At 43.3% G+C, this 72,089-nt stretch overlaps 1 non-coding gene across 1 annotated transcript; it reads left to right on the forward strand.

Moving 5' to 3' along the window:
* The first annotated feature begins 29,787 nt into the window (after window positions 1-29,787).
* On the forward strand, window positions 29,788-29,862 carry Trnas-cga. Its single transcript has one exon. It is a non-coding gene; the product is annotated as a tRNA-Ser (tRNA).
* The last annotated feature ends 42,227 nt before the right edge of the window (window positions 29,863-72,089 follow it).

A 72,089-nucleotide genomic window follows, 5' to 3' on the forward strand; every position in this document is an offset into this window, starting at 1 on the left:
CCTGTTTTCGTAATATCGTTATGTTCATCGACTTTTCCCCTTGTGATCGCCAAGAGACACTCCTTAAGACAATGTACTAGTAAGACTCCCGCTATTGTTTGAAACTGAAGAGACAGAGGACTTGGTGTGTGGGAAGAGGGGGAGGAGGGGGTGCATCAACAGGTGACCACTCCGGGTGTAAGGGGAGATGCGATCAGGGTGGGCTACTTTGGCGCAGATGCACTTCCAGCGGCTGACGGCGGTCGAAGTGGCAAATGGGATGAAGGGGAAAATGAAAACTTCAACCTCTGTGGTGGATGGCGAGCTGAAGAGGATGAGTGACGACGTTCACTCTTAGGTTTCGCAGCTCAGAAGCTTTTTCTCCTTCCGTCCATAATCGTCCCTATCAAAGCTTCCAGTGGACGAAGACAGCGATCTCACCGCAGGTAAGCAACCGTTACAGAGAAGTCGCACTAGCCCCAGAAATAGGCAACATACAGCATGGGCACGAATCAAGAGAGGGCAATAAGAACGGAGGAGCAAGAGAAAAGAGCCGGAGCAGAATGGTATAATGGCAGGGCTGCGCCCTTCCTCCCTTGGTACAAGTCGCACACCGAAGATGCAACGTTGGAAATAAATGAAAGATTCAGGAGCGGCACTAAAACTCAGGGTGAAAATAAATCCAATCAAGATAAGATTCGCAGACGACAGTTCTTCGTCTTTGAAAGTGAGGAAGAACTGAATGTCACGTTAAATTCATTGAGCAGTGTATAAGCACAGTGGATACATAGAAACGGTTAAAAAATAGAAGTAATGAGAAGCAGCAGAAATGAGAGACGCAGCAGAAATGAGATTAGTGACAAACATCTAGTTTGGCGACCAAGAAATAATGTATGTCAAGCAATTCTGCTAACTTGGAAGCAAAAACATACCATGTATGGAGCAAGAAGGACACAAAAAAACAGACTAGACGAGGCTCTTTCGTTGTAACTATTTTTGGGTATGATAAGGCGAATATTATTCACCTACTTGTAACTGTCTAAACAGGTGTTTGTCCGTAATGGAATTTATATGGCTGTACCAATTACTGAATTTGACTCCGTTTTCGTGTGGAACCTGACTGCAAAGAGAGTTATTTAGAGATTCTGCGGCAAGCAGTTAACACCGATATTCTCATTTTTTTATCTTGAAAAGTTGCCTCCTTCGGCTGCAGAACTATGCTGCAGCTCATGCAATGAAATCATTTCTTTCTTACCATAAGATGAGACTGAAGTGCGGGGGAGTCGATCCTTTCTTGAGGTAATTTCGTGCACAAATTATTTATTGAAATAAGAAAGACGTACGCCTATTCCTTCAGCTTTATCACTTATTACTTCCACTGTTACTTGACGACACCAGCTGTTACCAGCCACTCTTGTTATCTGTTGCACTACTTGTTGTCACTACTTTGCACATTGTGAAAAAGAAACTTTTTCAAAAATTTTCGTATTCAACATTTAACTCATTCAATATTGTCTTAAAAATATTAACTATCTCACTGTTTCTTCGCGTAATTAGACCTCACCCATATTCATTCCTCCTGTCCCTCTACGTATCAGTCTAGGGGTATATCTGCACGGCTGACAGGGGCTAACGTCCGTGCGTTATGTGTGATGATTTCCAATCATATTGTTTCGCATGTTTTAATGATGAATGTATCTCTCATTCAATAGTTTCGTTTTCTAAGTGGTACTTTCTTCTAATCAAACTGCTTTATGCTCCTGGTTTGGAGTTCAGGATTAAGTTACCTTTTACTTCACATGTGTAAAGTTTAATTGTTCATTACTGAATGAAATGTTAGGTAACATCGAAGGTTTCCACACATACGATAACCTCACACTGGTAGTCTCTAACAATAGTCACTTGGAGCACTGCATTGTATAGAAAAGAATCATGCTCTATGGACAAATTGGGGAAGAAGAGAATAGAAGCAAGTGAAACGCACTGTTGCAGAAGCAAGCTGTAAATTACGTGGATCGCTAAGAGATTAATTGAGATGATCTTTCTAAGAACTCGCCAGTAAAGCCGGTAACACTAGGGGACAGAATGTTGGGATACACATCTGGGAGTGACTTCCTCGTACTGGAGAGAGGTATAGAGGTAAAAAACTAGGGAGGACTGAAACTGGAGTACATCTAACAAATCACTGAGGGCTTTAGTGGTGCTGCTATTCTGAGTAGAACAGGTTGGCACATGACAGAAATTTGTGGCGGGGTGGATGAGACCATACAAAAATCGGGTCTTCATACAGCCCTCAAACATTTAAAGTCTGTGATTTGCCCTAAGCGAGTAGTACAAATTCTATAATCAGGTACTATCAGATCATTTTTATTTCCTTTGTTCCACGACGGTTTTTCCGAAACAGCTGTTTAATCGGACTAATAATACACTATTGAATTTAAAATACAAATCATTTTAGATTATAGGCGAAGCAAGAAAGTGTGCAAGAAACTTAAACAATCACCAATGATTGTGAATATAATTAGTACTTCTAAGTTTCATTTCTATATCGTGCTGAAAGATATGTGCCATTTTTCTGCGAGGTGAGTCCACTAGCCGACCTGAACGCCACGTCGACAGGTGTAGAATCGCAAACGGGTCGTAAAAGAGCTGATTCGCTAAAAGGCACGGCGACTAGCAGCTACTCTCTGGGAGATGGACGTTCTTTGTGACGGCGACGGCGTCCCAGGAGAGTGAGTGCTGAACTTGGAAAATTTTTAAATTTGTATGTAAGCTGCAGTAGACCGAACACTTTCTAAAAAGGCAGAGACCTAGAAGGGATTGGGAAAATTTGAGACACATAGGGCGAAAAAATCTGCTGGATGCAAAGAAAATCAGCAATAAGTGACGCAAAAATTTTGTAAGTGACCACAGTATTGGCTCACCAAAATTACTTTTGTAGCAGAAGGAAAATTCACTGGTGCCTCTGTGCAGCCGACAACAATATGAAGCAAAACTCATAGCTTCCTATCTCCACTGTAGGAGTAAAATTAGTACTACTGGTTAATCATAGCAGTTTCTCAAGGGAAGGATGACTGCTAGGAATTTTATTAATTTTTCATTGGGCGTAACTCAGAAGGTCCACAGTGACTGGCTGATGACCGTCTGATATCAACAGTGCCAGCAGAATGTTTAGTAGGCGAGGACTGACACACCTGAACGGAGAGGAACACAGAAGGAACACTTGATCAGAATTGCAGAGAAGGAACCGCAGGTCTGTGTCTCGTTTCCAGCAGACAGCGTTTCGGCTAATGGTTGTGTGGTGATTGTCCCAGACCCGATCACAGATGACGGGGTCGAATTTATTATTTTGAACTACTACTCCAGCCATTCTCTGCATCTTAGTTTTAGAACTATGGTAGACACATGCAGCATTTGCGCATGACATGTAGAGATAGCTACAGAGCTACTTGTTTCAAGTAAAAGTTCTGTTTTCCCGAATTAATTAATTAAGGTCAACACCCGCGTGGGCAGTGACAAATGTTCTCATACATACTTCTCTGGTTCTCGCCTTTAATCTGTTAAGTAACCTAGCACTCATTGACAGTTTGAGTGGACATAGAAAGGATATGCTTATAATATCGTATAACTTGCTAATTCCACCCCCTTCTGTCAAGGTATTATCGTGTATGGTTAATAATCGTTTTTGACCATTATTATCTTAATAATTACTTGTAATATCTCGTCAATGTTTGGAGCCAAGTGCATGCGTTTTAGCAACAAATAAGACTTTATTGTGACCTATAATTTCATTCGACAGTTCGATGAAATCTATGCTCAGTATTTCTATGCGTGCTATGGTACCCATAATTCATGTCTAATTGTCCCCCACTCTTGTTGATGTTCAAATGTTCACTAATATCTGTTGCGCTACTTTGTCTTAATTTTCCCCAAAATGTCATGGGGAGCTGTTCCGTTTCACTGTTTAGCTCACTTTGTTCACATCTTCTTGACATACAGAGCAATGCTGAAAACTAAACTGTAGCAGTATCAGCTTTATATTTAATTCATCTTTTACTCTTTTTGTGAGGAGTGTTACATATATAAAAGGTAATTACGTGATGGTTGTTACAAACTGTCAGGTTTTATGGAGAAGAAAAATTCCATCACTTTGAGATGAGGGTCCCTCGACCGGAAAAGATCGAGTCGAAAGTTATATGCAAATATCCTACTGGTATCTCTGACAGCGAACTTCTTCTAATGCAAGATCATTGCTTTCCATGTTTTGTGAGGAGATAGCATGGACCACATCAAGAAAAAGACCGGCACTAAACGTGGGTTCTAAAGCGCGTACCTTAAGGACTATGAGCAGTAGTTTATCTCTGCTTCTGTGAAACACATCATGTGAACACGTGCCCATAGCTCTTAAGGTACGCGGTTTTGAGCCCATATTTAGTGGACATATTTTTCTTGATCTGTGTCATGCTACCTCCTTCTGAAATATGGGGAGCAAAGAGCATGCAGTAGAAGAGTTCCACTGACAGGTAGCAGAACGATTTCCTCTTATAACCTTCCACTCCGTCGTTTTCAGATGTGAGTTAACGAGCGTTTCGGTCTCATTTAAGTATATAGCCGAAAGAGACAGCCTTCCAGGAATTGTGAAACGAATCCTGTCGTCCAGGACCGTGTGTCACAAAGAGCGCAGATTTGCCACGAGATGGGCAAATTCACAACGTCTATTGTGCTGAATGAGGCCAGGCTGGTCAGGCCTAAGCGCTGTACTATGCGAGTGAGACAGACGAGAAATTACATCATAGGGAAACCCAGTAGAAGGTTTTTGTGGCCAAGCAAACGTAACAGTGGTAAATACGGGGGACCTAAGATCGGCCATAAAGGGAAACATTTATGAAAACTGTTTAATTCTGTAATAGTGCAGGGAATCAAACCACAGTAATTTCAATCTGCCATCCTCCTTAAAAGTTCCTGGTGATCCCAATAAAACCTGAATATAGATCATTGGCCCTATCTATAATAGCTTAGGATTTACTGTTAAAGTGAAATTAACAAGTTTTGCAAAAATGACCTGAATGCTAAAATCTGAACACTTTGGTCGATCTTAACGATCGACATTTCATATAAAAGCCCATCATTAAAATGACAGATGTTGTAAATGTCAACTCTGTAACTTTATTTGTTTAAAAGATATAGTGAACTTATATTAATAGTATTTTCAGTTAAGCATCAGATCATCATTTCCTCCACACAAAACACATTGAACGATGACAGAACGACGCCTTATTGAATCATTGTGTAATAGAATATTTGTTGTAAAGTTTAGTGCGTAATAGGTACTTTTGTTCTTTATTTATTTATGAGAAAGCGCATTGGTGCTGTCACATTCAAACTTAAGAAGAAAATTGTAGTGGATTTATGCAAAATAATTTAACGTTTATTATGTAACGGGTATTACTGTTACTTTATTTAGGACGTGAAAGTGGTCAAGTTTTGATTATTTAAATATGTTAATATGTAAAATAATATAGAATAAGCCGCAGCCAATCAGATGGACGGCCTCAGGGAAGGGAACTGCTCTAGTCAGTTGAGCGACGAGGTTCGGCTGGCGGGAGACACGGCCAAAATCGGGCAGAGGGACAGTGCTGGTGCAGACGCGAAAGCGGACGGTCGGTCTCTAGGTAGCTAGGAAGTGAAAGAACTTGGAAAATTTCGCGCTGTGTGGTATCGCGGGACTTAGTCTCTGAGCAGTGGCCGACCGCAGTGATCGAGGGGTTCTAGGCGCTTCAGTCCAGAACCGCGTTGCTGCTACGGTGGCAGGTTCGAATCCTGCTTCGGGCATGGATATGTGTGATGTCCTTAGGTTACTTAGGTTTAAGTAGTTGTAAGTTCTGGGTGACTGATGACCTCAGACGTTAATTCCCATAGTGCTCAGAGCCGTTTGAATTCCGAGCAGTGAGCAGCCGCGCGCCTGGTGTGAACTCAAACCTTTCGCGTAGATAACGAGGTGGAGTATTGGACTTTTATTTCGCGATGAGATTGTGAATGACCGAACAATGTAAAATGGATATGCACTCTAGTATAAATATGACCACTTTCGTTATTAGTTTGCTTTCTGAATCAACATTATTCTAACCAAATCGCAACTGTGTGGCCACATCATTTGTAGGTCGTTAATTTAGCTCCTGATTAATTGTCATATTAACTTTGTATGTTTCATACAATTTCGCAAACTTGAAATCAGCCAGACAATTTAATTAAAGGCTCACAAGTGTCTAATTTAGGGCGTGTAATGCGACACGTGCCGCCCAATCCTTAGACGAGTTTGAGCCAAGACACTTCAACAAAGAGGTTCAAATGGCTCTAAGCACTATGGGACTTAACATCTGAGGTCATCACCCCCCTAGACTTAGAACTACTTAAACCTCACTAACCCAAGTACACCACACACATCCGTGCCCGAGGCAGGATTCGAACCTGCAACCGTAGCAACAGCGCGGTTCCGGACTGAAGAGCCTAGAACCTCTTGGCCACAACGGCCGGCTCGACGAAGAGGAACCGTATGTGAGGCCGAACACCTTTTGGATGTTAGCTCGCTCAGAAAGTGAGCCTTACATCAAATTCATACATTTACCCTCCTTCATCAACGCAGGGAGTTTGTAGCATCATTACGGACCCTATATATTCCGTCTACACTTCTGTCTCCCATTAACCACGTGGTAAAGACCGTCATAGATCTGCATGTAGCTGATATCCTTCTTAAAATTTCGTACCTCAACCGGTAAAAATTGAATCCTTATGGGATCATTTCGTTTCCCTTTTGTCTGTCTGTCTGTCTGTCTCTTCCCCCCCCCCCCTCTCTCTCTCTCTCTCTGTCTCTCTCTCTCTCTCTCTCTCTCTGTCTCTTTCTCTCTCTTTCTCTCTGTCTTCCCGACTTTTGAAAACACTTTTTCTCTGGAACAGCTATACGTATCAAGTTGAAATTGATGTCACATGGTAACGTCTATGGTATCTTGGCGGAGTGAAGAATTTAATTTCTAAGTCAAAAGATACGGTCATTTATATCACATAATGAGATGTTCACTTTGCAGCGGAGTGTGCGCTGATATGAAACTTCCTGGCAGATTAAAATTGTGTGCCGGGCCGAGACTCCAACTCGGGACCTTTGCCTCTCGCGGGCAAGTGCTCTATCAGCTGAGCTACCCAAGCACGACTCACGCCCCGTCCTCACAGCTTTACTTCTGCCAGTACCTCGTCTCCTATCTTCCAAACTTTACAGAAGCTCTCCTGCGAACCTTGCAGAACTAGCACTCCTGAAAGAAAGGATATTGCGGAGACATGGCTTAACCACAACCTGGGGGATGTTTCCAAAATGAGATTTTCACTCTACAGCGGAGTGTGCGCTGATGTGAAACATCCTGGCAGATTAAAACTGTGTGCCGAGCCGAGACTCGAACTCGGATCCCCGAATTCGAGTCTCGGCCCGGCACACAGTTTTAATCTGCCAGGAAGTTTCGTTTATATATCATGTTTTGTGATTTGTTATCTGCCTGTCCGTCTGTCAGTTATTATGTGAAGCCTCGTTGTGCTGAGGAACGGATTGGCGTATTAATTTGAAGTTTATGTCACATACTAAAGTCTATGGTCCCTTGGAGTTATTATAAACGTTCCCCTCCCTGTTAATGCAGTCAAAAGATACGCTCATTTATGTCACATATGATATTCGGTAACTCACTCCTTAAAATCTATAGCGTATATACCCTTGAAGTAGAATCATGAAATTTGGTAAAAGAAAATTTCAGAGTACAAGTAAAGAAAAGAAAAACAGAAACTGTAACTATATCACACAATTTTTTTTTCTTTTTTCACATGTTGTCCGACTTCAGACTTGAAATTAAAACATTCTCGAAAATCCTGAAATCCATAGGACCGGTATTTTGCCAGTATCAATGTCGATGACAGGCAAAATCGGTCGAAATTCTTTAGTCTCGGAATGGATAAACTGTCTGTATACGTAATTACGCTTGTACGGAACTCTCACAGCACGAGTCCTGTCTGCACATGGCTTTTTTTTTCTTTTTGTTTACAAACAATATGACGCAATCAGTCCTACTGTGCGGTATGTGAAGCGAACGTTTTCGCTTTACTGTCACAGTGGCGCGCTGGTTACCTTTTCTATGGCCTCTACCGGACTTTTAACTTCCTTTTATGTTATTTCTCAGTTCAATTAGGATATTTGTCGGCGTAACGCACGAAGGTCGGACACAGGAATTAATATCACATGTAGTCACTGCGAAGTATCACTACGTATCAATCTTTGCTATGAAAGCTTTCATGGCTCTTCACACGTAAATATTTTATTGGCCCAATTTTACTGCTTACGTACTCTTTTTACAAGTCCCCTCCATTTCTTGAGGAAAGGGACCCAAAACGTATTCAGTCTTGTGTCCAGGGAACATAACTAACGTAGCTTTTACTCACTAAGGTATTCACACAATATGTCAGAAATTAGACTGACCAAAAATAAAAATGTTTCGCAATAAAAGATGTGATGTCATATACTTCCAATCTCTGAATGTAAAACTTACCATAAAACTGATCAATTATATTTTGCTTCGAAGATACAATAACATATCATTTTTACCCAATCCACATTTCTAATTTGGAGGTAACTTTGTTTTTGCAGTTGTTACACCTGTTTAACGACAAAACTCAGCGTTCTCCAGCTGTTTTCGAGCTATAAACGTTGTTCTCCAGCTGTGACTGTGTCTTTCACATTGTTTATGTTGTGTATGATACAGAATTTCTGGCTTTTCAGTGAAATCAAGAAATGAGTAAATTCACTAAATAATTTTTTTGTTGGTTGCAGATTACTGCTGGTCTGTGTGTGGGGATGCTAAAGAACTGACTGACAAGAGGAAACTCGAAAGAAAACGGTACCTTAAATCCATCACACGATGCTCTTCAGACCCAAGCAACTGCCAGGTATTCTTCCGTAAATTTAGAATTCATAGTGTCAGTTAAATAATGCCAAATGCACTTTCTATGTTGTCACATGTAATAAATACGTATCTTTGTCTCTTAATCGGTTAAAATCAAACATTTTTACCTACCGTTTACCACAGAAACAAGAGACATAAATTTTTACAACATATTCGTTTTTGTCAAATCAAAATAAGTGAAATTTGAGTGAAGGTATCATTAAACTATTTTTTTGGACAACGTTATGAGAACTATGCTGAATATGTAAATTAATTTTGTCCTGTGAGTGTTTATTACAGCAAAGATAAATTTCAGGTTACGTTTATTCATTCTCTACAGTCAGCTAGCAAATCTTCTGTGTAGACAGTAACATCGTCAGTGGCCAATCTAGTAATGATATCTTAATTCACTACCTGTTTTAATTTTATAGGAATTGTTTATGCTTTACATCGTATTTAGCGATCTTTTTCACTGATTTTTAACACGCTCTTGGTAGCAGGGTTTAATTTCCGCTATGGAATGTGTTTCAGGTTGAGTATCGCTCCGAAGTCGATAAGATCTCTTTGCGTGTTTCCTGATTCGCGTGTGACTAAACGCTCTCCACTTCACCGCTGGTCACGCAACGTTGCTGTTCTGACGAGGTGATTATGAAAACCAAAGGTCTCCTGAATGGAGACGAGGAAAAAAGATTGTGCTGCGCGCACTGACGCAGCCTCTCGGTTGCGCTGGAAATGTCATTAAGGCAACCTATATGCGAGTACATGGTATCATAGAGAGATGAGTTAATAGTTTTCGCAAGATTCCAGTAAATAAAGGAGCAGTTGATATTAGTAAATTTGTGAGTTGGTTGCACGCCTCTTTTTTAGAGGGTTCTATACTTCAACCGATAGAAACGGAACATTTGTATGACCAGTTTTGTGTTCGTCTGTCCGTCATTTTGTCCGACTGCTAAGACTCCTTTTTTTTCTCATGAACAGTTAGACGAATCAAGCTGCAAATTCAATTTTTTAAGTCAATGCAATCAGAAGGTATCGCAATTTTTTGCTGCTCGACAACTCAGTCATCAAAACCCATAGTTAACTTCCTGTTGACCTAGAACCATGAAATTTGACAAGAGGCAAGGTTTCAAAGTACAAGTACCGATAATGGGATTTTTTCCATTATAAACTTTCAATGCATTAATTGGTAAAACGTCTCAGGAAATAACGCAGGGATTTTGATCCGGTTTTCAGTAACTGCTTGAACGATTCACAAGGAAGGTTTGTTTATATAATTTATAAATATTTCATGCTAATTGGTTGAACTACAATAAAGTGAAGATCCCTGCCAACGTGAACAAGATGCTTTCGTCATCCATTTATAAAGTTCCCGGGTTCGATTCCCGGCGGGGTCACGGATTTTCTCTGCCTCGTGATGACTGGGTGTTGTGTGATGTCCTTAGGTTAGTTAGGTTTAAGTAGTTCTAAGTTCCAGAGGACTGATGACCATAGATGTTAAGTCCCATAGTGCTCAGAGCCATTTATTTATAAAGGGCGTAAGGCCGCCCCAGCAGTAGCATCGTAGGTCCTTTACAAATCGCTCATTCTGCATAGAGATTTTCTCTGACGGTCTAAGCTTACGAGACGTACAGAATCTATAATGCTTCAGTACAAATATTGGTAATTCACGCATTATTTCACTTACATTGTTTGGCATGAGGTTTCAATCAAATAAAATGTCATCGGAAGCATTCCACCGAACAATTTGACATTTGCATAACAATAATGGCCCTACGGCCAGCTATACCTTTCTCTTCTCTGGGGACTTCTGTCAAATCTTACCACTAATCGTAAAAGCGACTGAACAGAAGTCAAAGCATCTGCTATTGCCAGTTAGTTCAGCATGTTAATCCAAAAAATAACATAAATGAAAAGCTATAGTGACGAAAGTGAAATTACACAATAAATTTAAACTTCAAATTAAAACCTTCTGGAAGGAATTTCCGGGACCAGCATCTTCCCCGTATCGATGTCGATATCAGGCAAAAATCGCCGAGATTCTCGATTCCTGGGATGAATGAACTAACTACACAGATACATACATCTTTACGGAACATACTCGCAACTGTTCAGTTTTCTTTGCGAGAAATTTATTTCCGTAGTACTTGTTGCGCAGCTATAACTATTGCTATATGCTGAAGTATTTCCTATTTTATTGTCATAGAAGCGACGTGCGGCTTCACGCTACGGAAATAAATTCATCACTTCCGTATGCCCCAATTGAAGCTGAGACCAAGAAGACTAGAAAACTATTTTGAGGAAATAAACGAACAGTTGATACACTGATACACCAAAACACAATGACCATCGCCCAGTGGGAGACTGTATCTGTCCTTATGCCAATGAGCGCACGTAAGATAATAAGGATGAAAAGAAACCAGTCATCTCTTAACTAATATAACGGGTGATTTTTCCACTATGTACAAACTCTAGCGATTGAATGACGAGAGGAAACAGATCAAAAATGTGTAATCAAATTACGTTCGGAAATGCATGGTTTCCATGCTAGAGAGAAATTATTCAATCATACATTTGTTACAGATACTGCGGTCTAACACGCGCTGTACCATGCAGCCACAGTTACAGTCTGCATCGTTTCCTCCTAGAGGGTGGTACTGTTTCTCATACGTCATGCAGTAGCGCCCTCTCCTGCCATAGTCATTGCTAATGTGGTGTCCGATTCACTTCTCTTGCTGATTCACTTTAAAGTGGATATGACACAGCTTTGTATGCAATGATTTCGTATTCGAATCGCGAGCTTGCCGACATGATGTTTACTTACGGAAAGACAAAGTGCAACGGATGCCTGGCAGTAAGTCTGTAACAGGAGACCTATCCCCGCCGACAACAACCTCAGCATTCAATGTTTGCAACATGGTTTCGGCGTTTTTCTGAGAAACTGTCGTTTCAGGAAGCAGGATATCATGAAGGACGCACCCTAAATGTTCGGACACTAAGCAGTTGGCCCTCCAGAACAGGGTAGGCCAGACAACCGTATGGAACATTGTCCATGGCAATTGTTACTACCCTTACCACTTACAGCGAGTGAAAAGCTTACTAGCGACAGATTTTCCACATCCTGAGGAGTTTTCCCACTGGTTTTAGACCACAGTCTCTGTAAGAATACACACACATAAAAAAATAGGTTTGCATACACTTCTGTTCCATGAGCTCCGGAACCTGTACAGAAAATCAACATAAACATAGTTTCCGCACTTTTTATTGCTCATGAAAGCTACACATTGTACGTTGTACCACCATACGGCGAGATCCTCAGAGCTGGTGGTCCAGGTTGCTGTATACACCGGTACCTCTAATACCCAGTAGCACGTCCACTTTTATTGATGCGTGCCTGTATTCGTCGTGACATACTATCCACAAGTTCAGATTATCCCACTCCTCAACGGCGAGTCGGCATAGCTCCCTCAGAGTAGTTGGTGGGTCACATCGTTCATAAACAGGCCTTTTCAATCTATCCCATGCATGTTCAATAGTGTTAATGTCTGGATAACATGCTGGCCACTCTAGTAGAGCGATGTCGTTATCCTGAAGGAAGCCATCCACAAGACCTGCACGATGGGGGCGCGAATTGCCATGAAGACGAATACCTCGCCAATATGCTGCCGATATGGTTGCACTATCGATCGCAGGATGGCATTCACGTATCGTACAGCCTTTACGGCGTCTTCCATGACCACCAGCGGCGTACTTCGGCCCTACATTATGCCACCCCAAAACAACAGGGAACATCCATCTTGCAGCACTCGCTGGACAGCGTGCCTAAGGCGTTCAGTCTGACCGGGTTTTCTCAAGAAATGTCTCCAACGATTTTCTGATTGAAGGCATATGCGACACTCATCGATAAACAGAACGTGATGCCAATCCTGAGCGGTCCATTCGGCGCGTTGTTGGGCCCATCTGTACCGCATTGCACGGTGTCGTGGTTGGAAAGATGGATCTCGCCTTGGACGTCGGGAGTGAAGTCGCGCATCATACAGCCTACTGCGCACAGTTTGAGTCGTAACATGACGTCCTGTGGCTGCACTAAAAGCATTATTCAACATGGTGGCGCTGCTGCCAGGGCTCCACCGAGCCATAATCCGTAGGTAGCGGTCATCCACTGCAGTAGTAGCTCTTGGGCTGCCTGAGCCAGGCATGTCATCGACAGTTCCTGTCTCTCTGAATCTCCTCCATGTCCGAACAACATCGCTTTGTTTTACTCCGAGACGCCTGGACCCTTCCCCTTGTTGAGACCCCATCCTGGCAAAAAGTAACAATGCGGACGCGAACGAACTACGGTATTGACCGCCTAGGTATGGTTGAACTACAGACAACACGAGTCGTGTACCACCTTCCTGGTGGAATGACTGGAACTGATAGACTGTCGGGCCCCCTCCGTCTAACAGGCGCTGCTCATGCGTGGTTGTTCACATCTTCGGGGGTAGGGGGTTTAGTGACATCTCTGAACAGTTAAAGGGACTGTGTCTGTGATACAATATCCACAGTCAACGTCTATTTTCAGGATTTCTGGGACTTGGGAGATGAAAACTGTTTTTTATGTGTTTATGATTGAGCTAACAGTCTCTATCATTGGAACCATGCCTTTCCGGAGCTTTTTTGTTCCGAATGCTCTCATCGATCAATACGCAGAGTCCGTACACTGTGGAAGAAATCACTCTATATATCACAAGAGACAGACCCTCCAGAATAAGATGATGAGCTAAGTATTGTGCTCCCAGTAGAGAAGCAATAACAGCAGAAAGGGTCATCAAGAGTGCTCAATGACTTCGAGCGTAGACTAGCAATTAGAAGTCACCTGAGTAACAGATCCATCAGGGACATTGCAGCCTGTCTGATGCTGTCCACGTCGACTGTTGATGACGTGATGAAACGCAAACGCGAAGGAACAGTCATAGCTGTACCAAAAACAGGCATACCTCATGCACTGCCCGACAGGGATCGTCGAGTATTGTGGAGATCTTGAAAATCTCCTCGGCTTTGCTACCGCATTGTAAAATCAAACTGTGTGTGAAACGTCGTCACCGCCGGTGTAGGGCAGCGACACCCGCCCAGCAACTGCGACGAGCTGCGCATCTACACCTACATCTACATGGATACTCTGCAAATCACATTTAAGTGCCTGGCTGAGGGTTCATCGAACCACCTTCACAATTCTCTATTATTCCAATCTCGTTTAGCGCGCGAAAGGAATGAACACCAATATCTTTCAGTACGAGCTCTGATTTCCCTTATTTTATAGTGGTGATCGTTCCTCCTTAGGTATGTCTGTATCAACAAAATATTTTCGCATTCGGAGGAGAAAGTTGGTCATTGGAATTTCGTGAGAAGGTTCCGTCGCAACGAAAAACGCCTTTATTTTAACGATTTCCAGCCCAAATCCTGTATCATTTCTGTGACACTCTCTCCCATATTTCGTGATAATACAAAACGCGCTGCCTTTCTTTGAACTTTTTCGATGTAGTCCGTCAGTCCTATCTGGTAAGGACCCCACACGGCGCAGCAGTATTCTAAAAGAGGGCGGACAAGCGTAGTGTAGGCAGTCTCTTGAGTATACCTGTTACATTTTGTAAGTGTCCTGCCAATAAAACGCATTTCTTTGTTTAGCCTTCCCCACAGCATTTTCTATGAGTTCCTTCCAATTACAGTTGTTCGTAATTGTAATGCCTAGGTATTTAGTTGATTTTACGGCTTTTACATTAGACGGACTTATCGTGTAACCGAAGTTTAACGAGTTTCTTTTAGCACTCATGTGGTTGACCTCACACTTTTCGTTATTCAGGGTAACTGCCAATTTTCGCACCATTCAGATATCTTATCTAAATCGTTTTGCTAATTGTTTTGATCTTCTGATAACTTTATCGTTTATGTAGATAAGGAACAGCAAAGGGCCTATAACACTACCTTGCGGAACGCCAGAAATAACTTCTGTTTTACTCGATGACTCTCTGACAGGAAATCGAAAATCCAGTCACATAACTGAGACGATATTCCATAAGCACGCAATTTCAGTACTAGCCGCTTGTGTGGTACAGTGTCAAAAGCCTTCCGAAAATCCAGAAATACGGAATCGATCTGAAATCCGGTGTCAATAGCACTCAACACTTCATGTGAATAAAGAGATAGATGTGTTTCAAAGGAATGATGTTTTCTAAACCCATGTTGACTGTGTGTCAATAGACCGTTTTCTTCGAGGTAATTCATAATGTTCGAACATAATATTTGTTCTAAAATCCTGCTATATATCGACGTTAACGATATCGGCCTGTAATTTAGTGGATTACCCATACTACCTTTTTTGAATATTGGTGTGACCTGTGCAACTTTCCAGTCTTTGGGTACGGATCTTTCGTCGAGCGAACGGTTGTATATGATTGTTAAGTATGAAGCTAACGCATCACCATACTCCGAAAGGAACCTAACTGGTATACAGTCTGGACCAGAAGACTTGCTTTTATTAAGTGATTTAAGTTGCTTTACTACTCTGAGGATATTTACTTCTACGTTACTCATTTTGGCAGCTGATTTTGATTCGAATTCTGGAATAATTACTTCGTCTTCGTCTTCTTTTGGAAGACTGTCTTTAGTAACTCTGCTTATGCAGCACTGTCTTCGATAGTATCTCCATTGCTATCGCGCAGAGAAGGCATTAGTTGTTTCTTGCCGCTAACATACTTCACATACGCCCAGAATCTCTTTGGATTTTCTACCAGGTTTCGAGAAAACGTTTCGTTTGTTATAGGCATCTCGCATTGAAGTCTGTGCTACTTTTCGAGCAACTGTAAATTATCGCCATTCTTGGGGATTTTGCGTCTGTTTGAATTTGGCATGTGCTGTGTACGGTACAGAGGCATATCTAGGCATCAAGTTTTATCAGGATACAACAGCAGCAGGTTTCTCCTGAAGATAGCGGACAATTGGATCACCGGAACATTGAATTAAGTTGACTGTAGGATGCGGCAGCAATCCCAAGGAGCTTTTCAAGGCTTATTACGGCGGGAAAGCCTACGAAGTCACACTGCATGAAAGCAGCAGAAGGAATCACAGTCCATTTAGCACATCTACAGTGCGTAAGGAGTTAAAATGAATGGTCTAGCAGATCCTCGGAAGGCACATATTTCTGCATTCAATGTTAAGCGACGATTCGGGCGGTGTAAAGACATTTGACACTGAATGAGTGAAACAATTGCTTCGGAGTGACGAATCTCGCTGTACCCTACGGCAAATCGATGGATTACTTCATGTCTGAAGAACGCCTGGAGAATGTCACCTGCAATCGCGTGTATTGCTAACAATGAAGTACGAGGGAGGTGATGTTACGCTATTAGGGTGTTTTTTGTTATTGGGCTGTGGCTCACTTAGTGCACTTAAAACTGCTAAATGTGGGAGGATAAGAACACATTTTACAGCTTTTGTGTAGATTAGCGGAACAGTTGGGAGGCGATGATGGTTTTTATCAGCATGACAATGTTTCCTTTCCCTTTTATTTTTCATTTTAAATGCATATCACTAATTCAGATTGTGAACGGCCGGGCTTGTGGCCCCGCGCTCTTCTCCCCGTCAACAGATGGCAGTACTTTTGTCACCCTGGTTTACTAGTTTGCTTCCTCCTTCACGTACGATACTCCTTACTCTGCTCCCGCCGGCAGCACTCCGCGTCTTGTACTCGTCCACCGCGGCGCCCGCAGTCACAGCACCAAGTGTAAGTGGCCCGGTAGTCTTGGAATATTTCTTTACCCTTGGCATAGACCTAGGTTTTACAGCGCCTAGCCCAACTGTATATTGAGCAAGCACTAAAGGAAACAAAAGGAGAATTTGGAATAGGAATTAAAATCCATGGAGAAGAAATGAAAACTTTGAGGTTTGCCGATAACATTGTAATTCAGTCAGAGACAGCAAAGGACCTGGAAGAGCAGTTGGACGGAATGGACAGTGTCTTCAAACGTGAATATAAGATGAACATCAACAAAAGCAAAACGAGGATAATGGAATGTGGTCTGATTAAATCAGGTGATGCTAAGGGAATTAGATTAGGAAATGAGGCACTGAAAGTAGTAGATAAGTGCTGCTATTTGAGGAGAAAAATAACTGATGGTGCTCGAAGTAGATAAAATGTAGACTAGCAATGGCAAGAAAAGAATTTCTGAAGATGAGAAATTTGTTAACATCGAGTATAGATTTAAGTGTCAGGACGTCTTTTCTGAAAGTATTTGTATGGACTGTAGCCATGATGGATGTGAAACATGTACGATAAATAGTTTAGATAAGAACAGAATAGAAGCTTTGGAAACGTGATACTACTGAAGAATGCTGAAGATGAGATTGGTAGATCACTTAACTAATGGGGAGGTACTGAATATAATCGGGGAGAGGAGGAATTTGTGGTACAACTTGATTAGAAGAAGGGATCAATTAGTATGGCATGTTCTGCGGCATCAAGGGATCACTAATTTAGCTATGGAGGGAAGCGTGGAGGGTAAAAGTCGTAGAGGGATACCAACAGATTAATACACTAAGAAGATTCAGAAGGATGTAGGTTATAATACTTATTCGGAGATGATGAAACTTGCACAAGTTAGAGTAGCATGGAGAGCTGCATCAAACCAGTCCCTGGACTGAAGACCACAAGAACAACAGACCAACAGGTGGTTCATTAATTGTTTTATAGAATCGTTTTTTTTTCATGTGTATTGCTGCGTGTAAAAATTATCTCCCACCTCATACTATTTTACGTAATACACCTGAAGATTAGTGTACAAGAGCCTGAAACCGGTCTCGTCCTAAAGAAAAGGATCTTACAGCTGTATCAGTATTTTCAACCTCTGGTATTATACTCAGTTGCAGATGTTCCTCCGACAGTATTGTTTGTAACGTCAAAATCGTTGTGTGACGAGCCGCCTGTCATCTGACAGCCCGACCACCGAGCGAGGTGACGCACTGGTTAGCACACTGGACTCGGATTCGAGGGGACGACGATTCATCTGTTCAAAGCCGCGTTCGGCCATCCTCGTTTAGGTTCTCCGTGATTTTCCTGTCTCGCTTCAGGCAAGTGCCGAAATGGTTCCACTGAAAGGGCGCGGCGGACTTCCTTCCCCATTCTTCCATAATCCGATGAGACCGATGGCTTCGGTGTTTGGTCCCTTCCCCCAGATCAACCAACCAACCAACGGCCAGCCTGATGGACTCCACTGCCTTGATGTGATCCTTGCTACCACTGATTTCTAGACTAGAGCGCCTCGCACCAACATTCATTGGCGACCTCCGAGATGGGAGTCTCATACCTTAGGCTGTACTTGTGAGAAGCTACCGCTGTCTTGGCCGTTTCCTGTTGGTGGGCCAGAGCAAACTTTCGCACGGCTACTGCAATCCCGTCTGGACCTGTTGGCTGCTCACCAGAGCACAAACTGCAGTATACACTAGAGCGCCGACGAATATTCCCGCTTCCGCCCCTATAGTTTCATGACATTATGTCTCTATGGAGACAAAGCAATCAAGAAATGCCCGGTGATTCGTTGCGCGAGGCGTCTGTCATAATCGCAACAATGTCGCTCAAATTTGTCCGATCTCCAACGTGCCGGACGGCCGCACACAGGTGTGACTCCGGCAATGTTGGAACGTGCGGACACTCTCAGTCGACGTTATCGAGAGATTACAATCAAACCCCTCGCTGCACAACTGGGCTGGGACTCTCAACGGGTTACTCTGTTTGATGTCCTCCCTCATGGTGCAACGATCGACTATGAGGTGTTTTGTTCTTCCCTGAGAAAACTGAAAATACTTCAGCTTATTCGTGGCCACAAAAATGCAATCGTACTTTTTCTTTTCATGACAACTCAAGGCCTGACACAAGTATGTGCACCCGAGAGGAGCTCACAAAACTTTGTTGGACTGTTCTTCCTCATCCACCCTTCAGCCCAGATATCACACCTTCCGACTTCCATCTGTTAGGCCCAATGAAGGATTCACTCCATGGGAAGCAGTACGTGGATGACGCGGAAGTTATTGATGCAGCGAGACGCTGGTTGCGACCTGGACCAGTAGACTGGTACACGCCCACCCAGGAAGGTGGTGGAGGACCGTTCCGCTGAACAGAGATTTTATTGAAAAATACTGCTTTCTAGCCAAAAGAGATTGTAATAATATGGTGTATTGAAATCCTGAATAAAACAAACCTAATTTCATAAAAAATACACGCTTACACCGCTTATATATTGATGGCTATGCAAGATTGTACAGCCGTGAGACCTACGTCGTGTCCTCACAAACTTGAGAGATGCTATTTTCCCGCATAGGCTGCTTACTTTTAAAATGACCACTTTGTTTTATTATTGAGGTATTAGACAATATTGCCAACTTACACGCTATGAAAGTAGCTCTATTTCATTCATCACAGTAAAAAAATTGTAAGGCTATATGATCCTATATTCCCCACGTCAGTCTGGAGAAAGCGAGTTGCGATCGCATCGTCGATGATAATTCTGTACAATCACGGTAGTTACGAGCACGGCTGTCTCAGACGTGAACATCATGTGTAGAAACGGAGAAGTGCGACCCATATGCGGATTTTGTCACCGTGCTGGGATAGAACACATTTACACATTTGCTGGCACCGTGGCGTAATCCAGTAAGGGTCACATTTTTCCCTTTATACCTATGGGTTTCACGTATAACACATTCACATATACGCTGGCACGTTCACAAAATCCCTGTAAAGGGTCTCATATTTTCGTTTCTGCATATCGACTTCACGTCTGAGACCATTGGTTCGATAACTGCCACTGCTATACCAAACCATTATTAACGACGTCATCACAACTCTCTTCCTCCACATAGGTGTGTCGAGCACACGATTCTGTACGCTTACATTTCTTTACTGTGATGAAAGCAACAGAGGTTGTTTGATAATGGCCAAAGGCGGCGAAATTAGCCAATATGTAACTTATGAAACACAGTCAGTAAACAAAAGCACCATGAAGAAGGTCCCTTGCAACAGGTACAGAAACGTCGGTAGTGCTATACATAGGTCTATTGACAATGCGGTCAGAAACTTAGGAAAACTTTATTCAATGTGACAATGGCCACGGAAGCCTACGTTTATATGAAACACTGTGTCTGTTCCAGAAGTAAGCAGCCTGAGCAGGAAAATATCTTTCTTCAGGAAATTCATAGCGGATGTGGAGCCATACGTACAACAGACGACCTGTGTACTAAATTTCTCCTCCTGCACAGTACCAAATACACAGATTTAATCATTATTCTATCACACTGTTGATGCATAATACATACATTTCGTTGTTTCATGTCCTTTCTGGACTTGAGGTTCAATGCCCAAAAGTGAACATCTCAAATTTCGATTATTCCTGCGCAGCTGCGTGATGGTAAACTGTTATTTTGTTGCCCATTTATCAGAATTCGTCTATTACTTTCTGTGTCTCATTTCATAATCGAGTTCCCTCGGCATCGCCTGATTTGATTTGATCACAATCCGACTTAGGGAAAGCTTTTGACAATGCTGATTGGAATACTCTCTTTCAAATTCTGTAGGTGGCAGGGATAAAATATAGGGAGCGAAAGGCTGTTTACAATTTGTATAGAAACCAGATGGCAGTTATAAGAGTCGAGGGTCACGAAAGGGAAGCAGTGGTTGGGAAGGGAGTGCGACAGGGTTGTAGCCCCTCCCCGATGTTATTCAATCTGTATATTGAGCAAGCAGTAAAGTAAACAAAAGAAAAATTCGGAGTAGGTATTAAAATCCATGGAGAAGAAATAAAAACTTTGAAGTTCGCCGATGACATTGTAATTATGTCAGAAACAGCAAAAGACTTGGAGGAGCAGTTGAACGGAATGGATAGTGTCTTGAAAGGAGGATATAATATGAACATCAACAAAAGCAAAACGAGGATAATGGAATGTAGTCGAATTAAGTCGGGTGATGCTGAGGAAATTAGATTAGGAAATGAGACACTTAAAGTAGTAAAGAAGTTTGGCTATTTGGGGAGCAAAATAACTGATGATGGTCGGAGAGGAAATAAAATGTAGACTGGGAATAGCAAGGAAAGCGTTTCTGAAGAAGAGAAATTTGTTAACATCGAGTCGTTTCTGGAAGTATTTGTATGGAGTGTAGCCATGTATGGAAGTGAAGCGTGGACGATAAATTGTTTAGAAAAGAAGAGAATAGAAGCTTTTGAATTGTGGTGCTATAGAAGAATGCTGAAGATTAGATGGGTAGATCACATAAGTAATCAGGAGGTATTGGATAGGATTGGGGAGAAGTCTGTGGCACAACTTGACTACAAGAAGGGATCGGTTGGTAGGACATGTTCTGAGGCATCAAGGGATCACAAATTTAGCATTGGAGGGCAGCGTGGAGTGTAAAAATCGGAGACCAAGAGATGAATACAGTAAGCAGATTCATAGGGATGTAGGTTGCAGTAGTTACTGGGAGATGAAGAAGCTTGCACAGGATAGAGTTGCGTGGAGAGCTGCATCAAACCAGTCTCAGGACTGAAGACCACCACCACAACAACATACCTTCCGTAATCTTTGTTTCACTTTCGTTGATGTTCATATCACACCCTCGTCTTCAAGCCACTGTCCTCATCTTTCTTTTAGATTTTGTATCGATATTGGAAACTGAGGACGCTGGGAAAGACTTTCCAGATTTCCTAATTTCGCTTTGCGGCTTCTCTCGCTAGGCTCCTTCCATTCTTGCGGATATCGCTGTGGATACTGCTGGGGTCAGGCCTCTTTATCCCTCGCCCCCATCTTGCGCACGCCGGCAGGTCAGACGGAGCACTGGAGTGTAGTGAGTGTGTGCAGCGAGTGTGAGAGTGTGTAGTGAGTGTGTGGCTATCGACTGGCCGCACACTCGGCAGCGAATTACAGTAATGGTCGCGCGGCCGCCAGCTGCCAGATTCTACCGACACAGCACGGCACAGCACGTAAGCCCAGATAGCTGCGTCTGCGTCGCTAAGGCGGTAGCAGCAGAGATGACCGCAGTTCTCGCTTACCGTCCTCCAGCGCTACAATCAGTATTAACACTCGCAGTTCAAGTGATCGGCAAGTATGAGATATTGTTTGCTTAGCTGGCCTCGCAGATACGGAACTAATAATACAGGGCGACTCAAAAGTCCTTGGACACCTTCATAAGTTGGAAGATTAAAGGGAAAATTGAAATGTGATGATTTTTTTTTTTTGGGAGGGGGGGGGGGGGGGCTTTAAGTGCGCTCAACTACTGAGGCCATTAGCGCCCAGTTACAATTGTTAGAGCACATAGAATCTAGTAAAACTTAAGAGGGGGGGGGGACACCAGAAAGTCCTTACAAAGATGCAGATAAAATAAGTAAAAGATTTAGATGTCTTTGGACAAGCCAGTCAAAGTTATAAAACGAAGAACACGAGCAGCTGCTCGAGCGTCATCAGCTAAAATATCCGGTAAAGTAGATGGCAGGGACAGGACAACACGAGATTGACTAAAGCGGGGACACGACAATAAAACATGGCGCACAGTTAATGCTTGACCACAAGGGCACTGCGGGGCTGGGTCACCGGAGAGCAGGTAGCGGTGGCTAAACCGGCAATGCCCAATCCGCAACCTGGTCAGAAGGACCTCTTCTCCCCGAGATGGTCGGGAGGAGGTTGTCCAAGCAGTTGGGAACGGTTTTACTTCCCGGAGCTTGTTTCCTTCAAGGGATGACCAAGTATCCCACCACAACGACACAAGCCTCTTACAAGAAATGTGATGATGAGAACATAGGTTTTACGTAGGGCTGCAACTTTTGGAGTGAATGTCATTCATGGCTGCCACCTTGAAATCCGCCATTTTCGATTCATTTTTTTTAAATGGTTAGGGGGTGAATGACACATCGAATAACACTCGCCTGAGATCTGGAATTTAGTGGTGTAATTTGTTTTTGTCTATCTTGCACAGTTCAGAAGTTATTAATGTTATTAAAGCCCCTTGATTTTTATTTGTGGGGTAATCTTAAGCAGATATTGTATGCTGAGAGCGTCCGTGATTTGAGACACCTGGAGGAACGCTTACAACACGCCTTGACCAAATTGCAGCTGTGGCAGTCGGTATGAAGGTAATTTCCTACTTTGAACATTAATAACCTCTAAACTGTACAAGATAGACAAGAACAAATTACACCACTAAATTCCAGAGCTCAAACGAGTGTTATCTGATGTGTCATACACCCCCTAACTATTTAAAAAAAAATGAATTGAATCCAAATTGGCGGATTTCAAGATGGCGGCCATGAATGACATTTACTCCCATAGTTGCGGCCCCACATCAAACCTGTGTTCCCATCATCACATTTCAATTTTCTCTTTAATCTTCCAACTTATCAAGGTGTCCAACGACTTTTGAATCGCCCTGTATAGCCTCCTTCTAGCTATGCTAGTAGCTGCGATTGTCGCTACCTGATTAGAACTTATAATCCGCCCCGTCTAAAACGCCTGCTACAACCCCAAATTCTTTAAAGGGTCGTACTCCCATTTATAAAACTTTTCAGACGTTCTATTACTTTAAATGTGAGTTAATGTCTTAAATACACTACTGGCCATTAAAATTACTACACCACGAAGATGACGTGCTACAGAGGCAAACTTTAACCGACTCGAAGAAGACGCTGTGATATGCAAATGATTAGCTTTTCAGAGCATTCACTCAAGGTTGGCGTCGGTAGCGACACCTACAACGTGCTGACATGAGGAAAGTTTCCAGCCGATTTCTCATATACAAACAGCAGTTGACCGGCGTTGCCTGGTGAAACGTTGTTGTGATGCCTCGTGTAAGGAGGAGAAATGCGTACCATCACGTTTCCGACTTTGATAAAGATCGGATTGTAGTCTATCGCGATTGCAGTTTATCGTATCTCGACATTGATGCTCGCGTTGGTCGAGATCCGATGACTGTTAGCAGAATACGGAATCAGTGGGTTCTAGGGGGTAATACGGAACGCCGTGCTGGATCCCAACTGCCTCGTATCACTAGCAGTCGAGATGACACGCATCTTATTCGCATGGCTGTAACGGATCGTGCAGCCACGTCTCGATCCCCGATTCAACAGATAGGGACGTTTGGCAGACCACAACCACCTTCACGAACAGTTCGACGACGTTTGCAGCAGCATGGAATATCATCTCGGAGACCATGGCTGCTGTTACCCTTGACGCTGCATCACAGACAGTAGCGCCTGCGATGGGGTACTCATCGACGAACCTGGTTGCACGAATGGCAAAACGTCATTTTCCGGATGAATCCAGGTTCTGTTTACAGCATCATGATGGCGCACCCGTGTTTGGCGACATCGCGGTGAACGGACATTGGAAGCGTGTATTCGTCATCGCCGTACTGGCGTATCACCCGGCGTGATGGTATGGGGTGCCGTTGGTTACACGTCTCGGTCACCTCTTTTTCGCATTGACGGCACTTTCAACAGTGAACGTTAGATTGCAGATGTGTTACGACCCGTGGCTCTACCCTTCGATCCCTGCGAAACCCTAAATTTCTGGAGGATTATGCACGACCGATGTACCCGTGGTTTAGGGGTAGCGTCTTTGATTCATAATCAAAACGTCTTCGGTCCCGGGTTCGATCCCCGCCACTGACTAAATTTTGATAAATAATCAGCATTGGCGGCCGAAGACTTCCGGCATAAGAAGTCAGCCTCATTCTGCCAACGGCCTTGACAAAGAGGGCGGAGGAGCGGATAGAGGTTCAGGGCACACTCTTGCCCTAGGGGTGTGAAATTGCCCCTAAAGGCGGAAGAATCAGCAATGATCAACGACATGAGGATTCAGAAGGCAATGGAAACCACTGCATTAAAGACATGTAACGTGTATCCACAGGACATGTGGCCTGTATTTGAAGATGTGTCATGATGATCTCTCCATTGGCAAAAGAGTCCGGAATAGTTCCCCATTCGGATATCCGGGAGGGGACTGCCAAGGGGGAGGTTACCATGAGAAAAACATTGATTAATCAACGAAAGGATAACGTTCTACGACTCGGGGCGTGGAATGTCAGAAGCTTGAACGTGGTTGGGAAACTAGAAAATCTGAAAAGGGAAATGCAAAGGCTCAATCCAGATATAGTAGGGGTCAGTGAAGTGAGGTGGAAGAAAGACAAGGATTTCTGGTCAGATGAGTATCGGGTAATATCAACAGCAGCAGAAAATGGTATAACAGGTGTAGGATTCGCAATGAATAGGAGTGTTACTGTGAACAGCTCAGTGACCGGGTTGTTCTAATCAGAATCGACAGGAGACCAACACCGACAACGATAGTTCAGGTATGCATGCCGACGTCGCAAGCTGAAGATGAACAGATAGAGAAAGTGTATGAGGATATTGACAGGGTAATGCAGTATTTAAAGGGGGATGAAAATCTAATAGTCATGGGCGACTGTAATGCAGTTGTAGGGGAAGGAGTAGAAGAAAAGGTTACAGGACAATCTGGGCTTGGGACAAGGAATGAAAGAGGAGAAAGACTAATTGAGTTCTGTAACAAGTTTCAGCTAGTAATAGCGAATACCCTGTTCAAGAATCACAAGAGGAGGTGGTATACTTGGAAAAGACCGGGAGATACGGGAAGATTTCAATTAGACTACATCATGGTCAGACAGAGATTCCGAAATCAGATACTGGATTGTAAGGCGTACCCAGGAGCAGATATAGACTCAGATCACAATATAGTAGTGATGAAGAGTAGGCTGAATTCAAGACATTAGTCAGGAAGAATCAATACGCAAAGAAGTGGGATACGGAAGTACTAAGGAGTGACGAGATACGTTTGAAGTTCTCTAACGCTATAGAATTCCACTGTTAAATGCAGAGGAAAGAGCAGATAGGTGGAAAGAATACATTGAAAGCCTCTGTGAGGGTGAAGATTTGTCTGATGTGATAGAAGAAGAAACAGGAGTCGATTTAGAAGAGATAGGGGATCCAGTATTAGAATCGGAATTTAAAAGATCTTTGGAGGACATACGGTCAAATAAGGCAGAAAGGATAGATGACATTCCATCAGAATTTCTAAAATCATTGGGGGAAGTGGCAACAAAACGACTATTTTCGTTGGTGTGTGGAATATATGAGTCTGGCGATATACCATCTGACTTTCGGAAAAGCACTTAAATACACTACTGGCCATTAAAATTACTACACCACGAAGATGACGTGCTACAGACGCAAACTTTAACCGACGGGAAGAAGACGCTGTGATATGCAAATGATTAGCTTTTCAGAGCATTCACGTAAGGTTGGCGTCGGTAGCGACACCTACAACGTGCTGACATGAGGAAAGTTTCCAGCCGATTTCTCATACACAAACAGCAGTTGACCGACGTTGCCTGGTGAAACGTTGTTGTGATGCCTCGTGTAAGGAGGAGAAATGCGTACCATCACGTTTCCGACTTTGATAAAGATCGGATTGTAGTCTATCGCGATTGCAGTTTATCGTATCCCGACATTGCTGCTCGCGTTGGTCGAGATCCGATGACGGCAAGAGCTGACAAGTGCGAGAGTTATCGCACAATCAGCTTAGCAGCTCATGCATCGAAGCTGCTTACAAGAATAATATACAGAAGAATGGAAAAGAAAATTGAGAATGCGCTAGGTGACGATCAGTTTGGCTTTAGGAAAAGTAAAGGGACGAGAGAGGCAATTCTGACGTTACGGTTAATAATGGAAGCAAGGCTAAAGAAAAGTCAAGACACTTTCATAGGATTTGTCGACCTGGAAAAAGCGTTCGACAATATAAAATGGTGGAAGCTGTTCGAGATTCTGAAAAAAGTAGGGGTAAGCTATAGGGAGAGACGGGTCATATACAATATGTACAACAACCAAGAGGGAATAATAAGAGTGGATGATCAAGAACGAAGTGCTCGTATTAAGAAGGGTGTAAGACAAGGCTGTAGCCTTTCGCCCCTACTCTTCAATCTGTACATCGAGGAAGCAATGATGGAAATAAAAGAAAGGTTCAGGAGTGGAATTAAAATACAAGCTGAAAGGATATCAATGATACGATTCGCTGATGACATTGCTATCCTGAGTGAGAGTGAAGAAGAATTAAATGATCTGCTGAACGGAATGGACAGTCTAATGAGTACACAGTATGTATTGAGAGTAATTCGGAGAAAGACGAAGGTAATGAGAAGTGGTAGAAATGAGAACAGCGAGAAACTTAACATCTGGATTGATGGTCACGAAGTCAATGAATTCTGCTACCTAGGCAGTAAAATAACCAATGACGGACGGAGCAAGGAGGACATCAAAAGCAGACTCGCTATGGCAAAAAAGGCATTTCTGGCCAAGAGAAGTCTACTAATATCAAATACCGGCCTTAATTTGAGGAAGAAATTTTTGAGGAGGTACGTCTGGAGTACAGCATTGTATGGTAGTGAAACATGGATTGTGGGAAAACCGGAGCAGAAGAGAATCGAAGCATTTGAGATGTGGTGCTATAAACGAATGTTGAAAATTAGGTGGACTGATAAGGTAAGGAATGAGGATGTTCTACTCAGAATCGGAGAGGAAAGGAATATGTGGAAAACACTGATAAGGAGAAGGGACAGGATGATAGGACATCTGCTAAGACGTGAGGGAATGACTTCCATGGTACTAGAGGGAGCTGTAGAGGGCAAAAACTGTAGAGGAAGACTGGAATACGTCAAGCAAATAATTGAGGACGTAGGTTGCAAGTGCTGCTCTGAGATGAAGAGGTTAGCACAGGAAAGGAATTCGTGGCGGGCCGCATCAAACCAGTCAGTAGACTGATGACCAAAAAAAATGGACGACCGCATGTTGCATGTCATGTACGGGCCTTCCTGGATATAGAAAATGTTCGACTGCTGCCCTGGCCAGCACATTCTCCAGATCTCTCACCAATTGAAAACCTCTGGTCGATGGTGGCCGAGCAACTGGCTCGTCGCAATACGCCAGTCACTACTCTTGATGAACTGTGATATCATGTTGAAGCTGCATGGGCAGGGTGTACCTGTACACGCCATTCAAACTGTGTTTGACTCAATGCGCATGCGTATCAGGGCCGTTATTACGGCCAGAGTTGGTTGTTCTGGGTACTGATTTCTGAGGATCTATGCCCCCAAATTGCGTGAAAATGTAATCACACATCAGTTCCAGTATCATATATTTGTCCAATGTATACCCGTTTACCATCTGCTTTTCTTCTTGGCGTAGCAATTTTAATGGCCAGTAGTGTATTTGTAGTATCTAAGACCCTTAGGGTGGATAACGCGAATCCCTAATACTGTGTTGTTTGTAGTATTTACGGGTTATTAAAAAAAATGCTTCACATGGCTCTGAGCACTGTGGGACTTAAATTCTGAGGTCATCACTCCCCTAGAGCTTAGAACTACTTAAACCTAAGGACATCACACACATCCATGCCCGAGGCAGGATTCGAACCTGCGACCGCAGCGGTCGCGCGGTTCCAGGCAGCAGCGCCTAGAACCGCTCGGCCACTCTGGCCAGCTACGGGTAATTCACCCGAGGATTACCGTAAAAGCGTAAATCAAGACTGCCAGCCTATATTTTATATAGCCTCCACTTCCGCCATCGTCAATTGTTTTACTGCCCAAGTGGCGAAACTGATCTGCTAATTCTGGCGTCTCGTTTTTTTCCCTCAGCATCAACTGCTTTAATCTGAATTTATTAAGATTCCCTTCCTTTGCTTTTGTTAATTTTCGTATTATAACCTCCTTTCAAGACACTGTGAATTCTGTTCACCTGCTCTTCCGAGCCTATGCTGTCTCTGAAAGGATTACAATGTCATTAGCAAATCCCAAAGTTTTTATATCTTCTCCCTCAATTTTAATGCCTTCACAAAATTTTTCTTTGGTTTCCTTTAGCGCTTTGTTGATATGAAAATTGAATAAAATAGGTGTAGTCTACAGCCCTTACCCACTCCCATCTCAACCACAGCTTCCTTTCCATGCCCCTCCACTTTTACATCTGCCATTTCGTTTCTGTTTTAGTTGTGAATAGCTTTGGCTTGCTGTATTTTACCCCTGCTACCGTCAGACTTTCAAAGACTGTAGTCCAGTCATTATTGTCAAAAGGATTCTCTAAGTTTGCAAATCCCATAAAGGTAGGTTTGTCTTTCACTACAGTTACTATGCACAAGCCTTTAGTAGTGCATTTTTCACGCCGTGGCAACTTGGGTTAAAACCGAAAGAATGAGAAGTAGGAAACGATATACATAAAATCAGAAGGAAGGCCAGCATTGGCCGTAATTTGGATGATTTATTCACAGCACAATCGATTTTAGATCACATAATGATCATCTTCAGTGCTTTAGCGTACAAATTGAAGCTCGTAGGCACTGGTGTCTAGTTATCAGAAGTAACAGAAGCTATGAAACTATCACAATAACAGCACTGAAGATGATCATTATGTGATAGAAAATCGATTTTGCTGTTCCCAGAATGAGATTTTCGCTCTGCAGCGGAGTGTGCGCTGATATGAAACTTCCTGGCAGATTAAAACTGTGTGCCCGACTGAGACTCGAACTCGGGATCTTTGCCTTTCGCGGGCAAGTGCTCTACCAACTGAGCTACCGAAGCACGGCTCACGCCCGGTACTCACAGCTTTACTTCTGCAAGTACCTCGTCTCATACCTTCCAAACTTTACAGAAGCTCTCCTGCGAAACTTGCAGAACTAGCACTCCTGAAAGGGAGAGCTTCTGTAAAGTTTGGAAGGTATGAGACGAGGTACTTGCAGAAGTAAAGCTGTGAGTACCGGGCGTGAGTCGTGCTTCGGTAGCTCAGTTGGTAGAGCACTTGCCCGCGAAAGGCAAAGGTCCCGAGTTCGAGTCTCGGTCGGGCACACAGTTTTAATCCGCCAGGAAGATTTTGCTGTTAATAAATCATAAAAATTACGGCCAATGCTGGCATTACTTCTAATTTTATTTATCATATGGTCGTTGTGCACTCAGCACTGTGTGGAGTCGTCGGTCAAACGATATAGACGATTTCATTGAAAAATTTAAAGAAAAATGGGTCAGCACCTTTCTATTAATGTGTGACCTGCTGGTAGACGAATGAAAGAATCTGTAGAGAAAAGCTATCTTCCGCGAATGTAAATCTACAGAGTTTATATACATTTTTATCTCAGTTAGCTCGCTTTCTGTGAATGACGCACGTAACAGGTTTCCGTTTAAGCCTCTTTTTTTCCCTTAAAACACAGGCAGTCCTTTCACCGTGTGGCAGTTAAGTGTTGACACGCGTGTGCCGTCAGAAATCCAATTAGCTCGCTAACGCCGAGGCAGAGGCGTGTCCGGACCAACCGGGGCCTAGCGTGCCGATGGTATCGGGGATTCCCTGGAAACAGAGCGGCTGGGGAGAGAGAGCTCGCGCGGAGTGCAGCAGAGGCGATGGAGATCCCATTTAGATATCGGCGCCCCTCGCGCACAGGCTATTAGCTGCTCCCTCTGCCGCCGGACAATGGAGCGCCTCTGGATCCGACTGTTTGCTGGATCCGTCCGCGAGACGGCGCTAGTGCTGCTCCTACAATGGCGGTCGCCGCCTGTGTCCAGGGACAATGCAGACCGACAGCAGTACAGGCGTACACACGATGGCCTCTGTGGTCACTGGTTGCTACTGGCAGAGGCTGCCATGTACGTCCTTTGACCACCGAATCACACTAAGAGGTTCACAATACATGGCCCCCCGTGGTTCCTACTTGTTCATCGTAGACTACCGATGCTATTTGCATAAGATGGCCCTTTCCTTCGCAAGGGTCTTGATAGCGTTTGGTAGATATACAGGGCGAGTATAATTACAAGAAAGAAAATTATTTCCACGCAAACTCTGCTACATGTAGTTCCTTTCCAGAGCTGAGTCCTCAGTTGCAATTGAGCAGTGACAAGAGTTGGACGTGTTTAGTCCTTAGTCCCGCCGTAGCGCTTCGAGTGTAGCAGTTAGCTCTTACTCTTGAACGTTTTGATATGTGAGCATACTTGAGTAAAAGTGTCGAACTTGTGGTAGTTTGTTTAGCGATATATTCGTCTGCTTTTCTTGTGTCCATCGTGTTCAGGATGAGTCTGTGTAAAGGTATTGTTAGCTTTGCAATTGATAAGCCCAGCCATAATGTACAGCCTAATTCCATCAAGAGTAATGATTATTTAGTGAAAAGGTTTGCTACTGCTTCAGATTACGTGCATAGCGCATATTTTGACACTGAGCATTATGTCCTCTTTGTAAAATTCGTAAATGCCCTCCAAGTAGACTGGTTGTTACTTGCTTATGGCAATCAGGTTGTAAGTAGGCTGTTTAGGTTTAGGCTGTTCAGGTTTTTATATTGGTAACGCCACGTTGCGCACTGTATGAAAATCGCTGGCTGTGCTGTGTGCAGTCTGTGGCTAGTTTGCATTGTTGTCTACCATTGTAGTGTTGGGCAGCTGGATGTTAACAGCGCGTAGCCTTGCGCAGTTGAAGGTGAGCCGCCAGCAGTGGTGGATGTGGGGAAGTGAGATGGCGGATTTTTGAGAGCGGATGATCTGGACGTGTGTCCATCAGAAACACTACATTTGTAAGAATGGATGTCATGAACTGCTATATATATTATGACTTTTGAACACTATTAAGGTAAATACATTGTTTGTTCTCTATCAAAATCTTTCATTTGCTAACTATGCCTATCAGTAGTTAGTGCCTTCAGTAGTTTGAATCCTGAAAGCTGGCAGTAGTGGCGCTCGCTGTATTGCAGTAGTTCGAGTAACGAAGATTTTTTGTGAGGTAAGTGATTTGTGAAACGTATAGGTTAATGTTAGTCAGGGCCATTCTTTTGTAGGGATTTTTGAAAGTTAGACTGCGTTGCGCCAAAAAAATTGTGTGTCAGTTTAAACACAGTCTTGTACAATTTTTCTAAGGGGACATTTCAAGGTTTTTTTTCCATAAGAATGGGTCAGTTAGTGTTGTCTTCCTTGCCAATGCTAACGATGAATGCAGGTATACCTATGTGCAGATTTTCAACCTGAACCAGAATATATGCTTTACAAACAAATTCACACTAAAACAGGACCTCTGTGTCTAATCCATCTATTTGGATATATATATATATATATATATATATATATATATATATATATATATATATATATATATATATGGATGGCTAGAGGACAAATGTAAGGGTATAGAGGCTTATCTCACTAGGGGTAAGGTAGATACTGCCTACAGGAAAATTAAAGAGACCTTTGGAGAAAAGAGACCACTTGTATGAATATCAAGAGCTGAGATGGAAACCCAGTTCTAAGTAAAGAAGGGAGAGCAGAAGGGTGGAACGAGTATATAGAGGGTCTATACAAGGGCGATGTACTCGAGGACAATACTATGGAAATGGAAGAGGATGTGGATGAAGATGAAAAAGGAGATATTATACTGCGTAAAGACTTTGACAGAGCACTGAAAGACCTGAGTCGAAACAAGGCCCCGGGAGTAGGCAACATTCCATTAGAACTACTGACGGCCTTGGGAGAGACAGTCCTGACAAAACTCTACCATCTGGTGAGCAACATGTATGAAATAAGCGAAATACCCTCAGACAAGAATATAATAATTCCAATACTAAAGAAAGCAGGTGTTGACAGATGTGAAAATTACCGAACTATCAGTTTAATAAGTCAAGGCTGCAAAATACTAATGCTAATTCTTTACAGACGAATGGAAAAACTAGTAGAAGCCGACCACGGGGAAGATCAATTTGGATTCCGCAGAAATATTGGAACACGTGAGGCAAAACTGACCTTACGACTCACCTTAGAAGAAATATTAAGGAAAGGCAAACCTACGTTTCTAGTATTTGTAGACTTAAAGAAAGCTTTCGACAATGTTGACTGGAATACTCTCTTTCAAATTCTAAAGGTGGCAAGGGTAAAATACAGGGGGTGAAAAGCTATTTACAAGTTGTACAGAAACCGGATGGCAGTTGTAAGAGTCGAGGGGCATGAAGGGGCATCAGTGGTTGGGAAGGGAGTGAGACAGGGTTTTAGCCTCTCCCCAATGTTATTCAATCTGTATATTGAGCAAGCAGTAAGGGAAACAAAAGAAAAATTCGGAGTAGATATTAAAATCCATGGAGAAGAAATAAAAACTTTGAGATTCACCGAAGACATTGTAATTCTGTCAGATACAGCAAAGGACTTGGAAGAGCAGTTGAACGGAATGGATAGTGTCTTGAAAGGCGGATATAAGATGAACATCAAGAAAAGCAAAACGAGGATAATGGAATGTAGTCGAATTAAGTCGGGTGATGTTGAGGGTATTAGATTAGGATATGAGACACTTAAAGTAGTAAAGGAGTTTTGCTATTTGGGGAGCAAAATAACTAATGATGGTCGAAGTAGAGAGGATATAAAATGTAGACTAGCATTGTCTAGGAAAGCGTTTCTGAAGAAGAGAAATATGTTATCATCGAGTATAGATTTAAGTGTCAGGAAGTCTTTTCTGAAAGTATTTGCATGGAGTGTAGCCATGTATGGAAGTAAAACATGGACGATAAAGAGTTTCGACAAGAAGAGAATAGAAGCTTCCGAAATGTGGTGCTACAGAAGAATGCTGATGATGGGTAGATCACATAACGAATGAGGAGGTATTGAATAGGATTGGGGAGAAGAGAAATTTGTGGCACAACTTGCCTAGAAGAAGGGATCGGTCGGTAGGACGTGTTCTGAGGCATCAAGGGATCACCAATTTAGTATTGGAGGGCAGCGTGGAGGGTAAAAATCGTAGAGGGAGACCAGGAGCTGAATACACTAAGCAGATTCAGAAGGATGTAACTTGCAGTAGGTACTGGGAGATGAAGAAGCTTGCACAGGATAGAGTAGCATGGAGAGCTGCATCAAACCTGTCTCAAGACTGAAGACCACAACAACATATATACATATATATATATATATATATATATATATATATATATATATATATATATATATACTAAAACAGTTCTTGTAAATAAAGGCTGTAAAGTGCATAGCTTAAGAGATTTAAGGACTTGTTCATCTTCAACACAATGAAACACAGCTCTTCTGCTGTAATCTCTTTGTTTTTGTCCTTCTGCCAGGAGGTATTATGGATGAAAACAAGAAAAAAATCTAGCAAACATTGGCTCTAAAACGCATACCTGAAAAGCTCTGAGCTCTTGCTAAATAGAAGAGATGTGTTTCACACTAGCGCAGATGAACTAGTGCTCACATCTTCTGATGTGTGCATTTTGATGGTGCTCGATGTATTGCAGTTCATCCGCACGTTAGCTTCCGCGCAGTCGTACGAGGAAGTGGCATTCCCCATCGACATAGGTTCCATTCCAATCACATGTCTCTTCATCAAGAGCTGCAGGGAAAAGTTTATGAGAATCGTGTTAACTTCTACGCACAGGCATTAAGACAGGGTACCCCAAATGTATCATGTGCCTTGTTGAGTTATGATGCCACATATTCCAATCGTGGCCAGGTAAACCGCCGAAAGATGGACTATTGGTCTCTTGACAACCAGTGTTGGCTTGTCAGCGGAACATCAGCGTCCATGGGGTCTAAACATAGACAGAAAACCGATCGCGCAGAAGTGTCCACGACTCCTAAGAGACCGTCTTCCACAAATGCTAGAAGACGTGTTTCAGTAGACTAGAAGAAACCCGTGGTACCAACATGATGACTGCTCAGTGCACAGCGCATGAAGTACTGCAGCATGTGTCCACGAATCTGAATAGCTGGATTAGACGCAGAGGAACTGTACCTTGGCCGACCCGTTCCACAGATTTGAATCCTGTAGACTGTTGTCTGTGGGGAAAGCTGAAACACACTGTCTACAAGGACATACCAACCACACTAGATGATATGCTACGACTTCTTACTCCAGCCTGCTCGGGACCTCCACTGAAATTTTAGCACGTGTGCCATAGTCGTTCCAAACCAGACCAGAAGAGTGTATTGCCGCTGCCATAGTCATTTTGAACGACACCTATGATGGGCAATTGTCTCATTACTAGTCAGAATCCACGTAACTAGTCCACGAAGTTACTTTGTTCTTTAACGTGTGTTACTACAGCTGTCGTACAAATGTCGGTGTGGGATCTGTTCAATATAGACATCTCCTAAATTACTCCCACTAGTGTCCTGCAACGAACACCACTGACATTTTAATTTATCCTACTTTTATTTTTTTAACATCAACAGGCATTGTCCCTTTGGAAAAAGTGTATATTTAAGCAAAAAATACACTTTTAAGTATTATTACAATCTTTTTATTGGCTAAGAATAGAGTCCCTGTCTACCAATACATTGTGTGAAAATCACACAGCAGTATTACAGTCTATTTCCGCAGTATTTAAGATGCAGGTTTTGGGCAGTTCACTGTGTGAGTATATAGGGCGGTCCATTGTTAGTGACCGGACCAAATATCTCACGAAATAAGCATCAAACGAGAAAAACTAAAAAGAACGAAACTCGTCTAGCCTGAAGGAGGAAACCAGATGGCGCTATGGTTGGCCCGCTAGATGGCGCTGCCATAGCTCACTTGCGTTTTTTGAAAATAGGAACCCCCATTTTTAATTACATATTCGTGTAGTACGTAAGGAAATATGAATGTTTTAGTTGATCACATTTTTCGCTTTGAGATAGATGGCGCTGTAATATTCGCAAACGCGTAAGTACGTGGTATCACGTAACATTCCGCCAGTGCGGACGGTATCTGCTTCGTCATACATTACCCGCGTTAAAATGGACCGTTTACCAATTGCGGAAAAGATCGATATCGTTTTGATGTAAGGCTGTTGTGATCAAAATGCCCAACGGCCTTGAGCTATGTATGCTGCTTGGTATCCTGGACGGCATAATCCAAGTGTCCGGAGCGTTCGCCGGGTAGTTACGTTATTTAAGGAAACAGGAAGTGTTCAGCCACATGTGAAACGTTAACCACGACCTGCAACAAATTATGATGCCCAAGAAGGTGTTTTAGCTGTTGTCGCGGCTAATCCGCACATCAGTAGCAGACAAATTGCGCGAGAATCGGGAATCTCAAAAACGTCGGTGTTGAGAATGCTACATCAACATCGATTGCACTCTTACCATGTTTCTATGCACCAGGAATTTCATGGCGACGATTTTGAACGTCGTGTACATTTCTGCCATTGGGCCCAAGAGAAATTACGGCACGATGACAGATTTTTCGCACTTGTTCTATTTAGCGACGAAGGATCATTCACCAACAGCGGTAACGTAGACCGGCATAATATGCACTATTGGGCAACGGAAAATCCACGATGGCTGCGACAAGTGGAACATCAGCGACCTTGGCAGGTTAATCTATGGTGCGGCGTTATGGGAGGAAGGATAATTGGCCCCCATTTTATCGATGGCAATCTAAATGGTGCAATGGATACTGATTTCCTACGTAATGTTCTACCGAGCTGGCCGTAGTGGCCGAGCGGTTCTAGGCGCTACAGTTTGGAATCACGCGACCGATAAGGTCGCAGGTTCGAATCCTGCCTCGGGCATGGATGTGTGTGATGTCCTTAGTTTAGTTAGGTTTAAGTAGTTATTGGGGACTGATGACCACAGCAGTTAAGTCCCATAGTGCTCAGGGCCATTTGAACCATTTTGTTCTACCGATGTTACTACAAGATCTTTCACTGCATGACAGAATAGCGATGTACTTCCGACATGATGGATGTACGGTGTTGAATAGCATATTTCATGACAGTTGGATTGGTTGTCGAAGCACCGTACCATGTCCCGCACGTTCACCGGGTCTGACGTCCTCGGATTTCTTTCCGTGGGGAAAGTTGAAGGATATTTGCTATCGTCATCCACCGACAACACCTGACAACATGCGACAGCGCATTGTCAATGCATGTGCGAACATTACGGAAGGTGAACTACTCGCTGTTGAGAGGAATGTCGTTACACGTATTGCCAAATGCATTGAGGTTGACGGACATCATTTTGAGCATATATTGCATTAATGTGGTATTTACAGGCAATCACGCTGTAACAGCATGCGTTCTCAGAAATCATAAGTTCACAAAGGTACATGTATCACATTGGAACAACCGAAATAAAATGTTCAAACGTACCTACAGGGTGTTTCAAAAATGACCGGTATATTTGAAACGGCAATAAAAACTAAACGAGCAGCGATAGAAATACACCGTTTGTTGCAATATGCTTGGGACAACAGTACATTTTCAGGCCGACAAACTTTCGAAATTACAGTAGTTACAATTTTCAACAACAGAAGGCGCTGCAAGTGATGTGAAAGATATAGAAGACAACGCAGTCTGTGGGTGCGCCATTCTGTACGTCGTCTTTCTGCTGTAAGCGTGTGCTGTTCACAACGTGCAAGTGTGCTGTAGACAACATGGTTTATTCCTTAGAACAGAGGATTTGTCTGGTGTTGGAATTCCACCGCCTAGAAACAAGTGTTGTTGCAACAAGACGAAGTTTTCAGCGGAGGTTTAATGTAACAAAAGGACCGAAAAGCGATACAATAAAGGATCTGTTTGAAAAATTTCAACGGACTGGGAACGTGATGGATGATCGTGCTGGAAAGGTAGGGCGACTGGGAACGTCAACCACAGAGGGCAACGCGCAGCTAGTGCAGCAGGTGATCCAACAGCGGCCTCGGGTTTCCCTTCGCCGTGTTGCAGCTGCGGTCCAAATGACGCCAACGTCCACGTATCGTCTCATGCGCCAGAGTTTACACCTCTATCCATACAAAATTCAAACGCGGCAACCTCTCAGCGTCGCTACCATTGCTGCATGAGAGACATTCACTAACGATATAGTGCACAGGATTGATGACGGCGATATGCATGTGGGCAGCATTTGGTTTACTGACGAGGCTTATTTTTACCTGGACGGCTCCGTCAATAAACAGAACTGGCGCATATGGGGAACCGAAAAGCCCCATGTTGCAGTCCCATCGTCCCTGCATCCTCAAAAAGTACTGGTCTGGGCCGCCATTTCTTCCAAAGGGATCATTGGCCCATTTTTCAGATCCGAAACGATTACTGCATCACGCTATCTGGACATTCTTCGTGAATTTGTGGCGGTACAAACTGCCTTAGACGACACTGCGAACACCTCGTGGCTTATGCAAGATGGTGCCCGGCCACATCGCACGGCCGACGTCTTTAATTTCCTGAATGAATATTTCGATGGTCGTGTGATTGCTTTGGGCTATCCGAAACATACAGGAGGCGGCGTGGATTGGCCTCCCTATTCGCCAGACATGAACCGCTGTGACTTCTTTCTGTGGGGACACTTGAAAGACCAGGTGTACCGCCAGAATCCAGAAACAATTGAACAGCTGAAGCAGTACATCTCATCTGCATGTGAAGCCATTCCGCCAGACACGTTGTCAAAGGTTTCGGGTAATTTCATTCAGAGACTACGCCATATTATTGCTAAGCATGGTGGATATGTGGAAAATATCGTACTATAGAGTTTCCCAGACCACAGCGCCATCTGTTGTTGAAAATTGTAACTACTGTAATTTCGAAAGTTTGTCGGCCTGAAAATGTACTGTTGTCCCAAGCATATTGCAACAAACGGTGTATTTCTATCGCTGCTCGTTTAGTTTTTATTGCCGTTTCAAATATACCGGTCATTTTTGAAACACCCTGTACGTTCTGCATTTCAATTTAAAAAACCTACCGGTTACCAACGGTTCGTCGCCAAAATTGGGAACCATATGTTTGTGACTATTACAGCGTCGTCTAACAGAAAGCGAAAAAAGTGGTCCAACTAAAACATTCATATTTCTTTCCGTACTACACGAAAGAGTAATAAAAATGGGGGTTCCTATTAAAAAAAACGTAGTTGATATCCTTTTGACCTATGGCAGCGCCATCTAGTGGGCCAACCATAGCGCCATCTGGTTTCCGCCTTCAAGCTAGACAAGTTTCTTTGTAGTTTTTTTCGTTTGATGCATATTTCGTGAGATATTTGGCCCCGTCACGATAAATCGACCACCATGTATATATAATTATTGTGCAAATAGATGCGTTTGCTGTTGTGGTGTTTACCATCTATGCGTCTGGATGTGTGCTCCGAGCGTGTAGGACTGTCTGTAGCGTCACAGTGTCAAAACTGAATTTCCCTGGACGCGGGCCTAATTCACGCACCGCTTACGCTCCTGGAATTAACAACATTCGCGTTAGCTAGAAACGCTGCCAGCGCTCGATCGGCGACAAAGAGGGGCCATTAAAAAATTTAATGGACGCGAAAGCTGTGCTGCTGGCAAAGCACCGAGCGACCGATGAAATTTCAGTATTTCGTGAAAGTGCGATAACGAAACATAATTCTCGCTTCATTAATGTTTTTCAAATATCAGCGGCTAAATCTGTTTTATTTCGTTACTATTCAGCCACATATGTAAATGTTTCATGTTGTCCTTTAGTAAAAAAACAGCCGAACTCCGTTCTGTTCGACTTTCCGTCTCCCAACGCTTCATTCAAAGTTTTAATTAATTGCGGCCATATACCTCAAACGAAAGAGTAAATCAACGAAAATCAGCACCACAACAACGCAACTATTTTCAAAGCTATTAAGACAGTGTGAAGATAAATGAGTTCAAGTGATTCAAATGGCTCTGAGCACTATGGGACTTAACATCTGAGGTCATCAGTCCCCTAGAACTTAGAACTACTTAAACCTAACTAACCTAAGGACATCACACACATCCATGCCCGAGGCAGGACTCGAACCTGCGACCGTGGCGGTCGCGCGGCTCCAGACTGTAGCGCCTAGAACCGCTCGGCTACTTCGGCCGGCGATAAATGAGTCTCCCCACCAACAATTGTGGTAAAATACGTGAAATTAATCCTTTACGAATGCCTCCATCATTTATGTTGTGTCGGTAGCTGGGCCGACACCGTGAAGTTGAGATGGCTGAAAAGGCACTCTAGACTAACGCAGACGGGCGTGAAGTACTGGAACAGGATACGTAATTAATGTTAGGAAGAAAAGAACGGAGCAGGTTTAATACTTAACTTTACTTATTCCTTGTGGTACATCGATCTTGACGATACACAGGAGACTTTAAGTTCAATCACTGTATGGCTAATGCGCCTTGCTAGTTCGTAGCCATTAACTTAGCTGATGGCTATTCTGTCTCTCGGCTAATGAGAGAGAAAGGCTTCGTACTTCTGGTCGGTAGCTAGGTTCTCGTACAACTGGGCGGTAGCTAGGTTCTCGTACAACTGGGACGAGTGCTCTCTCGTATCACGAGACCTGCCTTGGTGGTGGCGCTAGGTCTGCGATTACACAGTGGCGACACGCGGGTCCGACATGTACTAAATGGACCGCGGCCGATTTAAGCTACCACCTAGCAAGTGTGGTGTCTGGCGGTGACACCACAATTTACGCTATTTCATATATATTAGTGTGTCTTCCAGTCGTCCATTCCTTTAAATGAGTCACATTTTAAGACTGGTCATGCATCTTGGTGAACTTTCCAGCCTTTCAGCAGATATCGTTAACGCATAGAAGAGGAATACACAGAAGAAGGTGGTTAATTCAGTTCATCTCAAACATTCTAGCTGGAGCAGAGGGAGGACGAAACGAAATTAAACTTCACGAGCCGAGAAAATACGTGATGTTTCTTCAGTGATTACACAGTCGAGTTCATTTTACGAAAAAGACCTTGGCAGTATGAGGCCCCTGATGGCTACGGGAATACCTCACCATCATGCTGACATCTCACAGAAAAACGTTGGACACCTGGACGAGCATTTTCCTCTTGAAAAATGACAATATGATACTGTCCCTTGAGAAATAACTCGAGTTTCGCCCTGCCAAAACTACGGTTCGGTCATTTGGTATATAACATAGTAAATGAGAGGATTATAGGTAGTACTGGCAGCATCAGTAGGGAAAGAAACAAATGAATGTGTGAGAGAGAAACTGGGAGTTGACGACTTCTCGTTTTTAGAATGGCACGTTGGTTACTGTTAGTCCATTGTGTACTTTGTATCCTTACAAAATAATGCCATTTTATATGTAATAAAATTAGGTTATTGCGTAACATCTGCGCTTTTGCATAGCCAAAGCAATTACTTTTGATACAAGTACAGTATACATGCAGAACATGAAACTATCTGTACTATTATTGTTCTTTTTGTACTCAATAGAACATTCTTCATCATGATCAATGTCAATAGTTTCCTGCTATTATTGATAAGTGTGGAAATTGTTTCTGAATGACAGAAATGTGCTGGCGTCAGCTGTCGCCAGCACATCAGACGGCAAAGAGGTTGCAAGAAGGTCGATAGAGGCCAAAGACAGACTCGCAAGAAACGGGTCGCCAACGCTCTCTCGGCCTCCAGTATTTACATCGCCGCCGCGGACCAGAGGGGCCAGTCAGTCAGTCACCCAGTCCAGAAGGAGATTTCTCACTCTGCAGCGGAGTGTGCGCTCATATGAAACTTTCTGACAGATTAAAACTGTGTGCTGGACCGAGACTCGAACTCGGGACCTTTGCCTTTCACGGGCAAGTATTCTGCCAACTGAGCTACCCAAGCACGACTCACGCCTCACGCCCCGTCCTCACAGCTTTACTTCTGCCAGTACCTCGTCTCCTACCTTTCAAACTTTACAGAAGCTCTCTTGCGAACCTTGCAGAACTAGCACTCCTGAAAAGAAACGATATTGCGGAGACATGGCTTAGCCACAGCCTGGGTGTTCGCAGGAGAGCTTCTGCAAAGTTTGGAAGGTAGGAGACGAGGTACTGGCAGAAGTAAAGCTGTGAGGACGGGGCGTGAGTCGTGCTTGGGTAGCTCAGTTGGCAGAGCACTTGCCCGCGAAAGGCAAAGGTCCCGAGTTCGAGTCTCGGTCCGACACACAGTTTTAATCTGCCAGTCACCCAGTGAGTTAACGAGTTGAGTCACAGTCGCAGCACAGTCACTTGCAGACAGTCGCAGGCACAATCAGCTTCTTACTCTCAGGCAGCACACAGTAACCAGTGGAGTGTGCATAGCGGGACGTGTACTTCACCAACAGTGAGGTTAATGTGGACTGTTACAGAAGTGATTGTACCACATGGACTAGCTTCATATAAGTAACTTCTTGCTTTGGTTAATAACCAATCCTGTTAATAAATGAGCGCAGTCGTGTTAAAGAAAGTAGATATTGGCCACCAAACAACATCCTCTCCTTCCCTCCAATGTTACAAGCCTACAGTGACAACGAGACGACAAAAAAAAAGGAACATGTTTTATATAGATTCGATACAGTTTTCAAGCGATGTTTGATAGATTTAGGTTTTTCGGTGTTTTTATTTCATCTTGCGTTGTGGAAATTGTGTTTGTACCTCTATATGAAAAACCGGTATCGTTTATTTTTTAGTAGAACATCCTTCCATTTCACGTTACAAATCAATAACTTTCGAGTAAAATCTGAAATAAACATTGACAGTTCCAGTTTTGCTCAAAATTCCGTTAATAGACAGAAGGATAATTAAGGAGAACAATATTGCTCCGTAGCTTACGTGGCCCTTTATACGAGTGTAAGTCAATTAGTATCCACAATTTAGTTATATTTTTGTTTATTTTGGTAGTACTGTCGTTTTACTTTGATGACGCATGCTTTGTTGTTATATCTTTGCAATTTTCAAGCTGCTGGGTTAGTTTCGTTATTGGTGCCGTGCTGTTAATCATGGCTGCTCCGCTGTCTGTTTGCACCAAAGAGGAGCAACTTTTAGTGATCCGTTTTTTGTGGTCGGAGGGCGCATCAGGGACCGACATTCATCGAAGACTTTCGGTACAGTACGGGAACAGTGTTTAGCCACAACGGAGTGTCTACGAATGGATTGAAAAAATCCGAAATGTTTGCACAAGTGTTACGCACGGTGAAAGAGCCGACGACCGTTTACCGTCACAAGAAACCATTGAGCGTTCACGTGAAATTATTCTCTTAGACAGACCAATGACTATTGATGAAGTGACACATCGTCTGAAAATTAGTCACGGTTCTGCCTACGAAATGATCCACAACAGACTTGGGTTTCATAAAGTTTGTGCAAGATGGGTCCCAAAACAACTCACATAGTTGCATATACAAACGCGCTTGGACATCTGCTAAAAACATTTGGATCGCTATGGTAACAAAAGGGACAATTTCGTAGACAGGATCATTACTGGTGACGAAACATGGGTCCATCAGTACAGGCTGGGGAGTAAACGGCAGATATGGATTGTAAACATCCAAATTCGACGTGTCAGGAAAAGTTCAAGACCCAACGGTCGGCAGTAAAACTGATGCTTACGGTTTTTTTGGACGCACAAGGTCCAGTACTGGAACATTATGGGGAAAGGGGCACAACAATAATTGTGTAAGTTACAGTGAGATGCTTAGTTCCAGGCTAAAGCCAGCAATTCGAAGCAAACGCCTAGGATTACTGTCAAAAGGTGTTGTGTTGCTGCACGACAATGCCCGTCCGCATACTGCTACCCACAATGCTGAAACGCTCCAGAAATTTAAATTTGAAGTACTGGATCATCCTCCATAGAGTCCTGATATTGCCGCTTTTGACTATTACTTGTTTGGTCCACACAAACAGGCATTAAGGAGCCGTTGGTTTGCCTCGGACAAAGTAGTGAGAGAAGCGGTGCATTGTTGGCTCTCACCTCAACCAAGAACCTTCTTTTATGAGGGTATCAGGAAGCTTGTACAACGATGGACCAAATGCGTTGAAACGCAAGGAGACTATGTCGAAAAATGATGTTCTTGTAAGTTTCTTATTAGATTACAATAAAATTTTATAACTACTTTGCGGATAATACACTCCTGGAAATTGAAATAAGAACACCGTTAATTCATTGTCCCAGGAAGGGGAAACTTTATTGACACATTCCTGGGGTCAGATACATCACATGATCACACTGACAGAACCACAGGCACATAGACACAGGCAACAGAGCATGCACAATGTCGGCACTAGTACAGTGTATATCCACCTTTCGCAGCAATGCAGGCTGCTATTCTCCCATGGAGACGATCGTAGAGATGCTGGATGTAGTCCTGTGGGACGGCTTGCCATGCCATTTCCACCTGGCGCCTCAGTTGGACCAGCGTTCGTGCTGGACGTGCAGACCGCGTGAGACGAAGCTTCATCCAGTCCCCAACATGCTCAATGGGGGACAGATCCGGAGATCTTGCTGGCCAGGGTAGTTGACTTACACCTTCTAGAGCACGTTGGGTGGCACGGGATACATGCGGACGTGCATTGTCCTGTTGGAACAGCAAGTTCCCTTGCCGGTCTAGGAATGGTAGAACGATGGGTTTGATGACGGTTTGGATGTACCGTGCACTATTCAGTGTCCCCTCGACGATCACCAGTGGTGTACGGCCAGTGTAGGAGATCGCTCCCCACACCATGATGCCGGGTGTTGGCCCTGTGTGCCTCGGTCGTATGCAGTCCTGATTGTGGCGCTCACCTGCACGGCGCCAAACACGCATACGACCATCATTGGCACCAAGGCAGAAGCGACTCTCATCGCTGAAGACGACACGTCTCCATTCGTCCCTCCATTCACGCCTGTCGCGACACCACTGGAGGCGGGCTGCACGATGTTGGGGCGTTAGCGGAAGACGGCCTAACGGTGTGCGGGACCGTAGCCCAGCTTCATGGAGACGGTTGCGAATGGTCCTCGCCGATACCCCAGGAGCAACAGTGTCCCTAATTTGCTGGGAAGTGGCGGTGCGGTCCCCTACGGCACTGCGTAGGATCCTACGGTCTTGGCGTGCATCCGTGCGTCGCTGCGGTCCGGTCCCAGGTCGACGGGCACGTGCACCTTCCGCCGACCACTGGCGACAACATCGATGTACTGTGGAGACCTCACGCCCCACGTGTTGAGCAATTCGGCGGTACGTCCACCCGGCCTCCCGCATGCCCACTATACGCCCTCGCTCAAAGTCCGTCAACTGCACATACGGTTCACGTCCACGCTGTCGCGGCATGCTACCAGTGTTAAAGACTGCGATGGAGCTCCGTATACCACGGCAAACTGGCTGCCACTGACGGCGGCGGTGCACAAATGCTGCGCAGCTAGCGCCATTCGACGGCCAACACCGCGGTTCCTGGTGTGTCCGCTATGCCGTGCGTGTGATCATTGCTTGTACAGCCCTCTCGCAGTGTCCGGAGCAAGTATGGTGGGTCTGACACACCGGTGTCAATGTGTTCTTTTTTCCATTTCCAGGAGTGTAATTGACTTAGCGTCGTATATCCACACTCAGTTTCTAGTCGGTTCACCGCTTCCGGTTTCTAGGGGAGTCTAGTGGGACGCTAATCGCATACATAAAGAAAGCTACCAAAATTAGGTAACGCACAATCATATGTAACATACCTAACGTATAACTAATGCAGTTAGTATCTTAGAGGACCGAAGCTACTAGGAAAACTACTGTAATCTACAGCTAATTGTCATAGTCTGAGGTGGTTTTGCAGCTCTACACGTAACACAGGAGGACGCACCATTACCATCAGGAACTGCTACGGCCTCAGGGTGACCTCAATCACAACCATCGGCGATCCGAGTTTGTACCAATGGCTATCACACAAGGCGATGCCAGGGATGACACTGCTGTACTTCTGCAGAACACGGAAAATGAGACACTTTTACAGGCTGCCCCCGTGGTGAACACAATGCGAGGCCACTCTTCAGCGGTTAACGCCTTCCTGCCGCAGCACCACTCTAGTCGCAGCCGTTTGCGTCGTGATGTTAATGGCTGCCTACACATGGGAGGGTAGCTCTCTTCTGCCAGTCTCCGACCAACGGTGCTGCGTGACACAGATCGTTGCAGGGATCCCTTTACTTGTTCTTCGATGGCATTCGCAGATCTGTAAGTGTTGAGATCGATAAACCTGGATACTGCACAGACTCACAATGAGGGCTCCTTTCGAGCTCTGTACGGTTCTGATAACGCTGTCTCATATTAGTACTCAACATGTCCGTGCCATTCACAGTGACTGCTCAACGTCTGACGGCGTTCGCGCCCATTATATTCCCTGTCAGGATCGATAACAACACTAAACATCAACAACAGTAATACTCTCATGTGACTGTTTAGCCAGTCACAGAAAACTGCAACTGGAATGATTTGAATATCAGTCGTTTGTGTGTACGTCTGCATAGGTACATTGACATTCGGGCATGTGTTCAAGGTATTTCACTATACTTAGAACGCTGTATGTATTTGTGAACAGCTAAAAAGGATGCAGGTTGCTATTTAATGGCTTGCAGGTGCAATACAAATTTGGTTTTCAGCTTTTTGTATAATTATTGTCCGAATTTAAAAATTTGTTCTCCTACCGATGTTTTGGTTGATAACATCATAACTACAATCGAGTTACTGGCAGCCGAAATACTGTAACAAGAAATAATACCATCCCAGATGTTCGACGAAAAAATATTGTTTCCGCCGAGAAAACTTCAAGAAAGACAGATGTTCTGTTGAGAAGGTTCCTGATCATCTAAGCGAAGTGGGCAAATCATCCGTCATGTCCAACATCTACATCTACATGGATACTCTGCAAACCACATTTAAGTGCCTGGCATAGTGTTTATCGAACCACCTTCACAATTCTCTATTATTTCTATCTCGTATAGCACGCGGAAAGAACGAACAGGTATATCTCTCCGTACGAGCTCTTATTTCCCTTATTTTATCGTGGTGATCGTCTCTCCCTATGTAGGCCGGTGTCAACAAAATATTTTTATATTCGAAGGAGAAAGTTGGTGACTGGAATTTCGTGAGAACCTCCCGTCGCAACGAGAAACACCTTTCTTTTAATGATGTCCAGCCCAAATCCTGTATCATTTCTGTGACACTCTCTCCCATATTTCGCGATAATACAAAACGTGTTGCCCTTCTTTGAACTTTTCCGATTTACTCCGTCAGTCCCATCCTCTATCCTCTAAAAGAGCACGGACGTGCGCAGTGTAGGTAGTCTCCTTAGTAGGGCTGTTACATTATCCAAGTGTCCTGCCAGCAAAACGTAGTCTTTGGTTAGCCTTCTCCGTAACATTTTCTATGTGTTCCTTCCAATTTAAGTTGCTCGTAATTGTAATACCTAGGTATTTAGTGGATTTTACGGCTTTTAGATTAGACTGGTTTATCTTGTAGCCGAAGTTTAACGAATTCCTTTTTGCACTCATGAAGATGACCTCACACTTTTAGTTATTTAGGGTCAGCTCCTTATTTTCGCACCATTCAGATATATTTTATAAATCCTTTTACAGTTTATTTTGATCTTCGATGACTTTACTAGTCGATAAACGACAGCGTCATCTGCAAACAATCTAAGACGGCTGCTCAGATTGTTTCTCAAATCGTTTATATAGATAAGGACCAGCAAAGGCCCTATAACACTACCTTGGGTAACGCCAGAAATCACTTCTGTTTTACTCGATGACTTTCCATTAGTTACTACGAACTGTGACCTCTCTGACAGGAAATCACAAATCCAGTCACATAACTGAGACGATTTTCTATAAGCACGCGATTTCACTACGAGCTGCTTGTGTGGTACAGTTCCAAAAGCCTTCCGGAAATCTAGAAATACGGAATCTATCTTAAATCACTTGTCAATGGCGCTAAACACTTCATGTGTATAAAGAGTTTTGTTTCACACGAACGATGTTTTCTAAACCCATGTCGACTTTGTGTCAATTGACATTTTTGTTCGAGGTAATTCATAATGTTTGAACACAATAAATGTTCCAAAATCGTGCTGCATATCGACGATAACGATATGGGCCTGTAATTTAGTGGATTACTCCTACTACCTTTCTCGAATATTGGTGTGACCTGTGCAACTTTCCAGTCTCTAAGTACGGACCTTTCGTTGAGCGAACGGTTGTACATGATTGTTAAGTATGGAGCTAATGCATCAGCATAATCCGAAAGGAACCTAATTGGTATACAGTCTGGACCAGAAGACTTGCTTTTATTAAGTGGTTTAAGTAGCTTCAATACACTGAGGATATTTATTTCTAAGTTACTCGTGTTGGCAGCTTTTCGTGATTCCAATTCTAGAATACTTACTTCGTCTTCTTTTGTTAAGTCATTTAGGAGAGCTGTGTTTAGTAACTCTGCTTTGCAAGCACTGTCTTCGGTAGTATCTCCATTGCTATCGCGCAGAGAAGGCATTGATTGTTTCTTGCTACCACATAAGATGCCTTATATGCAGCAGGATGTCTTCCAGTAATTGTGGCAAGTTAACTGCTAGAAACTGGTTACTGTTGGCTAGAGTCGCATCAACACCCGAATGGTGACATAACACTTTGACAGACCACCGTCGTCATACATGTCGGGAATAAGCCGAGATGGTGTTTCTGCACGACCAAGCCGATGGAAACGGTCGAGAGGCAGCACGGCAATACCAAAACCAGTACCCTGACAGACACCAACCACATCACACAACATTTCAAGCCCTTTTTGGGAGTTTAAGCGAACATGGTTCCTTTCAGACAGACGAACGTGCAGGGAGTGTGCGGACTGTGCCTAGAGCAGATCTGGAGTTTGTACTAGGGTTCGTCTCAGTATCCCGTAGAACCCGGTCCTATAAATCTGACGTACTCACAGCCCGCCGCCTAACTGCACGTTCCGGTGCCTGAAAGGAACCATAATTACAGAGACGCCCAAAAGCGCCTGACGTGTTATGTGATGAGTTTGGTATCTGTGAGGGTACTTGTTTTGGTGCAGCGGTAGTGGCTGCCTCTCAGTCGTTTCCATCTCGGCTTGTTTCCAACATGAATACCCGACCATTCTGCTACTTACAGTACGCTGCGTCAATCACAAAGCCCGCATCACACAAGCAACACACGGCACGTGGTCACAGGAACTGCCATTCGTCTGCGCCGTCTACAGTGGTCGACCTTTTTACTTCCATTTGCAGTTAGGAAGCTGTCCCTGCAGTTTGTCGATTTAATAATGTTCACCCTGTATGGGTTCTGTGAGCTTACGTGACACGCAGTCTATTTAGTCGCACTGAAATCTTTGGAAGTCTATACTTTATGAAATTCTCGTTAGTCACAGAAAGGCTATGTTGTTGTTGTGGTCTTCAGTCCTGAGACTGGTTTGATGCAGCTCTCCATGCTACCCTATCCTGTGCAAGCTTCTTCATCTCCCAGTAGCTACTGCAGCCTACATCCTTCTGAATCTCCTTAGTGTATTCATCTCTTGGTCTCCCTCTACGATTTTTACCCTCCACGCTGCCCTCCAGTAATAAATTGGTGGTCCCTTGATGCCTCAGAACATGTCCTACCAACCGATCCCTTCTTCTAGTCAAGTTGTACCACAAACTCCTCTTCTCCCCAATTCTATTCAATACCTCCTCATTAGTTATGTGATCTACCCATGTAATCTTCAGCATTCTTCTGTAGCACCACATTTCGAAAGCTTCTATTCTCTTCCTGTCCAAACTATTTATCTTCCATGCTTCGCTTCCATACATGGCTACACTCCATACAATTACTTTCAGAAACGACTTCCTGACACTTAAGTCAATACTTGATGTTAACAAAGTCCTCTTCTTCAGAAACGCTTTCTTTGCCATTGCCAGTCTACCTTTTTGATATCCTCTCTACTTCGACCATCATCAGTTAATTTGCTCCCCAAATAGCCAAACTCCTTTATTACTTTAAGTGTCTCATTTCCTAATGTAATTTCCTCAGCATGACCCGACTTACTTAGACTATATTCCATTATCCTCGTTTTGCTTTTGTTGATGTTCATCTTATACCCTCCTTTCAAGACACTTTCCATTCCGTTCAACTGCTCTTCCAAGTCCTTTGCTGTCTCTGACAGAATTACAATGTCATCGGCGAACCTCAAAGTTTTTATTTCTTCTCCATGGATTTTAATGCCTATTCCGAATTTTTCTTTTGTTTCCTTTACTGCTTGCTCAATATACAGACTGAATAACATCGGGGAGAGGCTACAACCATGTCTCACTCCCTTCCAAACGACTGCTTCCCTTTCATGCCCCTCGACTCTTATAACTGCCATTTGGTTTCTGTACAAATTGTAAATAGCCTTTCGCTCCCTGTATTTTACCCGTGCCACCTTCAGAATTTGAAAGAGAGTATTCCAGTCAACATTGTCAAAAGCTTTCTCTCAGTCTACAAGTGCTAGAAACGTAGGTTTGAGAAAGGCTTTAGTAAAAGTATTTATTCGAAAGAATGACGCTTTCAATACATTATGATTTTTATATTTAGTTTTTGGTCGATACAGCCCGACAAAGTGCATTAAAGCTACGAATTTGTTTTAGAAATAACGCACCCCCCTGGTGGGGTAACCCATTTTGGCGGAAGGTTAACTGACAGATTAAGCTCTAACATACAACAGCATAATATGGTAACTTTTTCACTCAAAGTAGTCTTTAATAATATGGAACCTTAACAGAAATTATGACAAGAAAAATACCTTGAAATTTAAATTTTAAGTTGGAGTAAATATTTTTGTGGACTGGCAAGACAGCCAATCCACTAGGACGGGAAGCCGATAGGCACGCGTTTAAGCCCACGCAGGCTGGCGTGAGGTCTGGAACAGGACACGGAAATGAGACTAGTAAAAAACGTACGTAGCTTCTGGAATACTTAACTTTAATCCACAACTGGTGAACATCGCTCTGACGGTACATGCATCACAAGATAAATAGCAATTGATAATGGCGCCTTGCTAGGTCGTTGCAAATGACGTAGCTGAAGGCTATGCTAACTATCGTCTCGGCAAATGAGAGCGTAATTTGTCAGTGAACCATCGCTAGCAAATTCGGCTGTACAACTGGGGCGAGTGCTAGGAAGTCTCTCTAGACCTACCATGTGGCGGCGCTCAGTCTGCAATCACTGACAGTGGCGACACGCGGGTCCGACTTATACTAAAGGACCGTGGCCGATTTAAAGGCAACCACCTAGCAAGTGTGGTGTCTGGCGGTGACACCACAAATATGTCACCACAAATAACCTATATCTAATAACTTTCCTTAGCCGCACAACTGCTAAACTGCGTAATCTGAGATAAAGTTTACGGTAAATATAACATGGGTCATTTTCATAACGTTTTGAGTAAATCCACCATACCTTGTGCTCGCTGTACAGCATCGATTTCGTACCACTTTTAGACTGCGACAGTTACTGGGCGCTGAAAGAAATCATTTCTGTAAACGTGTATTCATTGTACACAGCCAAGTCTGTTACAGTGAGGTGAAATTGCTTTTGTGGGAGGGACACAAGTATGCGAAGTGTGGGCGAGATCAGTAACAACACGTACGAATAAATCTATACTGAATGAAACAAGCACAGTTGATAACTTCCTCAGCTGTTCGGACATGGTCAGTGAGATACAGACACTGAAATATGGGTAAGGAACCAAATAAAATGGAGTTACGGTGTAACAAGCCAACGGAACCCAGATATGCGTTATAACGAAGTGCTCAGGAAACATACAAGACGAACCTCCGAAATTTTTGCAGTAGACTTCGGGTGTCCTCATGTATACAGTGCACACATAAATAACTAATTTATACGGGAGCTAATGTTACCATAGTACCACAAATGTGGGATCCGACCCATATTATACCATAAATGTCAATATGCTCCAAAACGTTGATGATTTATTTTGCTTAAGGTTTCCGCCGCTGTGTCGACCGGGCTACGTGTACCGCTTGGCTTTTCTTTCACTGCTATGGACGTGTGTATGCGTCCTGGGTAGATGACCTCTCGCTGCTGCGGAGGAGCTAGTTTCATATCTGGAAGAATAAAAATGTTACGAGTATTTATCATACGACATATTTTCCTCCTTACTTGTTATCGTTTACAAAAACCTTTTGTCGATATCTTGATTCGTTTACGAGATATGACTGCATAAGCGTTTCGCGCACTACTGTTCGTCGGATATAAGACCCAGTACCTAGAGAACAAAGTGAGATATCGTTCAGCTCTCAATTTTAAACAAAATTTCTATACTTTTTATACAGTTCATTCACGGGAAAGTATGAGTTAAAATCAACCATGCGCGAAGTTTACAAATTGCGTTTTTCTACTGCAAACTCTTTAAAATTTCGTTCAATATTTTACTTTATTTGATGCAGCGCCGTACGTATGACCGATAACGAAAAGAAATCCAATTTATTATTGAGCAAAGATATCAGCCTGTAAGACGGCAAAAAAATTTTTTTTCAGCTAATATTTTTTTCAAAGTCCGACGATAAGTCAAATGATTTTTTATTGCAGTCTTTGATCACAATATCAATTCTTTAGACGATGACCGGTGTCAGTCAGTAACGACCATCCTCAGATTTTTTTCTACACCTTGTCCTAAAGTGATTAGGCCGTAATGACATCGTCAAAACATATAAATGTATTCAGCACAGCATCGTCACGTAGATCTAAAATATGGTGTGGAATAGGCCATATCGTCCACACTGTAGACGGCCTGACTGTGTGAACGATGTGGCCTATTCCACACCATATTTTAGATCTACGTGACGATGCTGTGCTGAATATATTTATATCTTTTGACGATGCCATTACAGCCTTATCAATTTAGGACATGGTGTAGAAAAAGATCTGTGGATGGTCATTACTGACTGACACCGGTCATCGTCAACAGAATTGATATTGTGATCAAAGACTGGAGTAAAGGACATTTGACAGTATTGGATCACTATTAATATACGCGACTGCGACGCAGCTGGTCGGATGATAAGTATTTCATATCGGCCGCAACGCCGCCTCTATTTGGCGAATAGTACAGCCACAACAAAAGCTGTCTTTGTCAAGGAAAGCAGAGACCGCATCTGTAGCACCGAAATGGGTTAGTAGCGCAAACCATACTAGATCTATCACAGTAACCATGCTGTCGTAATTGCATTTGCGAAAATGTTTTTAGAACGGTCAGTATCGTTCTGCTGTCGTTAATGTCGCTCACATTCTCCTTAGCAGATACCAGTAGGCGGCTGCATTTTGTGCAGCCACCCTGCTTTTTACACCTAGTATACAGAATTACATCATCAGCTAGGCTGCCAACTTGGATAGCTACATTTGATGGGTTTCAAAAAATTATATTAAAACAGACAGAAGCTTTCTCAGCGGATGTCAATGACAAAATCTTCTCGTGGTATCTGCAGCGTCATGCCGTCGCAACGTTTCGATACTTCGTACTCATCTTCAGGCGAAGTGTCGAATTTGTGTCCAGTTGGTTAATTTATAGTCGCTGTATCACAGGCCCCTGTGCCGACGGCCCAACTGATTGGCTTACGGAAGAGGGTGCGGGAGGGGGGGGGGGAGGGGAGGAAGGAAGAGGAGAACGTGGAGGAGGAGGACGGAGTCCAAGCGTCGAATCCTGGTCCTGCTTGTCTGTTCCGCTTCTGTCGGGCACATGTTTCCTTTTGAACAGAGAAAGTTGCGTTGCCGGGAGTTTCGCCGTGAAAGATGCTCTAGAAATACAGGTAGATGAGGATGTTGTCAACCGGGGCGGTTTCTGCCAACCGATTCGTACACGAGAAGTGGCTGTAGTTAAATGTATGTTAGGTACGCTCTTAAATGAAAACGGGTGGAGGCAAATCGCGGAAAACATAGCCAGAGTCACAGCACCAGCACTCGGCGTCCCAGCCACCCCTCTGCCGCTCTGGGTGTGTTGTTTGTGGTTTTAGGGCGCACAACTACAATGGTCATTAGCGCCCAGATTAAGTTAGGAATGCACTGCAAGGCAAAATATTAAAACAGCAACTTAAAAGGACAACACTATAAAAGGCACATTACCAGGCAAGGGATTAAAAGAAAACATGTAGACTTTCACAGCCGGAAATATCTTGTCCATTACAATTATCCGGGCTGTTATGCCGTGGTCGGTTGATGAATTCTGTGTCGATTCCCAACGTTTCGTCTCCGACTGCGGGAGACATCTTCTAGGGGGTCCGTAACTCGATGGAAGGTCCAACACACCCACGGGCTCGCTACTGACTGGGAATCGACACAGAATTCATCAACCGACCACGGCATAACAGCCCGGATAATTGTAATGGACATAAAAGAAAACAGCATAATCAAATGTCCGTGGGTTTGTCAAGTGGATAAAACGAAGAACGCGAGCAGCTGCTCCTGAGTCATCCGCTAAAATGGCATCCAGAGTACATGGCAGGCCAAGATCAGCGCTCAGTGTATTCAAATTCGGACAGAACGTTAAAATTTGGCGTACCGTCAGCAATTGCCCACATGGGCAGAACGGCGCCGGCGTAGCTGTCAGCAGATGGCGATGGCTGAACCGGCAGTGTCCAATTCGTAACCGGGCCAAAACAACCTCCTCCCGCCGAGAAGGGCGTGAAGAGGTCGTCCAAGAGGTGGGAAGAGGTTTCAAGGCCCGAAGCTTGTTGTCCGTAAGTGTAGCCCAATCGGCATGCCACAGCGATAAAATGCGCTGACAAATGACCCTGCTACAATCAGATGAAGGGACACAACAAGAAGCTGTCCGAGGCTGGAGGACCGTAGCCTTGGCCGCGGCATCTGTAGTTCCGTTCCCAGGGATACCGACATGGCCAGGAACCCACATAAAGCTAACCGGAGAATCGTCGTCCGCCAGCTGCCGAAGAGAACGTTGGATCCGGTGCACGAAAGGGTGAACCGGATACGGATCACTGAGGCTCTGGATGGCGCTCAGGGAATCAGAGCAGATGACATAAGTAGAATGTCGGTGGCGGCGGATGTAAAGAACAGCCTGGTAGAGGGCAAATAGCTCAGCTGTGAAGACCGAACAATGGCCATGGAGCCGGTATTTGAAACTGTGTGCCCCGACAATAAAAGAACACACGACACCGTCATTGGTCTTAGAGCCATCTGTATAAATGAAGATCATATTAATGAACTTCGAACAAAGTTCGACAAACCGCGAGCGGTATACCGAAGCTGGGGTAACCTCCTTTGGGAGCGAGCTGAGGTCAAGGTGTCACCCCGTACCTTCACCAGTCGTAACATGTCCTCCGGAAGCATGCAACTTACTCACCCATTGGGCCCTAGGTAAAGGAGTCTGGGGCTCTTAAGGAAAAATGGAGATGAATCTGACACTTCAGCTGAAGATTACGAGCAGTAAATTAGTCGAAACGTTGCAGTAATACGACTTCATGACTCAACTCGTAACCCGAGAAGACTTCATCAACATTAAAGGTGCTGAGAATTTCAGTACGGTTGCAGATGACAAGAAGTAGCTTCTATACGCGACCCACAGAGCTACTAGATACAGGCGGTTGGTGAGACTTACCTTCTGCTCCAGTAACCAGTGTCCTCCAGAGCAGGTGGCGGCGGACGCTCGGTGCTACGACAGAGAACACTCACTCACCTGCAAGGAGAACAACAGACACACTCGTGAGAACACCAGAACAAGAAAACAGCAACAACAGTTCTCCCTGTAGGTCGCTGCCTCTGCATCAGAGAACGCTGAGAAGGTTGTCATATACACAGAGACCTTCCTGGAAAGAGAACAATACACATCTGGCGGTATCTGTCTAGCATCCCCTGAAAAAGCGAGGTTGCCTCAGAAGAAGTTATGTTCTACTTGATATACAATTTTCTTCAATAACTGAGTGCTCAGAATGATAATGTAAAGCATGAGGCACGTATCATTTGGCGTCATTGTCATTTCGCTCCTCAAAGGAATTGAAAACAACTTTTACGAAAAAATATGGTCACAGGAGATGTTACGATGCTCCTTCTTAAAGCACTAACATTTGTGTGAGAGATACGTTCATATTTCACTCAGAGCTACCACCATACGTGTTTTGCTGGCTAACCAATTTAGGGGCTGAGTCATTTTCATAGTCTATAAGACTGAGTGTGTAGACAACGGTATTTGTGTCTCTGCAAGTAAGGCGTAGGATCTTCAAATGAAGTTTTGCATTACTTAATTCACTTCAGTAAACACAAAGTGTTTTACAAATGATTGTCCAAATGATCAGCGTGTATACAGCATATTTCTTAAATACAACGTACGTTGTGGGCAGAAAGACATTACCCATCGCAACCCATTGAAAACATTGAGGTATAAGATAAAATGATCGTATGGCATTGTTGGCCGGGAGGCTCCATGCGGGGAAGTTCGGCCGCCGTATCGCAAGTTCTTTTTAGTTGACACCACTTCGGCGACTTGCGAGTCAATGAGGATGATGAAATGATGATGAACGACACACAACACCCAGTCATCACGAGGCAGAGAAAATCCTTAGCCCCGCCGGGAATCGAACCCGGGACCCCGCGCGCAGGAAGCGAGAACGCTACCGAAAGATCACGAGCTGCGGACATTCAGGTAATATTGCCTATATGTGATAATTATAGATACGAACACCAGAAAGCACCGTTATAACTTTTTCAGACAGTTATTAATGCAAATACCACAGTGAACAGCTATCGAATAAAACATCTCTGACGTTGTTCATTGTTGATTCTAACCTGTTCTGAATATGTTTAATGGCGAATGAGTTTTTTCCTCTACAAATGTGGTATCAAATTGGTTATAATTAAATAATAGATGAGTAGAATAATGATTTCAACGATGATACAATAAAAGAAAGGCTGGTTACAATTAAAGATGGATCAACAGCGGTTTGCCTCAGGACAGGTACGCCATCGATAAGTGATGCAACTAATCTTCAAGTCTTACAAACGGTTTCCGCAGCCATAAAATGCATCCGCGTAGCATATTATTGGAACAGGGTTTTATAGAACTTCTGTGTCTAGAATTTTATGTAAGGCCAAATTAAAACATTGGATATCCCGTCTCCTACATGGGCTACTGGAAGACGACCTGATCATTTCGCGAGAAATGAATTAAGAGAAGGTGATAATGAGTTGGTTTCGCAGATAATTTTGATTCGTTAGACAACTTTCAAATTATCATTCCATGTCAACAGACATGACTGTACCTAATGATATACAGAAAACCATAGAATTGTTTTTGAGAGGCAGCTAAATCATCAATAGTGTTACCGTTTGTGGCGGTATCTCATGTCGTGGAGTAATTGGGCCTTGGTTGTTTGATGGAACGTTAACTGGGAATAATGTTGACAACCTTTCAAAGTGATGGAGCCCCACCTGTGCGATTCTACGTTAACGAGGTATGTATTTGGAAAATTATTGGACAGCGAAACGCTATAAAAATGGCACTCAGTTTTCCTAAACATACACCAATAGATTTCTTCTTTTGGGATTATCTTAAAGATAAAGTCTACGCTACAAAATCGCAAACAACTGAGGACTTGAAAGAATGACAACGCTTTTGAAGACTGTGTAAAAAAATATGCTTAAGCGTCCCATGTCGTCTGAAGAAATGTACCAACTTTCGGGAAAGAAAGCTATAAATAATCGTGTACATTCAGGGGAGTGTTCACTTACATCAGAGTTCCAGTTGTTTGTTTTTTATTCAATTAGGCTACATGAGCAGTGAATTTTGGCCTCATATTTCAGCCTCAGTTCACTCAAATAATATTACCAGTATCGACGGAAGTTATCATCTGTTACACAGCAACTCGACCGCTGAAAATACACATAGATGTTCTCGCATTGTACACATAAATGTGTTCTGATTGTTGTTCACATTTTTAACGCTGCTCTCGTAGTCTTCAGTTTATATACTTACTGCCGGTCGTCCGGAAATGATCTGATGATAGGTAATAAGAAGGAAGCGTATCATTTCATTAACTTTCTAAGGCAGTAGCTGATCAAATTTATGAGTTTTAAATAGAGAACCCTGACGATAAAACGACTGAACTCCAAAACACAAGCGAAAATGAGAAAATTTTAAATTTCCAATTCGTGTGCTACCGATGATAGACGTCAAGTAGAAACGTGTTTGTACCAATCTTCTTATCTACACAACTGGTTTTTTTTACAACAGTTGTTTTAAGACATGATACAGTCTCACTCAGTTTTCTCGTATCCATTCATCGATCACGACAGTTGTTACAACAAAGCCACATACAGTGAGAATTCTTGCGGAAACCTCATTTCCACTCACTCCCTTCCAGGAGGCAGCCTACACGATGCATCGAGAAGTAATCAAGGACGCCAGATGAGGTCTGCGAGCAGGCCTCCAGCATGGACTCTCCAATATATCTCTTAGGAAATATGTATCAGCTGTCGCGGCTGCAGTTTGCGAGTTTGCAATTTTACTCTAGTTCCACCAAATATTCGCGAAAGTTTCCTGAGCCACAAACTTTAGACCTTTATACAGTCGACAAACGTTAGCAAAATGACCGTTATGATACAACGAATCTAGCTGTTTCCAGTTGACTCGTTCTAGTTAAATCGAAAAGAAAAGAAAGAAAAGTCAGATGTTTGTAACATGTATGGGAATTGGTTACGCCTCTTAATCTCCTTGTTTCCCCTCTCTCTCTCCGTCACCTCCTCGCCTCTCTCCATCATCTTCTCCCTCCCTCGCACTCCATCTCCTCCTCCCTTTTTCACCCTCTCTTTCATCATCTCCTCCCCCTTCCTGTGTATTCAATCCATAAATCAATAAGGCACAAATACAACTTTTCTGTTCGCTAATAGCATTTCACACACGCACACAATATATATATATATATATATATATATATATATATATATATATATATATATATATATATATAATTTTCTCATTTTTCATGATTTCTTCTTCTTTTTCTCTTCCGAAAACCTCTTCATTCTTAGACTGTCTTAATGTTTACTTTGTTGTCTCCATATTTTCCCTGGTCTCTTACTTTCTTTTACTTCAAATTTCGTGTTCATAATTTTGTTTCTGAATCTGTCTCATTCATTTCTTTATTGATACATGCTTGCTTTAGGTCTTCTTCTGTTTCATGAAACCAGTTTTTTTTGTTTTTTTTCTTTTTTTCATTGGGCTGTTGAGTACATCAAAAATCCTCTTTGTGAGTCTGGTGTTGTTCATTATGTGTGTGTGCCCAAGGAGTGTTAATCGACGTTTTCTGATTATGTCTGTGAGTCTGTCTATATACGAGGGCAATTCGGAAAGAAAGTTCCGAACGGTCGTGAAATGGAAACCACTGTTAAAATCAAAAGTGTTTCAAAATTAGTTCAAATGGCTCTGAGCACTATGGGACTTAACATCTGAGGACATCAGTCCCCTAGAACTTAGAACTACTTAAACCTAACTAACCTAAGGACATCACACACACCCATGCCCGAGGCAGGATTCGAACCTGCGACCGTAGCAGTCACGCGGTTCCGGACTGAAGCGCCTAGAACCGCACGGCCACCGTGGCCGGCTAAAAGTGTTTCATTTTGCAACGGTTAGCTACCCCTTTCTACCACTTCTCTACATAGTCAACACGCAGTCTTAGACATTTATCGTCTGTGCCAAAATGTTGTCTTCACAGCCAGCAATTCATGTGAGCGGAGATGAAACTCAGTGGGAGCCAATTACGGGCTGCATTGCAGGCGATCAGACGCTTCCCATCGAAAATACTGCAGGAGCATCTTAATTGCCCCTGCAGAGTGCGGATGACAACTGTCCCGAAGAAGGAAGCTTATGACAGCTACGACGTGTAGGCTGCGTGACATCAGGCGTAATCTCACACCAGGTACTCAGACTTGGAGGACGGCGCTAGTTTCTAGGCTCACTGTGCGCACGGAACTGAATAAAGCGACGTGACCCGATCTACGGGCACAATAAAGACAGTATCCAGCACGTATCGGATTTTCACAGTGATTTCCATTCTGTTACAGATCAGAAATTATTTTCTGAATAGCCCCCATAGCCCTTCCAAATGTTCAATGTAGCATTCGCAATAACTTATCAAGATTTTTGGTAATAGCACTTTGCTTTATTTATTTAATATTTACCTATATATTATATGTGTCTAACAATTGGTGTATAAAAGGACGTAGGCAATCGAATGGAACGTTGTGTCATAATTTCGATGTGATCGGTGAATAACTTTTGCTGATTTACGATTTTGCACAAACTAACATTTACATTTGTATTTATGTACAAGTTCACGTTAGGAAATTAATATTCTCTTTCATATCTAGCGAAAGTCCTGCATTCGCGAAGATTGTTCACGTCCCCATACTGCCACCCACACAAAGGTTTTCTCGTGGTTTCGCTAAATCAGTTCAGGAAACCTATGGAATGGTTCCATGGAAAAGATCATAGCCCATTTCCTTCACCATGCTTTCCAACAAACATTTGTATTCCTTCCATTTACCACGTGGTGTACGAGCCGTTAGGTCCTCTTGTATTTCTCGACGTCCACAACCCAAAAAACAGCAAATTCCTAAGCTTGTAGTAACTTTTCCAAGTAACGACCTTCTATTTCATGGTTGCTGTCTTGTGATGAATCTTCTTCCAGAAGACCCGACTCCACACCCTCACATTCTAGAGTGCGACCAACTCTTTTTTCTGAGAACGTTCGCCACATCTCAGTGCCATGGTGGCGGTGGTGGTTGTAATTTTCTACGGAACCAAACTACTGAGGTCATCGGTCCATAATTTAACTTAAACTAACGTATACTAAGAACAACACACACACCCATGCTCGAGGGAGGACTCGAACCTCCGATGGGAGGAGCCGCCCAAACAGTGGCAGGGCTCCCCAGACCGCGCGGCTGCCCTGAGCGGCTCAGTGCCATGGATCACCCTTCCAACTAAATATCTCCAGCCATTTCGCAGCTGCCCATAAAAATTATAAAACCATGAAGACAGCAGGCAACCAACGTGGAATGGGCTTGTATCGTACTGCATACTCAGATATGCATACTCAGATTAATTTCGGAGCAGCCCGCAAAGTAGGTATGCAGAATTTCGTCTGCATTATATGTATACAGACACATTAGGGGGGGAGGAACTACGTTAGCTGCACAAATTTAAAAAAAAAATGAATACCAGGTACTGGCCAATTTCTAGATCCTAATTCAGCAGAGGAATGGAAGGAAGTTTTGGGGTAAACAGCCTGGTGACAATACGAATACGCGATAGGATGTCGAAGAAAACTGGCAGTGACCTTTTGATAGGAACGATCATGAGATTAGTTCAGATAGTACCGGTAAGTAAGTAGAAAAGCATGATTCGATATTCGAACCTCGGCACTCCCGAATGAAGAAAAAAATGGCTCTGAGCGGTATGGGACTTAACATCTGAGGTCACCAGTCCCCTAAAACGTAGAACTACTTAAACCTAACTAACCTAAGGACATCACGTACATCCATGCCCGAGGCAGGATTCGATCCTGCGGTCGCACGGTTCCAGACTGTAGCGCCTAGAACCGCTCGGCCACTCCAGCCGGCCCCGAATGAAGATACAAAGCACTGAGTAACATCGGGTGGTTATGGTATACCGCGGAGCAAACGTAAAGGTTAACTTTTCGAAACCGTGTAACTGTGTCCCCTTGCAGTAGAGATGTTTTAAATTTATCTCAAAGGTGCCTACAACGTCCTATTTCAAATGGCTCCAAGCACTGAGGTCATCAGTCCCCTAGACTTAGAACTACGTAAACCTAACTAACCTAAGGACATCACACACATCCATGCTCGAGGCAAGATTCGAACCTGCAACCGTAGCAGCCGCGTGGTTCCGGACTGCAGTGCCTAGAACCGCTCGTCCACAGCGGCCGGCCTTACAACCTCCTGTTTTAAGGATGCGAAATGGTGGCACCCAGTGTCATCACCTACGGGCTCGGAGACGCTTTAGACGGCAAGGTGTCGACCCAACTTACATAGGAAAGAACACGCAGAATATGATGTTGGGAAGGGAAGCCAAAGATTGAGTTTTGTCGGCAAAAAAAGAGAGAGAAAATGTAACAGATGAGCTAGAGAGACTGATTACACTACGCCTGTCCATCATCCTTTGGAGTGCCGCTCCGCTATGTGCTCAGAGATGTGTTGAAGCGTCCAAAAGATGACACTGATGTCAGGAGCGTCGCCCTATTGGTTCACAGCACTGTGAATAACCACCCCATTCATTCATTTTATGCCACTCCTTGCGGCCTCCTCGAGTCGATTGTAAGCGGCGGTAAGTCTGCAATGCTTTACTGGGCCACCCATAGTAAAACCGCGAGTTTTGAACGACGGACATCGCTGTAACGACCTCCATCGCAGAGGCTTCAAATTTTGAATAAAAGTTGTAAATGAGGGCGTGTGATGAATAGCCCATTGTGTGACTCATCCGCGGTGCCTTTGGGCAGAATTGTGATGACATTTGTTGCTTCGTGCCATCACTAACACATGCTGCAACTAACATGAAACTCTGGGCTCTGGCCTTCTTTTGCGCATGTGTGGACACCTTGCTATTTGAAGCATTGCTGAGCTCGAGGGTCGAGGGTGAAGTCACAGGGCCCCACACTTTTCCGCTACTACAGAGGAGGCACCTATGAGCCAAATTTCAATCTTCTATGCGGCTTCGGAACAGATAGTACTCAAAACTTTTGATAATATTTCTGGGAAACAGCGATCTTGTAAGCTATATAAAAAAAGCCTATACCGCGATGGTTATTTTATTAAAATGACTGGTTTTGGACCAGTCATAGGCCATCTTCAGAACAGCACAAACAGCTGAAGTTGATGATGTCTAGAACAGACAGTAGCTCTCAGTCACTGAAACTGGAACAGCACCATCCACTGAAATTGACTATGTCTAGAACAGTGAGCAGAACCCAGGCGCTGAAAATGCGTAAGGTTAATAGATCTCAGCGGTTCAAAATACATCTACATCTACATGTATACTCTATAAATCACATTTAAGTGCCTGGCAGGGGGTTCATCGAACCGCTTTCACAATTCTCTATTATTTCAGTCTCGCATAGCGGGCGGTAAGAAAAAATGAGCACCTATATCTTTCTGTATGAGCTCTGATTTCCCTTATTTTATCGTGGTGATCGTTCCACCTTATGTACGTCGGTGTCAAAAAATTATTTTCGCATTCGGAGGAGAAAGTTGGTGATTGGAATTTCGTGAGAAATCCGTCGCAACGAAAAAAGCCTTTCTTTTAATGATGTCCAGCCAAAATCCTGTATCATTTCTGTGACACTCTCTCCCATCTTTCGCGATAATACAAAACGTGCTGTCCTTCTTCGAACTTTCTCGATGTACTCCATCAGTCCTATATGGCAAGGATCGCAGACCGCGCAGGCGCATTCAAAAAGAGGACGGACGAGCGTAGTGTAGGGGTCTCCTTAGTAGGTCTGTTACATTTTTCAAGTCTCCTGCCAACAAAACACAGTATTTGGTTGTTCTTCCCCACAACATTTTCTATATTTTCCTTCAAATTTTAGTTGTTCGTAATTGTAATACCTAGGAATTTAGTTGAATTTACGGCTCTTAGATTAGATTGATTTATCGCGTAACCGATGTGTAACGAATTCCTTTTAGCACTCATGTGGATGACCTCACACTTTTAGTTGTTTAGGTTCAACTGCCAATTTTCGCACCATTCAGATATATTTTATAAATGGTTTTGCAAATTGTTTTGATCTTCTGATCACTTTATTCGTCGATAAACGACAGCGTCATCTGCAAACAACCGAAGACGGCTGCTCAGATTGTCTCCCAAACGGGTTATATAGATAAGGAACAGCAAAGGGCCTATAACACTATCTTGGGCAATGCCAGAAATCGATTCTGTTTTGCTCTATGACTTTCCGTCAGTTACTACGAACTGTGACCTCTCTGACAGGAAATCATAAATCCAGGCACGTAACTGAGACGATATTCTATAAGCACGCAATTTCACTAGGAGCTGCTTGTGTGGTACCGTGTCAAAAACCTTCAGGAAATCCACAAGTACATAATCGATCTGAAATCTGTTATCAATAGCACTCAACACTTCATGTGAATAAAGAGCTACTTGTGTTTCACAGGAACTATGTTTCCTAAAACGATGTTGACTGTGTGTCAACAGACAGTTTTCTTCCAGGTAATTCATAACGTTTGAATACAATATAAGTTCCAGAATCCTGCTACATATTGACGTTAACGATATGGGCCTGTAATTTAGTGGATTACTCCTACTACCTTTGTTGAATATTAGTGTGACCTGTGCAACTTTGCAGTCTTTTTCTACGGATCTTTCGTCGAGCGAACGGTTGTATATGATTGTTGAGTATGGAGCTAATGTATCAGCATACGTAAGGTGTGACTATTCTAGACATCGTCAACTTCAGCTGATGGTGGTGTTCTGAAGATGGCCTAAGACTAGGTCGAAGCCGGAATTTTTAATGAAATAACCATCGCGATCTAGACTTTTTTCCCTGTGCTGCGCAGTGTATTTGTGTACAAAATCTGCCAGTACAAGTTATCAGCTAGCTTCTACATACGGACGGAAATTATTAGCTATTGGCTGCACCGTCTGTGATATTCCATGTAATTTACCTTCGGCTGTCAACCATTACAATGTGCGCGCGTGCATACGTCTCGGCTATGAAACGCTAAATTTTCCCTGTTGCAAGTTCCACATACTTTTAAGCGAATAAAGAAGAGACTTAAGTCCCGTCCATGCCGAAACTTGGCGCTGCGTGACTCTGGGCAGTTTGTCCCGCCTGCCCTGGTTAAGGGGGAGGGTCGCGTTGTTGCTCGCCAAGCGGGTGTGCTGTGGCCTACATGACAGCCAGCCGAGCCGACACGGAAACGGCGTCTCATACACGTGGCTTTAAATAACTCCGTACGAAGTAATAATCAACGGGATTCAGGTCAGATTACCTCGCTGACTGTGGAATAGGACCTTCCTTTCCAATTCAGCGACCAGGAAATACAACATTGAGATGGTTGCGGACATCCACACTGAAGTCAAATGATAGTTAAATCAAGACCCTAACCTGGCGACAGGCGTTGATATACACCAACGGGGACAGTTGAAAATGTGTTCCCCTACCGGGGCCGGCCGGAGTTGGCGAGCGTTTCTAGGCGCTACAGTCTGGAGCCGCGCGACCGCTACGGTCGCAGGTTCGAATGCTGCCTCGGGCTTGGATGTGTGTGATGTCCTTAGGTTAGTTAGGTTTAAATGGTTCTAAGATCTAAGGGACTGATGACCTCAGAAGCTAAATCCCACAGTGCTCAGAGCCATTTGAACCCCAACCAGGACTCGAACCCGGTATCTCCTGCTTACATGGTCGACGCTCTATCCATCTGAGTCACCGAGGGCACAGAGGATAGTGCGACTGCAGGGATTTACCCGTTGCACGCTCCCCAACTTAATGTCCACACACTACATTCGTAGTGACCCTGCACATTACACTCTTTACTCGCGACAGACAGTCTTACCGAGTCCCGTAACAGTGCGTGCAATGCATGTGCATCCAGTACAGAAGAAGAAGGTCAATGGCCGGTTGGCCTAAACTATATGAAGATGGTATCTGTTCTTTCGGACATGTCCAAAAGAACAGATACCATCTCCATACACTGAAGTGACGTGGAGTACCGTCATGTTGCACCCATATACTCTCATGGACTCACAAGGCTACATTCTCCAACAACTCAGGTAGAACTCTTTGCACGAACCTCAAGCCATTCAGACGGCCAGGTAGAAGACAGGGCTCGTCTTCCTTGTTTCCTTGCATGAAATAATGTGCACGTAAATACCACAGTCCGTGCCAACTTGTACCCATCTCAGTTGTAAATAAGCTGGAAAGCAGTAATGCAGACAAGTTTACTTCTATATCTCCTTAATCTGGCTTCTCCGACACACGTTTCCTTCTTCAAATTGTTCAGTAGAGCATTCCATACAGAACAATTTTGCACACTCATACTGAAACACCCTGCAGAAACACAAGTCGCATAACGTTTGTTCCGAGCGGTTAAAGGCGCTACAGTCTGGAACCGCAGGACCGCTACGGTCGCAGGTTCGAATCCTGCCTCGGGCTTGGATGTGTGTGGTGTCCTTAGGTTAGTTAGGTTTAAGTAGTTCTAAGTTCTAGGGGACTTATGACCACAGCAGTTGAGTCCCATAGTGCTCAGAGCCATTTGAACCATTTGATAACGTTTGTTGTTAGTAAACAGTCAACTACTCGCAATATTGGAAATTCAATAAAAGTTGATATTAATATACGTGTCTTTTCACTTTATCAACTTTCAAATGTAACATGTGTTAAATAATACGCATAGTATTCAAGAAAATACAAATAAAAAAGGAGGTGAGAGTGAGTGGGGCTCGATCCAGTGACCCACTGATTACGTGCTCGTGTGATAACTACATTACAGCTGTCAGCTCGTTCTCAGGGCCGCAACGCGCCGGTACACCACTGACGCGTAAAACTTTTCTGGAGATTTCCTCCAAATCGTCTAAGTAGTGCGCCTTACTACGTGTACATTACGTCGTCCTAATTGATTACTAAAAGCGTGCAAGGTCTGAACTAAGTCCAAACGTCGTGGCTTCCCCTTGTTAGTTTGTGTCGATGTGTACAGTAGTCGCTATAGTGTTAGGCTTACCTACCAATCTGTGTCACACGTCAAAATGAAAATTACGCCAATTTTAAAATCCTGGAATCTAAATTTCCGTGCTTCAGTCCTTCCAGTCACTGTATTCAGTTTATGACATCTATCCTAAATTTACTTGATAGACCTATGAAATGACTGTGATATCAAACTTTAGGTAGCAATGAATAACTCTTTATTTGTGACACCTAGGGGAGACGGAAGGCAAGTGGGCTTCTGAAATTCGATTTTTAGAGTTTGTTTTATTTGAAATGCCTTGTCTTTCCTGCGTGAACAGGTTTTGTTTTATATAAATAAGACAATTTTTTCGTTAGCAATGACGGTTTTCCTGCCTCTCTCTGCACTCTAGCATTTAAATGCCAGGACTTCCCTTTTGCGCCTTGCAGAGCTAATGCACAGAATTCTTTTACTCCTTGTATATTATTTCATGCTTCTATTGTTATACTGCTTCAGTGTTTCCTACCCTGTACCTACAATCGATATACTTGTCTGTTAGCACTCACACCTTTACGCACACGTCGCTGCGCTTCATCGTTAAGTGCAGTTGTCCTGGTGAAAGGTAATGCCTGAAACTTGGTATCCTCGGCTTGACCATAAGAAGAAATGTATGGAATTTAGAAAACATGAAAAAAGCTGAATGGCTATCTTTTCCCATAAGCTTTCAACAAATGAAAATCCAGTGCACGGTCTATGCCCGAATGATCATGACACTTGGTGCAAGTATAAGAGAAGTGCCAGATATGACCACAAACATTCTTTACCTGCATCAGTAATGAATGAAATTAAACTCATATTTAGAGACCTTTGTAAAGATACCTTGCTGAAGAAATGTCTTCATGGGAAAACCCAAAATTTAAATAAATGTGTTGAAGAAATGTCTTCATGGGAAAATCCAAAATTTAAATGAATGTGTGAATTCTGTCATTTGGAACCGGTTACCGAAAATTTTATTTGTTCAGCTTACAACCCTCAAATTTGGTGTTTATGATGATATTTTATTTTTCAATGCTGGTGTAATTAGAAAACTTGATGTTTTGGAATTATTGAGCATAATAACTAGTGGAAATACTGTAAAATCCTTGGTGCAAATAGATAAAGAGAGATTCCGCAAAGCAGATATTGCTGATTTAAAATGGACAGAAGAAGTCAGTCAGAAAAGAAGAGGACTCTGGGAGGAAAAAAGGAGATCAGTATGACTCAGATGATGCTCACTATGGTGCAGCAAAATATTAGTGGTAAGTAATTCTCATCAAGAACTACACTAGAATTGAAATATCAAACTTTAAACGGATTTATCTCAAAATTACATTTTTTTACTTTCAGGTACCATTTTTTGATAAACTGATGGGGGATAGAAATATGAAATTTGCTCAATTTGTACTGCAGATAGTAGTAAGTTATAACAAGTAAACTGAGAACCAAAAAACAGTCAGAAACTGTTTTATAATAATTAATGTACAAAAAGAGTTAAGTTTTACTAGTGAAAGAACAACCTTTTTTTTCAAAACCATAAGAGTTACTATGTTCATTTTACTTGTAAACTGAGGCATATATATATATATATATATATATATATATATATATGCAGTAAAAATTTCATTGTTTTATCACATATATTTCCTTTGAAAAGTATACCTATTCAAATGGTAAAATAGCATTGGCGGAATAGGGATAAAAATTGCCTTCCATCTCCCCTTAAGTACTGCTTTCGATAGTACTGTAACAGCAACGAAATTACCCCTTACAGGGAACTATACTACAAGCTTTTATGTTAATTTTCAACTAGTGTTCTAAATGATTTCCCTGAGTTTCAATGCACGCTTCTGAGTAATGAATCGTTACCCCGCTGACATTCCTACATATGTCAGTAACTGTGGTAGTCATTGCTACCTAAGTGATGTCGACTCAAACTCAATATCTGATGGAACCTTCCTGGCAGTCTGACGCGGCGTGCCGGATTGGGCCTCGAACCCCGGACCTTTTCTTTTCACACCTCTGCTGCGGAGTGGGAGACTCATTCAGGAAATAACTCACAAGGCTGTGGCTAAGCCATAGCTCCGCAATCTCATTTCTTCCAGAATTTTAAAGAAGGTTAGGTACCCGCGGAAGTGTTGCTGTGTGGAAGAGTCGAGCACTGTGATGATAAAGAGAAAGGTATCGACTCCCCGTGCGCCAATTATTTATAGTTTCAATATAATCGTTACAGGAACAATATCTTTATAATTTGTGTGGTATCTTCAAAAGTATGGTTAATCCCAAAGACGGAGAACCTGTGGTACAAAACAAGATTAACTGTTCTGGTTGCAGTTATTTAACATATGTTGCGTTAGGTGTATGTGAACGTGCATCGTGCAGCTTGCTCACATAGTGCACGTTATCAAAAACATTTCTCGTGAAAGATTCATGTACAAAATGGCTCTGAGCACAATGGGACTTAACGTCTGAGGTCATCAGTCCCCTAGACCTTAGAACTACTTAAACCTAACTAACCTATGGACATCACACACACCCATGCCCGAGGCAGGATTCGAACCTGCGACCGACTAAAGTGCCTAGAACCGCTCGGCCACAACGGCCGGCGGTTCTTTAACATTCACAGCGTTTTTATCAGGGTTCAATGACGAATCACAAAGCGAATTTTCAGTATCGACTTTAATAGATAGATGCACAAATGGAATCGTCACCGTTTCACCTATACTTGACTCGTGAGAATACGTTGCTGGCAAGGCAACACAGCTGACAAATCAGCGCATCCAGTACTTGCCTGCTAAAACGACCAGCCAGTCATAATTACAGGTTGCCTATCTAACAGCGTGCAGGGGCAACGAATATTTGATACTCAGTATTTAACATAATTATAGACGGAATTTAAAAATTTAAAATACAATCCAAATTCCAACCTTTTGTAGTGTATATTCTTACGTTCATGGCTCAACACAATAAGTCAAGTACTGAAGTAACAAACTATGTCTCGAGACAGCGGTGCGGTAATTAAGTGTACTACACTGGGGTGACAAAAATCATGGGATAATGATTTTTCTTTTTTGGGTCATCAGTCTCTTCCTTTCCTGTGCTAACCTCTTCATCTCAGAGTAGCACTTGCAACCTACGTCCTCAATTATTTGCTTGACGTATTCCAATCCCTGTCTTCCTCTACAGTTTTTGCCCTCTAGTACCATGGAAGTCATTCCCTCATGTCTTAGCAGATGTCCTATCATCCTGTCCCTTCTCCTTATCAGTGTTTTCCACATATTCCTTTCCTCTCCGATTCTGCGTAGAACCTCCTCATTCCTTACCTTACCAGTCCACCTAATTTTCAACATTCGTCTATAGCACCACATCTCAAATGCTTCGATTCTCTTCTGTTCCGGTTTTCCCACAGTCCATGTTTCACTACCATACAATGCTGTACTCCAGACGTACATCCTCAGAAATTTCTTCCTCAAATTAAGGCCGGTATTTGATATTAGTAGACTTCTCTTGGCCAGAAATGCCTTTTTTGCCATAGCAAGTCTGCTTTTGATGTCCTCCTTGCTCCGTCCGTCATTGGTTATTTTACTGCCTGTTGTTGTTGTGGTCTTCAGTCCCGAGACTGGTTTGATGCAGCTCTCCATGCTACTCTATCCTGTGCGGGCTTCTTCATCTCCCAGTACCTACTGCAACCTACATCCTTCTGAATCTGCTTAGTGTATTCATCTCTTGGTCTCCCCCTACGATTTTTACCCTCCACGCTGCCCTCCAATACTAAATTGGTGATCCCTTGATGTCTCAGAACATGTCCTACCAACCGATCCCTTCTTCTGGTCAAGTTGTGCCACAAACTTCTCTTCTCCCCAATCCTATTCAATACTTGCTCATTAGTTATTTGATCTACCCATCTAATCTTCAGCATTCTTCTGTAGCACCACATTTCGAAAGCTTCTATTCTCTTCCTGTCCAAACTATTAACCGTACATGTTTCACTTCCATACATGGCTACACTCCATACAAATACTTTCAGAAATGACTTCCTGACACTTAAATCTATACTCGATGTTAACAAATTTCTCTTCTTCACAAACGCTTTCCTTGCCATTGCCAGTCTACGTTTTATATCCTCTCTACTTCGACCATCATCAGTTATTTTGCTCCCCAAATAGCAAAACTCCTTTACTACTTTAACTGTCTCATTTCCTAATCTAATACCCTCAACATCACCCGACTTAGACTAAATTCCATTATCCTCGTTTTACTTTTGTTGATGTTCATCTTATATCCTCCCTTCAAGACACCATCCATTCCGTTCAACTGCTCTTCCAAGTCCTTTGCTGTCTCTGACAGAATTACAATGTCATCGGCGAACCTCAAAGTTTTTATTTCTTCACCATGGATTTTAATACCTACTCCGAATTTTTCTTTTGTTTCCTTTACTGCTTGCTCAATATACAGATTGAATAACATCGGGGAGAGGCTACAACCCTGTCTTACTCCCTTCCCAACCACTGCTTCCCTTTCATGTCCCTCGACTCTTATAACTGCGATCTGGTTTCTGTACAAATTGTAAATAGCCTTTCGTTCCCTGTATTTTACCCCTGCCACGTTTAGAATTTGAAAGAGAGTATTCCAGTCAACATTGTCAAAAGCTTTCTCTAAGTCTACAAATGCTAGAAACGTAGGTTTGCCTTTCCTTAATCTTTCTTCTAAGGTGAGTCGTAAGGTCAGTTTTGCCTCACGTGTTACAGTATTTCTACGGAAGCCAAACTGGTCTTCCCCGAGGTCGGCTTCTACTACTTTTTCCATTCGTCTGTAAAGAATTCGTGTTAGTATTTTGCAGCTGTGGCTTATTAAACTGATTGTTCGGTAATTTTCACATCTGTCAACACCTGCTTTCTTTGGGATTGGAATTATTATATTCTTCTTGAAGTCTGAGGGTATTTCGCCTGTTTCATACATCTTGCTCACCAGATGGTAGAGTTTGGTCAGGACTGGCTCTCCCAAGGCCATCAGTAGTTCCAATGGAATGTTGTCTACTCCGGAGGCCTTGTTTCGTCTCAGATCTTTCAGTGCTCTGTCAAACTCTTCACGCAGTATCGTATCTCCCATTTCATCTTCATCTACATCCTCTTGCATTTCCATAATATTGTCCTCAAGTACATCGTCCTTGTATAGACCCTCTATATACTCCTTCCACCTTTCTGCTTTCCCTTCTTTGCTTAGAACTGGGTTTCCATCTGACCTCTTGTTGTTCATACAAGTGTTTCTCTTATCTCCAAAGGTCTCTTTAATTTTCCTGTAGGCAGTATCTATCCTACCCCTAGTGAGATAAGCCACTACATCCTTACATTTGTCCTCTAGCCATCCCTGCTTAGCCATTTTGCACTTCCTGTCGATCTCATTTTTGAGACGTTTGTATTCCTTTTTGCCTGCTTCATTTACTGCATTTTTATATTTTCTCCTTTCATCAATTAAATTCAATATTTCTTCTGTTACCCAAGGATTTCTACTAGCCCTCGTCTTTTTACCTACTTGATCCTCTGCTGCCTTGACTACTTCATCCCTCAAAGCTACCCATTATTCTTCTACTGTATTTCTTTCCCCCATTTCTGTCAATTGTTCTCTTATGCTCTCCCTGAGACTCTGTACAACCTCTGGTTCTTTCAGTTT

This window comes from Schistocerca piceifrons, chromosome 9, assembly GCF_021461385.2.
Source record: "Schistocerca piceifrons isolate TAMUIC-IGC-003096 chromosome 9, iqSchPice1.1, whole genome shotgun sequence".
Lineage (NCBI taxonomy): Eukaryota > Metazoa > Arthropoda > Insecta > Orthoptera > Acrididae > Schistocerca > Schistocerca piceifrons.